The 71,642-nt window shown below is 47.2% G+C and overlaps 1 protein-coding gene across 1 annotated transcript; it reads right to left on the bottom strand.

The window, feature by feature from the left end:
* Positions 1–18,266: 18,266 nt before the first annotated feature.
* On the bottom strand, positions 18,267–60,140 carry ADRA1D (adrenoceptor alpha 1D). Its single transcript, XM_053941827.1, has 2 exons — positions 59,174–60,140; positions 18,267–22,572 (listed from the first exon to the last, which is right to left on the bottom strand). Exons 1-2 carry the CDS (start codon positions 60,138–60,140, stop codon positions 22,004–22,006), a joined length of 1,536 nt encoding a protein of 511 aa, XP_053797802.1. The 3' UTR covers positions 18,267–22,003.
* Between the last annotated feature and the right edge of the window lie 11,502 nt (positions 60,141–71,642).

Below are 71,642 nucleotides of genomic sequence, written 5' to 3'. Positions count from 1 at the left end.
GGTGGTTTTGTGTAATTGAATAAAAAAGTCCGCACTGTGGGCCACAGGTCTTTTACTTGTTGGGTTAAAAGTAAAAATAATTTAGGTGTCATTTCTTAATTGGACAGTTTATCCTTAAAAGGCCTTGTAGAGAGAGAGACAGGGCTCCATTTTTAGTTTGTAAGAGTGAAGGGCTGCAGAACTCAGGGTTTGTGAGACTGTAACAGAGGTAAGAACTGATAAACATCTGAGTCCAAACAAGAAATACCATCTCACACATTTAATCCTGACCCTGGCAAAAAAGAAGTTAAGACTCGACAACCTTCCACTGGACAGACCACAAGGGGCGAGAAACTGGTGTGAAACTTCTCCAAACAAAGGACTCTGACAGCAGCTACAACCTGATCTAATGCAAAACGCCCTCCAAAATCCTTTTGTGAAGCACAGGGAGAGATTTCCCAACCCAAGTTATCCTGGTGGGTTCACAGTGGGTGGTTTGCTGTAAGTGCCTGTAAGACACGAGTGGGAGAACAGCAGAAAAAAAAAAAAAAAAGGAAAAAGAAAAAAAGGAAAAAAAAAGGGGGAATTATGCTTGGAGAAGGAGGAACAGTGTCTCTTTTCTCATGGGCAGTGTGGCCCTGGCCAGGGTGGCTGCCTGAGGGCCATTTGTCAGGCATTTGGCAACTGAGCACTGCCAAGAGAAAAGACAACAGCAACAGCAGAGGCAGGGGCTGGAAAAGTTGATTTATAAGGAGAGAGATTAAAAAAAAAATTAAAATAGTGGAGCTAAATATGTCATGTTTGGCTGGGCAGGGGGTGAGGGCTGAGCTGGTAGATGCCAGGAACTGGGAGGGGATTTGGGATACTCAGGGGAGGATTTTTGGCTGTTGTGGGTGACGTGGATGGGTGCAGATGCTGGCTTGGCCAGGAGAGAGGGCACTCACCCATGCTGAGATGGGGACACGGATACACAGCGGGGCTGTGCTCCGAGTCACCAGCTGAGGGCTGTAAATCTCCAGGAAACTCCGGCACAGGGACAGAAAAGCAAACCTTCCCTTCCCTGCCCTGCCTCGCTTCATTTGCAGCACAGCAGCAAACCCTGAATGTCCCTGCTCACAGGTAACTCGCCTCAAAGTCCCAATGGATGCTTCCTCCCTGCTTCAAAAGCCAAATGGATGCTTCCTTCCTGACCTGGGGATGTTCAGAGCATCTTGGTGACACCTGGATGTGCTTGTGCTCATAAATACAGCCAGCAGTCTTTGCTTGCTCCTGGTCCCACTCCTGTTCCCTGGGCCACTGGGTTGAATTTTTGTGATGACAACCATTGTGCTCCTGTGTGGTAGGAGAAAAAGATTCCTGCAAAAGCCAGGAATTGTGGAATATCCTGAGCTGAGACATACAAGTCCAACTCCTGTCCCTGCACAGACACCCCAACAATTCCACCCTGTCCGTGGGAGCATTGACCAGACTCTCCTGGAGCTCTGGCAGATTTGGGGCTGTGCCCATTCCCTGGGCAGTGCCCAGCACCCTCTGGGGGAAGAACCTTTTCCTAAAATCCAACCTAAACCTCTCCTGGGACAGCTCCAGCTGTTCCCTTGCATCCTGGCACTGTCAGTGAGCAGAGATCAGAGATCAGAGTGTCCCTGCACTGTCCCTCAGGAGTAGCTGCAGACCTCAGTGTCCCCTGAGTGTCCCCTCAGTGTCCTCTTCTCCAGACTCCATCCAGTCCTTCCCTGCCACCTTCTCTCATCTGACCCTTTGCTTCCCCTTCCTTGCTTACCTGAGCATATCTGAACCTCCCTCACACGTGGTGGGATTTGTGCTGGCTGTGTCCATCACCTTCAACTTCCTTGCTGGGGCTGGTGTGTCCAGACACCCCAGAACTCATGGGGAGGTGGTGGTTGGTGTTCCAGACACTCCAGAGCTCATTGGAAGGATGGTGGTTGGTGTTCCAGACACCCCAGAGCTCATGGGGAGGTGGTGGTTGGTGTTCCAGACACCCCAGAGATCATGGGGAGGTGGTGGTTGGTGTTCCAGACACCCCAGAGCTCATGGGGAGGTGGTGGTTGGTGTTCCAGACACCCCAGAGATCATGGGGAGGTGGTGGTTGGTGTTCCAGACACCCCAAGGCTCATGGGGAGGTGGTGGTTGGCCTTTCCAGCTGTCCCACGGGGTGGCACAGGGATATTTTGGTCTCTGCAGAGCTGGGGCTGCACTGGTTCTCAGTGCAATTTGCAGTCAGAAAAATGTGCCTGAGCAAGGACCTTGTTTTGGGGTGTCCTCCTTCTTCATCATCAGTTTGCACCCCTTTGTAGGGCAAGCAGGAGAATCCATCTCACCTTGGAATTTCTGCTCTCGGTGTTGTCCTGCTGAGGGACCACAGGCTGGGCAGGCTCCTTGGCTTGGCAGTGGATTTGTTGATGATCCATGGATCCTTGGATCTCTCTGCCAGCAGACCCAGCCTGAACTGGACATTTCAGGGCAAGGATTTAAGGTTTTAGAATATAGTAATAGATATAAAGTAAGATGGAGGTTTTAGGGCAGAGGCTGGTCCTTCTTCTTCACCTTCTTCTCCATGGGTTTGGGTGGTTTTGTGTAATTGGATAAAAAAGTCCGCACTGTGGGCCACAGGTCTTTTACTTATTGGGTTAAAAGTAAAAACAATTTAGGTGTCATTTCTTAATTGGACAGTTTATCCTTAAAAGGCCTTGTTTTGAGGATGTCTGAGGTGACCACCCGTGTCCTGCCTGTTGGTCCCTGTGCTGGTGGCACTATTCTGCTCCTCCACCTCATTCCATCTCAGCCACACCCTGACACCTTCCTTCTCTGCCCAGGCTTAGGGACATCCTGAGAGCTTTGATCCTTTAATTTCTGCTGCCCTCTGCATTAGAACATCAATTTAATTCCCACAAAGTTCTGACAGGATGGCTGGGAAAGGCAGGGAGATTCTCCACAACTCTCCCACGATGCTGAGCCCAATGAAACCCTTCTCCCTCCACTTTTAAACAACAAAAAAACTCCCCCATCCCTGAAGAACAGGAACATCAAGCTGCCTCCTGACACAACTGGCTTTAACTGGGCCAGGCTTCCAGCACAATCAGGGCAGAGCAAAGACAACTTTTTCCCCTAAAACCTTTTCAGGTGAGGAATAATTTTAGGCCAACTTTCTCTGCAGGCTGGATCCTGTCTGGAGGCGATGCTGTTGGTGTTTTGTGTGTGGCTTAGCAAGGGATGGCTCTTCTGGTCAAACCCACTTCTGTCCTGCACCTCTTTGGACCATGTTTTTAGGTGGAAAAGCCCTTTTTGGAGTACTTCACCAAAGCCCACTTCACAGAAGGAAGCACTAAGGCATTCCCCTTCCAGAGAACCTGTTCTCTCAGGTGACCTGCACTGAGGCTGGGTAGAGAGCAGCCAGTGACAAGTCAGAGGTGGGTGGAAGAGGGGGGATTTTATCTGGATTTGCTCTCTGTTCACTGGTTTTGTTTGCTTGAACTAAAATCCTTGGGGGAAAAAAAAAATATATATATATATAGATATATATATATATATATATATATATATAGATATATATAGATATAGATACATAAATATAAATACACTCCTAATGTATATACACACTCATATACTTTATATATTTTTATATGTAAATATATAAATATATTTTGATCTAAAATATAGACACATTTTAAGGATTATATGTAGAATTTGATGTAACATTTCTATAGAATATATAAAAAATACATAAGCATATATATAAATACACTCCTAATGAATATATATACACTCACATTCTTTATACAGTTTTAATATACAAATATATTTTGATCTAAAATATGGACATATTTTAAGGCTTATATGTAGAATTTGATGTAAAATTTCTATAGAATAAAATTTTAATATAAGATTATTATACACACACATATAAAAATATAAATAGATTATATTTTTATTCTATTATATAGAATTATATAGAATTATATATTATATAGAATTCTTTTAGAATTCTATAATATATAATATAATATATTATTATATATTACTATAATATATATTATATTATAATATATTATTATTTATAATATAATATTATATATAATATGTCATATAACATATATACTATATGTTATATTATATATAAATATATATAATATATGTTATATATAATACATATATATTACTATATTTTATTATAGAATTCTATTATATATTCTATTATTTTTTATATAATCTATCATATAAATAGATTATATTTATAAATAGATTATAGATAAATTTCTAAACAGAAACATTTAAATATAAATATATGAATATAAAAGACATAAATATATAAATATAAAGAATAAATACAAAATATAAGTACATTATAAATAAAAATAAATATGAAATATAAAAAAATTTAAAATATATAAATAAATCATTCGATAAATATATTAAAATATATATAAAATATAGATATTAAATATATAAATATATAAACAGATAAAATACAAACATATCACTCCCAGAGCTCTGTTCAGCTGCCCCCGCTGTGGACTTTGCAAAGTGCCCACACCACCTTGAATTCCCAGGCAGGTTCTGGAGCAGGATCCCTTCCCCGAGCCCTGTCCCCCAGCCTGCTCCGTGTCACGTCCTTGCTATGCAATAACGTCACCGCAGCCGCGCCTGCTGCTCCAGGACAAAAGTTTCCACTGGGAAATGCAGGAGTGGGAGAGAAGGAGCCTTGCTGAGGAGACTCAGCACTGCCCAGCCCTGCTCTGGGGACAGCTGGGACGTTCTGCACGATCTTCTCGACTCAGCTCAGCCTGGGCTGGGAAAGGTTTTCTTTTTCCTGGAGGATTTGGGTCACCGTGGATGTGCCAGCCCACTCTCCCTGTCCTCCCAGGGAACACAGGTGGGAGTTCCTCTGTGGGTGAGGAGAGGGAGGGAGAGCAAATGACGAGGTAATTTAGAGGTTTCCCTCTAAATTTGGATGGGATTTTGGAAGAGAGATCTCCAAGAGGCAGGGGCTCTGCAGGCAGTGGCAGGCACATGGGCTGCTGGATGGAAATGCCACCAGGAAGAAATGCAATTCTTCACTGGGCAGGTGTTCTTGCTCCACATTTCAGTGAGAAATTTTCACAGGAGCACAGAAGGGCTTGGGCTGGAAAGGACCTTAAAGCCCATCCAGTGCCACCCCGTGCCATGGGCAGGGACACCGCCCACTATCCCAGGTGACTCCAAACCCTGTCCAACCTGGCCTTGGGAACTTCCAGGGATCCAGGGGCAGCCACAGCTTCTCTGGGCACCCTGTGCCAGGGCTTCACCACCCTCACAGGGAACAATTCCTGCCCAGTATCCCATCCATCCCTGCCCTCTGGCAGCTGAAGCCATTCCCTGTGTCCTGTCCCTCAATCCCTTGTCCCCAGTCCAGCTCCAGCTCTCCTGGAACCCCTTGGGCACTGCAAGGGGCTCTGAGCTCTCCCTGGAGCCTTCTCTTCTCCAGCATGAAAAACCCCACCTCTCTCCTTGTGTCCAGATTGCCTGGGCAGATTTTTAAGCTGTTTTGGCAGGACTGGATCAGTTTACTAAGGAAAAGAATGAAGGACTGGGATATGAGGAATGCTGCATTTATATTCAAAAAGCCTTGAAATGAGATTGGGAATTACAGGGCATCCCTCTTTAAACATATTCTGGGGAAATTAGTTTGCAATGGTATTTAAAGCCAGGATAAGGAGGTTTCAGGGAGACGTCTCACAACAGGAGAGCACAGACCCAACAGAGCAGAGGAGAGAGGTCTCACAGAGGGATTAGGACTCAAGGACTGCATCAGGAAAGGGGTGGATGGGGGAGACTTGGAGGACATGGTACCTTTGGATGCCCAGGAGTTCTTTATGAAGGTCCAAAGAGCCTCCCAGGGGAGAAAAAAGGCCACAGGCTGAGTGGGAAGCCACTGTGGTGGCTCTAAGGTGTCCTGGGAGAAGGGAAATGGAGAATGAAAAGGTCACTTGTGGCAGAAGGTCCCAGCTCAGGGATCAGTCTCAGGTGTGCTGTGCTGGTTAATGGGCTGATCCATGGCTGGGAAATAGAGGCCAGTGAGGCTCCTGATGACCTAGGGTAAATTCCAAGGAGGAACCTCAGAGACACCTAAACAAGCCTGGATAATCAGCATCACCACAGCAGAGGGAATCGGGGACTGATAAAATGCAAACTAACACGGAGGAGAAACCAAGCAAATCCTGGGCTGGCCAGAGTTCACATCTGACCCGTGCCTGTGGAGAGTGGCACCTCTGCACCAGGACACACAGCTCAACACAAGCCTCTTTTCCCTCTGTAGCTGCAGTCATGAAAGCAAAAAAAAAAAAACAACCAAAACCAAACAAACAAACAAACAAACAAAAAAACCCAAAAAACAAAAAAAAAAAAACAAAAATCCCAGAGTAGGTTATGAATACTGAGTGCTGCCTAATACTGATGGCACTCCCTCATAAAAATCAGTGTTTTGTTCTGAAAAAAGTGACATCAGGGTCACTCAGCTTTTGGCAACTGACATCCAGGGCCTTGAGACATCTGAGCCATGGGGAGAGACTGAAAAACACTTGCACTGCCTGCAACACGAGTAAGGGGTTAATTTGCAAAAGCACAGGGAATAGTTCAGGCTGATGGATGTCCTGGGATGGAGCAGATCACAGGAGTGCTGGGACTTGTTTTCCTGAAGATTCAAAAGGAAAACAGTGCTTGGGGTTGGGTTACCTGGCCAGCTTTCCTTCCAGAGGAGCACAGCACAGAGCCTGAGCTGTCTTCCTGCAGTACCACCAAGGGAGAATCATTCAGCTTGGAAAAGACCTCTCAGATCATTAGCCCAACCACCAACCCAGCACTGCCAAGGCCACCAGTGACCCACAGAATTCTGTAATCATGGAGTGCTTGAGTTGGAAGAGACCTTAAAGCTCATCTCATTCCACCCCCTGCCTTGGGCAGGGACACCTTCCACTAGCCCAGATTGCTCCAAGCCCTGTCCAACCTGGCCTTGGGCATTTCCAGGGATGGAGGGGCAGCCACAGCTTCTCTGGGCACCCTGTGCCAGGGCCTCCCCACCCTCACAGGGAACAATTTCTTCTTCATATCTAATTTAATTCTCTCCTCTTTTACTTTCAAACCATCCCTGTTGTCCTACCACTATCTGTCTGTTTAAAAAAAGCTTCTCTTTTTTCACTGTTTTCAGTACTGCAGCACCTCCTGGCCCATGGAATGACAGTCCCTGCTCCTCTGCTCCCATTTTCAAAAAAAGAGTGGTTTTCTTTTTTTTTTTTTTTTTTAATTTCACATCCCTTCCTGCCAGTGGCTGTCATCTCAAAATGCCAGGGGCACATGGGTGGTGGCAGCCCCTCTGGAGCCCCTTGCCTGCCTGGGAGAGGCTGTTTGCTTTTGAGAGCCACAAGTGCTGCTGCTCTGACCAAACACAAGCTTTAGATGCTTGGTCACAGCACTGGCCCTTTTCCAGGCAGTCAAAACCCCTGGTAGCATCAGCCATATGAAACATTTGGCAGCTTCTCTGCATAGTTTGAATCATTCATGGAAGGGTGAAGATATTCTTTGCTGGATTTTTTTTTTTTTTTTAATTTATTTTTTCCCCTGACATAGGCAGTTTCTGGTGAATCTGCTCTCAATTTTGTCCCTTCACATGTGATTATTCATCTTTCTTCACTGATGGGTTTGGGCAGGGAGCTGGACTCGATGATCCTTCTGGATCCCTTCCAAATGGAGATATTCCCTGATTCTGTGTGGGATGCAATCAAAATGTTGAATTCCCTCTCATGTACCTGGCAGGGAACTGGCCCCTGTGGGATGTCTCTGGTTTAATCTGGTGGGACTTTGTGATGTCCGTGCCACATGAGCTCTCCAGCAGGTCCTTCAGTGTTGGAACCCAAGGTGTCCCTCAGACACTCTTGGATGTTCCGGGCCCAGGTCAGGAGCCTCTGAGACCCTGGCAGGCAGGCAGAAACCCCTGTGGTTTTGAATTTGACCCATGGAACAATTTACCAACCTTGCAGGAAGAACAAGAAATCACAAAAGTTTAGATATTATAGTAGAAGTAATCACAAAGTGAAAAGAAGGATTTTTGAGTGCTGTACAGGGGGGGTTTAGGCCTTGCACAGAGGGGTCTGAGTTTTGTACATGGGGGTCAGAAGTTCTAAGATGGAGGGATTTGGGCATGCCCTGTCCTCCTTCTTTCTCCTTCCTATCCCCCACGTTCTTGGTGATGTTGGCACTCACAGATTGGTTTAGAGTAGAAACTCACTGTTCAATATAGGTGCTAGGCATTGGGGAAAGACTATAAACATTTAATAGGTAATGTGTGATATAAAAGATGCCACCAGCCCCTTGGGCGGGGGAGACTGAGAGAGACACAGAGGGAGAAGGAGTCAGAGAAAATGTCAGGGAATGTGTGTGCCTTGAGATAACGTGCAATAAACTGCCTTGAGACCAGACAACTGAAGACTACTGAGTCTTTCTTTGAAGGCCCAGGTTGGAGGAGAGACTTTACCATCTCCCGGGGTCACCCCAATCTGGGGGAGATTCCGACACTTCAGTGCCATGAAACACGAGATCCCTTTACAATCCTTGGCTCTGCTTTATCCTCTGGCCTCATTCCACCTCAGTGCCAGGGCAAGAGCCGAGGTGCTCGTGGAGTTCTGGATGCAAGGAGACCACAAATCATGCACATTTTAATGATTTCCAGGTTGTTGGTGTAGGAGTGGAGGAGGGATGGTGGCCTGGAGCAGATCTTGCTGTTGTGGAGATGAGAGATAAACTGGATGCTGGGGAATAAATTTGGGAGTGGGCGATTTTCCCAATCCCTGCATGAATGGAGAGTATTCTGAGCACCACCAAGGTTTTGAAAGGAGGTAGGGAGAGAAGGAAAGGTGCTGGTGTGGCTCAAAACTCCTAATTAGAGAGAGATCTGAGCCAGCCACAACTGAGAGACACAAAACATGGGGAGAGATCAGGATCAGTGAGCTCTGATGTGGGAATGCTCACAGCCAGCCCTCCCAGAGATCAGAACAACTGCCAGATCTTTATTTATTTCCTTTGGAGCTGATTTTTCTGCAGGTGAGTCCTGCATTTTGGACTCATCCTCTATTGAGCTGCAACTCTCTTAGATCAGAGCCCTCCAGGAATTGGAACCACTTTCTTCTCAGCTCAGGGTCATTAAGGAGGAGGATAAAGAGGAGGAGAAGGACATGAAAAATGAAATTGTGCACCCCATCAGTGAGAGTCAATTGGTGCCACATCACCAGGCACAGGTGACCAGGGACAAGGGTGATGGAAGCGTGGTCCCTGTGTGAGCCAACCTCTGTCTTTACACACCTGAGCACATATTGCTGCTTGCTTTGCATGAAAACCACACTTTCCAAAGAGAAAACAGGGAAGAATTTATAGAAAACAAAAAAAAAAAAAAAAAAAAAGAGAGAAAAAGTAAATTTTCTTTCTGAGTAACTGTGTATGTACATGGAGGATGTGGAAGTGCTTTTATCATAAACATCAATTACAAGAAATAAGACCATTTTTCACATCCACTGGGGAGGCGGTGAGGATGTATTAGCATAAAAGTGACTCAGTCTCTGAGTCTAGATGCTTCTGAGTGCACCACATTTATTTTCCACTTTCAATGGCAAATTTCACTTCCAGTCATCAGCATTTTTTTTCCTAGCTGATGATATTTACACACTTTTTTTTTTTTTTGGTTGTTTTTCTGGAGAGAGCGAGAAAAATCCAGCGGAGGGTGGCATTTTTGGTTAACTTTCTCCGTTTCCTGGGTAAATGATCTTTGTGCCCTCAGATGGCTCCCAGACCCTGCTGGGGCTGGAAATGTGAGCTTGATGTCACCCACGTGGGGTGTCCTGGAGAGGGGAGGCACAACCAGCTCCTGCTCTGCTCCATGGACTCCTCTCCTCTCTCCTGGCACCCACCGTGGTGAGACTCAGACATAAATACTGGGATATCAGGAAGGTGGGAGGGTCTTTCCCTTGGAAACACATCACTTGACCTTGGTGCCCTTTCAGCTTCTGACCCTTTTGATGATGGGAAAGATGTAACAAAAAGCTCCGACCAGCCAGAGCAAATTTGGGTGATGAAAACTTAGGTCACCCCTGATTTATGAGCACTGCCGGGGTGCAGGGTGTGCCGATCTCCAGAGCACATCTGAAATGAAACAACAGGGACTGCATTCTCCCCCTGATTGCAAACAAATCAAAACCAGCAGGGCAGAAGAGCACTTTTACTTTTTTTTTTTTTTTTTTTTTTTTTTTGGTTATCTTTTTAATATCCTGGATGGCAGCCAGTGCTTCTCAATGAAATATCTTTAAAATTGTGCCCAGCCAAGTCTGGCTGTTTGAGGAGTGTATGAACAGCTGCTCTGAGGCCTGATAAGAGCTGCTGCTTCCGAGGCTCTTCAGAGCCTCTAATCTGGTTGTTTCTCTCCAGGAGAAAATGTAAAGCTCTGCCCTCTGCACCTCATGGAAGAAGGGATGGCATTTCACACCGTAGCCTCAGAGGAGTTTCACCCAAGACAAATGGTGGCCTACAGAAAAACCCATCTCCTAAAGCTGGAGGCCTCACACAGATGGGATCTGTTTTCCAAAGGATGGTAGCACTGGGGAATTAATGACGTTGGAGGTGTCTAATTCAGTCCTTTGCTCAACACTGGGCTAATATCAAGCTGCCCGGGGTCTTGTTCTGGGTAGTTTCAGGTATCTCCAAGGTGTAGCTGCACAGCCCTTCTGGATCCCTGGCCCAGGGCTGCACTGGACCCACAGAAAATACTTTTTATTTGTTTATTTGGAATTCCCCTTGCTGGATGTTGATCCCATCACCTCTGAGTGTCTCAGGCTCTGTCTTCTCTGCACCCCCACTGTAGCAGCGCAGCAGATCTCCACCTAAAACCTTCTTGTCTGTGGAGTGGATGAACCCAGCTCCCTCAGCATCTCCTGGAGTGCATCCTCCAAACTCCTGACCATTATTTGGCCTCTGGTCTCCCTTGTCCAGGTCTCCTTGCACGGCAGCCTGGCCTTGCAGCAAGGTGGCATCCTCATCCAAACTGTCCCTATCCCAGGGAAATCTCCTGGAGATCTGCTGACCTCCAGGATGAAAGCCCAGATGTCTCCCCTGGATGGGGAAGCATAATACTGCTTTAACTTTGTTTTTTCACTGATTAATTATTTATGGCCTATGCAGTTGCTAAGGTCCTTTTTCTTTCTCTTTCATTTTTTGTCCCCTTTTCTTTTCAACTCATGCTGATATTCTGGCTGCTCTGTTTGATCTGAGACTCCCAAAGTAAGAGGTTCACCCAGATCCTCTTTCAACCTGCCCCAGAATGAGCTCCAGAGCTGGGAGCCTTTTCCTCCTTTTGTTCTGCACTCGGCCAAGAGATTCCAATTTCATTTGAAGATATTTCATAATCCTTTTTCTGTTATTTTGATACTTTATTCCCTCCATTAGATATTACCTCTTGGAGAAACCTGGGGTTTGGAATATTTTTAAGCTCTGTTAGATATTTCTAACCTAACGCAGTTATGGATTTTGGTTGGGTTTTTTTGCCTATTTAATTAAATTATTAAAAGATATAAACTAATTCTGAGTTGTGTATGTTCATGTCTGTCATTCTGTTCTGTTCATGTCTGTTCATTCTGTCTGCCCATGATTTTTTTTTCCCCTCTGTTGCTAGTGGCATTTTCAGGAATACATTGACACAAACACAATTTTCTTGTTTAAAATAAACAAACAAACAAATTCTTTTACTTTGCACTTGCCTGTGACATTGGATTTTGCTATTAAACTGCCCATTACACCCATGGAAAAAAGTATTTGATTTAGAGAAGTTGGAATGTGAGATATACTGTACACAGTATCCATATGCTGATGGCCTTTGAAAAACCTCTCCTGTGATATTATTTCCTCTCTATTACCCATTCCTCTTCCACTTTTCTTTCCCATATAGTCAATATTGACTTCCTTTATAAAGGTTTATTTGTGTTTACAGCCTTGTTCCTACATTCAGCAGTTTATCCTGAAAAAGTTCTCCTCCCTCTAAGCTGTCATGGGATAAGGTAAAAGGTGGAATAAAGATTTGATAACAGGTGGAATAAACAGAGAAGAAGCAAAAATAAAAAGTATGATTAAAGTAATTTCTGACACTGGACAAAGTTTATTAGGTCCCACAATTGTCTCTGTATTCCAAAAAGACCTGGGGAAAAATGTAAATAATGAAGTTTGGTGACAATCCTTGGTTATTCAGGGCAGTCAAAGCTAATGCTAATTGTGAATATTTGTGTCAGAGATGTCTCATTATTGGATCAGCAGGTGGTGAATTTAATGCTGAGGTGGTCGTGCACTCAGGAGAAGGCAGCAGCACCCAGGGAAGGGCTGCTGGAATGGGAACCTCAGCTCCGTGGTCAGAAAGGCCAAAAAAAAAATTGTAGGGATTGCTTGGAAAGGAATTGTGAATAAAGAAAAATATCATTGTTCCATGTGCATGATGGTGTTATGAATTTAATAACATCCCTGGAGGAGCTGCTACTGAAATAGTCAGGTTGTCTTTGGCCATTTGTTCCTAAAAAGGAGGGAACAGACCTAGAAAAGGTCAAGGGAAGGAGGGAACTGAAAAAACTCCTGTTCACATAGGCTAGGATCTGCATCCCTGGAAGTGTTCCAGGCCAGGTTGGACAGGGCTTGGAGCAGCCTGGGACAGGGAAAGGTGTTCCTGCCCATGGCAGGGGGGTGGAATTAAATTATTCTTAAGGTCCCTGCCAACACAAACAAATCTGGGATTCTGGGACAGGATTCCTTCACTGGAAAAGGGATGGTGAGGCTGGACATGATGGTTTATAATTTGTGAATTAATTACACACATCCATGGACAGCAGATGGGAAGCAGTTATTACCACAGGATAGCTTTGATCCTGAAAGTAGATGTGGGATGAAAAAGAAATTAGAAATATCCAGTGATTTGAGGCCCACTGGTGACCCCTTCTTTGCATGTCCTGAGTGACAAAATCCAATTCCTTGGTTTAAAGAGAGTTTGGGATGAGAGAGACCTCTCAGGCTGCCAGTCAGGTTCTTCTCTCTGCTAATAAATCCCTCCAAAATAAATACCTAAGTGAAAAGGGTAAAAAAAAAATATATATATATAACTGATCTGGCCAATATACAGCAGCAAAAATAGCTGAGGGGGCCCTTGGTAGAAAAATGTAATGCAAAGAGAATGGGTGCTAAAAATAAAGTAAAAATTAAGTAAATTGCTGGAAAAGGAGAGGAGAGGAGAGGAGAGGAGAGGAGAGGAGAGGAGAGGAGAGGAGAGGAGAGGAGAGGAGAGGAGAGGAGAGGAGAGGAGAGGAGAGGAGAGGAGAGGAGAGGAGAGGAGAGGAGAGGAGAGGAGAGGAGAGGAGAGGAGAGGAGAGGAGAGGAGAGGAGAGGAGAGGAGAGGAGAGGAGAGGAGAGGAGAGGAGAGGAGAGGAGAGGAGAGGAGGAGTCCTTACCTTTCTCTTCAGGTTCCTTTGGGCCAGTGGCAGATGCCTCAATGCATCATTTTCTCCTTTGCAAAACAGGTGCAATCTCTGGACAATACTTTAAGCTCAGCAGGACTTGCCAAGTCAGGCAGAAAAACTTTTATTTTTAAGGGCAGACAGCATATTTGGATAATTGAGCCTGACCTCCTGTATAAGCAGGGCAAGAGAACAAATTTTCACATTAAACCCATTACTTTTCCCTCAACCAGACCACGCATTGCAAAATAACTCTCTTTTCTCCCAAGTTTTGCATTTCAACCCCCCCTGCCCTCACATTTTTGAGAAGATTTGCTCTGTTTGTTAATAACTCCCTGTGCTCATTTCACTTTTAATTTTAATTTTTAAAATTTTCATCTCCCTGCCAGTGGATTTTCTATTCCTTTGCTTGCTGAATGACAGAATCCTGCTTCCCAAGAGGCTGGGATCAGTAGGAGCCTGTGAGACTCTCAGGAACTGCACTGTGCCAGAGCAAAGACAATAATTTAGGGGCTGATTGGACAAAGTTGAGACTGGAAAAGAAACTTAAATCACGTCCCCTGGTACATTAATCAGCAGGGGTGTGTTTATTCCTTTCCACAGGCAATTTGTTGGCACAATTATTCATCTTTGCTCAGTTTGAAAAGCTGGAGGTGGGATAAATACCTGTTGTGCAACCAGAAATAGATGGCCAAGGCACAAAAATTGAAAAAAAACCCAGTTTCTAATTCCTTGGGATTGTGTTGTGAAGAATAAAGCCCTGTCCAACCTGGCCTTGGGCACTTCCAGGGATCCAGGGGCAGCCACAGCTGCTCTGGGCACCCTGTGCCAGGGCTCAGCACCTTCACAGGGAAAAATTTCTTCCTAATATTCAATCTAAACCTGCCCTCTTTCAGCTTAATGCCATTTCCCCATATCCTATCAATGTATCTACACATCTAAAAAGTTGCTCTCCCTCTTTTTAACAAGCTCCTTAAAAAAAAAAAAAAAAAAGGTGAGAGCAAACACCTGGAACAGTGCAGAACATGGAATTATGCAGCTCACATGGAACATACAGAACATGGAATTATGAGCCTCAGAAGCCTCAAACTCCTTCCTATCAGAAATGCCACCCATGATAAATATTTGCCTGGGCTCCAGTGGTGGAGAATCCACATCCTAGCTGGGCAAGTCCAGTAATGGACTATCAGAACACTCATTATTGATTTCTGCATAACTTAGGGTGGTGATTCAGCAGCTGCACTGAACACATTATTTAGGAAATTTTGGGAATTTTGGGTAGTCTGAGGAGGACATGGGACACAGGCCCATGAGTGCTTTGTCAAGGAGAGCACAGAGAGTGTTGGAAGGATAAATTCTACACATATTTATCTGTGCTTATGTGCAGATCTGAATAGACATATCTATTAATACAAATATATGAATATACACCTCTATAAAACCACATTTATAACCTGTCAACCCCCCTCTCCTGCCCCCTAAAGCTTTAAGAAGCAGCATTTAAGCTTGAAACTCTGAAACAGCTGAGAAAAGAGAGCCCCACAGCCATCAAAGTGAAATTGGATTTGCCCCGTGAATCACCTGCTGAGGAGTGCAGTAATAAACAGGCATAAAGCAATGGCAATTTACTCACATATTAACAGCTGTGCTGTCAAAGCAGCAAAACTTTTAAACCCATAAAAGCACCTTGCTGTGAGAAAAACAGGGCTACACAAGGGGGTTCCCTTTTCCCAAGGATGTGTGGAAAAATTCCAATTTCCAGCTTGCAAATGAGGAAGAGCTTTTTGGATACGTCGGCCTGGGTGAAGTTTGGCTTTATGTTCCTGTTGGCATAGGCTGGGTTTGGGGCTTTTGGGGGTCTTTTCTTGTGTTCCTGTGAGTTTTGTGACTTTCAAACACCTCCTGCAAACTTTGGGAATGGGAAGTCTCTCTTGACAAGGAGAAAGACCATGGTGTTCCTCCCCTAAAAACTCCTCGGGTGGGGCTAAGATTTGGGACCTTCTCTTTCCAAAAACACTCTCCTGCCACAGCTGAAGTCAAATTCCTGATCCATCCCTCGCTCTGCCAAGTCTTAAAGCAACCATGGATCTGCCAGGGGGGGAGCAGAGGGGTTTGAACAGGCAGTGCTGTTCCTCTCAGCAGTGCTGCTGCCACTTAATTATGGCCACATTTCAGTGACATTTACCAATCATCTATAGCCCTTAGGGATATTTTTTTTTCTTTTTTTTAATTATTTTAATTTTTTTTTCATCCAGGAAGCAGCATCTATGGAGGAAAGAAGAGTAAATTTTCAGCACAGGAGCTGGATCAGGCCTTGATTTTTTGTGAAAATACCAAAGGCTTTCTTTCAGTGAGATTTTTAGCCATGGTGAGCTGGACTAAAATGGGCTGAGTCCCTCCTTGCCTCAGTCTTTTTGAAGGCAAAGGAGAGAAGTGAAGAAAGTCCAGCAACCTCCAAACTGTGTGAAATGCCCTGCTCGAGGCTATATTATAAAAAGTTAAATTGGAGATCTGGGCATGATAAATGCCAGATAACGTTCTCAGAAAGTGCACAAAACCTATTTTTGATGCCTAAACCCTTCCCTCAAACCCCATCTGTCATCCACCAGCATTGCACACAGGAAATCTTTAAATCTGGGCAAGTTTGGTTTATTGAACTCAATAGAACTGAACATTTTTGCTATAAACCTTTATTTTTAATGGCCTCCTGGGACCTCAGTGTCACTTACACTCTCTGATTTGTCCTTCCTGGCCTCTTGTGTCCTGGGATGTCACAGGGGCTGGGTGGTGTGGTCCATTCTGATCTGACTTTTGGTGATGAGCTCAAGCACAGTAAATATCCTGTGTCCTCCTCTCCCAAGAGAAAAGGAGGGCTCAGACTTTGAGTTTCTCTCTGTCCCAGCCCAGGTCCTTCTGCCATGATCCTGAGCCAGGTTTTCTGTCCTGTTTCCTGACGTGTGCAGATGTCTTGGATAGCCTAGAATGGCTCAAATGGCATGGAATGCCCATATTCAATCCAGAATTAATTTTTTTTTTTTCTCTAATGAAATCTAAACATGTCTCATTCACAGACACCTCATTGAATGGAGAGGTTTAAATCCATGAGCTGAATCCCACAGAAGGTACCAAAAAAACCCCCAGACCTACTTGTCAGTGACCTTAGTGTCACTCTGTGTGTTGTGAGTCTCCAGGGAGGGACCCTTAGAGGTCTGAAAATGGAAGAAAAAAATGGAAATCTTCGTCCAGGATGGCTGAAGTTTCTTGGGAAACCTCTGGGGCAACTCCCAGTCCCAGCTACAATCCCTGTCCTGCAAAAAGATTGTAAAAGTCTGTTTATTGAGGGGATGGTTTTCAATTTCTGAGTGGCAAAAGAAATTTCCCAGCAGGAACTGGCACACAGGGGTGGCAAAATCTTTTGACCTTGATGACGCGATGTACATTTGGGACTAAACTTAGGTTTTCCATTTTTTCCCCTTGTTTTTGCCTGTGGGCAGGGAAATGCAGGGTGGAATTTTGGCATGGATGGGCTGCCAGTGTGCAGAGGGAAGGGACACAGACAGGGCTGGGCCTTCCCAGAGCCTGGGTCATTCTGAGTCCCCTCTCTGTCCACAGGAAACTCAGGAGGAACAGAGGGAAAGAAAAGCCAGCTGTGAAATATCCCTTGAAATATCCTCCCAGCTGACAGCAATTGCTGCCTCGGGGATTTCTCAGCTCAGAGATTATATAAACGTTTCCAACTGCCCTTGATGGGTTTATCTGTCACCAAGGCACCTAATTGCTGTTCTAACCCCTACAGACAGATGGAATATCTCGTGGTGATGAGTTCCACCCTTCAAAAATGAGCCATGTGAAGAATTATACCTCGCTCGGTTCATTTTGATAATTGGGTTTGATGCCAGTTCTTGTACCACGAGAGGCAGTGAACACTCATTCACTGCTTGTCTTCTCCCCAGCACTCCTGGTTTTACAGACCTGAATTCTCAGTCATCAGAGTGCCATTTGATTTAAATGTTCCTTGGATGGGAACTACCCTGTAACTTTGGTCCATTCTAAGTCCATTCTACACTTTTTGAACTGAATAATCACAAAAGCAAACAGGAGTCAAATTTCACATATTCAGAGGTGCAAAGGTATTTTCAAGGTAATTTTCAATCTCTTCCATTCTCCACTTCTTCCCCCAAATTCCCCAAAATAATTTTCACCTCTGACTGCTATCAAATATTGATCCAGTGTTTTCCATGCTAGATCTCCTTTTGATTTTCCCTTTTGCCTTTCCCTTTCCACTCTCAGATATGCATCATATAAATAAGAATCCCAGAATGGTTTGGGTGGGAAGGGACCTTAAAGCTCATCTCATTCCACCCCTTCCCATGGGCAGGGACACCTTCACTGTCCCAGGGTGCTCCAAGCCTGTCCAACCTGGCCTTGGACACTTCCAGGGATCCACAGCTTCTCTGGGCACCTCACCAGAAGGCCTGGAAAGATTTTTTTCCTAATATCTAATCTAAACCTGCTCTCTAGATGTGGCTGGTGCAATCCCTTCCTTTCTGTGTGTCAAGAAACTGAGAGTGTCCTCTCCTGACTTGCTTTTATCAGTAATTCTTCCAAGTGGGAAATATTATCCTTGTGAAATTGCAAAAAAAATGTCTTGGAGAAATAAGCAAGAGTGGATAATTTTCACATTTTTCTTCCTCCCTCCTTCATCCCCTATAACCCTTGTTTTAAAAATCAGACACAGCAACAATTTACAGCAACGCTTTTAGACAGGTTTGTGCATGTATTTGGTACAAACAAACAAAAATATGTGCATTCTGTTTCATAGAGCTTACATCAATCTGGCAGAACCTGAAACACAAAACAGAAATACTCCGGCTAATAAATACATCTGGGGATGAAAAATAAAAATCTATGCATAAAAAATTCCAACGTTCTGCTAAAGAAAATGTACACTTATATACACACTGTAAACAATAGTAATGCAACCCAGCTGCAGCCCAGCTCAGGCTGACAGGGACCTTCCTTCCCTCGTGGACTTGGGAGAGTCCAGCGACACAAAAACTCGTTTTCCACCCCCAACCCTTGGTTCCTTGAAGCAGCAAGGTCTGAGAATGCAACTGTGACACGGAGCCAGTGCAATGAGGTGGGATCTGATGGATAACTGAGGTGCAGGTGCTTTGGGGAATGGCCTGCCTGGAAAATCTGCCGGAACAGGGCCATTCCCTCAGCTGGTCACACCCTTGTGGATCCAGGGAAATCTGTGGGATTGGACTGAATTTACCTCCTGAAAGTCTGAGCCTGTTTTTCCAAACTTGGGAGAGCTTGGGAGAAATTAAGGGATTCAAGGAGAAATGCTCAATTCCAGACACTCAGGTCATATTTCATACAAGATTTTCCTTCCTCCCTGCCAGCAAAGACAGCCCTGTCTCCTCTAAATGAAGCTCTGCATGAGCAGCCTCAGAGTCCAGTCCTGGCACTGCTTCTGGTGCAAGATGCCAAGTGAAAGGGGGGTGAAAAACAAGTATTTTGCCTGAATGCAGCACAGCAGAGCTCAAGGCTTTCCTACAGCACCTTCCAGGGCATCTCTTGGGGTCAGATCAAATACAGTGAGTAACTGAGCCAGAATTTGGGCATTTATGTGTGTGTCTGTATGTGATGTGTGTACTTAAACAGGATTTATTTTTCTCCCTTGTAGGTCTGTAAAGACTTGGGATGGAAAGGCAGCAAACCTCCAGACTGATCTTTTTTTTTTTTTTTCCCTTCTCAAAAAGCTTTCAAGGGGCTGGAGGCTGTAAATATAAATATTTCAATATTGGAAAAAAGAAAAAGTATATTGAAAAGATCAGGGAGAAGAGTAATAGCAGCTCATTTATGGGAATGCACTGCTTGCCAGCATTTGCTAAATGTTCATTTATAGAGGGATGTTTGCCCACTTGTAGGAGAATGCCTGGTATTTTGGGAATGACACATTTATACAAACACAGTGAAGTGTGTATGTCTGTCTGTCTGGTCATGGACGTCCTCTCCCTGGTCCCTTCTCTGCCACATCCCCAGTGCCTCCCATCAGGATCCCAAAAACACCCAGGAAACCAGTGGTCCTCACACTAAAAAGTGACTTCTTGTTCCACCCCATCATCACTGTAAGGTCTCACTTCCCTTCAAAGCCAAATAAAAAAGGGGAAAAAAAAAGTATTTCCCCACAGAAGTTTCCATGGGGTGTTGGGAAGTCCCCTGCTTTGGTAGGGCAGAGCTGGCAACCTCAGGCTGGTTTTGCAGAGCTGGAGAACATGCAGGCGGTTGTGAGTCTGAGTTCAGTGTAAGTGCTGGGATTTGCTGCTGGGAGGAAAATATCTGGACAAAATCTGCTGGTATTTGTGTAATAATTGGTCCAGTTTGTCCTGCATCAAGTAAAGGGTGTTGAGACAGGGCCAGCTCCAGATATCTTGTCTCAATATGCGCTGTGCAAAATAGTAAAAAAAAAATTAAAAATTTCAACTTCCCTCCCGTTCTGTTTTCCTTCAAAGCAAATCAGAACATCAGAAAGAAAGGTGACATTCTCCTTGCTGTGCCTGGCAGCCTTTAATCTTCCTTTGGCAGCCACCCTTAGTGGGACGAGCCGGATGTGCTGCAGGCACTTCCATGAACGGCTCCTCATGGGATCGAGGGGCAGTGCTGATGTGGAGTGTTTCCAGCCAGGACACGTTCAGTGCCATGCTTCCACCCCTCAGGACTTCCCATTCCTGTTCTTTAGTTCCCTGGCTTGAGGCACCTCACCTCAGATCCGTCCTCTGCCTCCATCACCTACGTGTCTCCTGCTCATGGCTTAACCTGATGGGTGCTCCTTGGGGCTCATTATCTGAAACTGGATTAAACCACTCTGAATTTTGAAACCAGCGCCTGCAATATACGGCCAAGTAGAGTTTGGGTGACCATTTCCTGAGCTGCCTGGTCATGGTGGGCTTGCCATGGCTTCAGCTCCTTGAGTTTCCTGGAGGAGGCCGTGGTGCCCTCCCGAGGGGTGCTCACACCCTGGGACTGTGAGCAGGGGAAAAACCCACGTTAATTGTCATTACTTTTGACACAACCAAGGCAATTGTTGGCAGCCACCAAAGGTTTGATGCATCAAGCATGTGGGAAGTCCCTTGGGAGAAGGATCGTGAGTGTGACCCTGACTGGGGAGAAGATCCCTCTACTTTAGGGAGCTCCAACTGCACCTCAGCTCAACTTCAGCTTGGACTCTATGGGCAGTAGGAATGCAAACTTCCCAACTCAGCCAGCCAACCCTTCCTGAGCCACAGCACAGGCTGGCTGAGGACCCACATGACAGAATCACAGAATCATTACGGTTGGAAAAGTCCTCTTGGATCATGGAATCCAACCATCAACCCAGCACCACTCCTTCACCATTAAACCATCTCCTCCAGGGCCACATTTGCATGTCTTTTGAACACTTCCAGGGATGGTGACTCCACTGCTGCCCTGGTAAGTCTGGTCCAGTGCCTGACCACCCTTTGAATGAAGAAATTCTTCCTAATATCCAGCCTAAATCTTCCCTGGCACAACTTGAGGCCATTTCCTGTTTTCCTGAGTGAAGCCCCTGGGATGCATTTTTATCCTGCGTTTTTTTGAGAAAAACAACGAGAGCAAAGAAGGGGACAGGAAGGTCTGGGGATGACTGATGCCAAAAGGAGCTGGTTTCTCTGTGTGCCACAGGTGGATGCTCACTAAAGCAAGGTGGGTTGCAAGTGTTTCACTGGAAAGTGAAATGCAAAATGCTTCACAGGATGGAATTAGAGGAGAGAGACCTGCACGCCCCCTGGCAACAGTGCACACACCTGGAATACTCCTCTGGCCTAAAACCAGGTGATGTGGAAGGGCCAAAGCTGTGGCCACTGCAGAGATGATGACTGAGAGCTGGGATCCCTCCACCTTGCTTGGGAATTCCCCAGTCTGCTCTCCCTCCAAAGCCAAGGCCTCGTCTGGATGTCCTGTTCAGGACCTCCAAGCTCCCAACCCACCCACATAAAGGATCAGCTGCCAGCTACTGCTTGGCAGTGTCCCTCCTGGGTGCTGCCTCTGGATGGAGACGTGACCACATGTACTAAGGCAGGGTTGGCAACTTTTGGGATTCAATCTTTCCACTAGATTTCACTGTGGTGTTTTTAAGGCAAAGGAGACATCCTGGTTTCCCTTAATCGCACGGCTTCTTCCAAAGCCAAAGACAACCATCCACCAGAGGAGACAGCTCTTGCCCTAAGGTCATATCCACACCTTCTCCTCCTGCTGTGGCTTGTTAGAATGGGATATGCCATTGGCTCTAATTTGAGGAACCCATAATCCCACAGAAGGGGCTGAGCTCTGCGTGGGGGATGCTTGGACAACCTTTGGGCAACTGCATTTAATACCTGATCTCTGCTTCCAGCCTGCCTGACAGACCCACAGGTGGTATCCCTCCATGTTTCTTCTGGATACCTCTAAAGAAACCATCGACAGCTGCCCCAGAGGCTTCAAATATCTGTTTCTCTCAGCCCACAGCAGTCTGTTAAGTCATGGGTTTGGTAGTCGATGGTTTCCGTGAAATCATGAGGGATCCCGATGGAGACAGACTCCACCTCTGTCTTGTAGGTGGCTGTGGCCCCCCCTTTGCTGGAGCCACCCCGGATTTTGTTAGAAAGGCTGTTCATCTTCTCCTTCAGCTGGGTGGATGCTGGTTTCTGGAAAGGGGTGAGCATTTTCCAGCCCTTGAAGCTGAGCGTTCGCCTCTTACTGGCTCTCTCCTGGAAGGAGGAGTTAAATATGAAGGAGCTGTTCAGGGTGTTAATCCTGGGCCTTAGGTCTGTCTCTGAGTCCTGCACCGAGCTGTTGATGGAGGCCCCTCTCCAGTGGTGGTCGTAGACCCTCCAGATGGGCCGTCGCCGCCGGTGGCACTGGCACTTGAGCAGCCGGATGAACGCGCGCTTGAACTCCTTGCTGGAGCACGGGTAGATGATGGGGTTCACGCAGCTGTTGAAGTATCCCAGCCAGAAGATGATCTTGAAGACGATTTCCGAGGGCTTCAGGGAGGGGAAGAAAGAACCTTGGGAGAGATTGAAAGGAATATGGTTAGAGGAAGCGGAAGGATGTGGCAGGGTAAGGTGATAAGGGTGGCGGTCAATCCAGTCTGGAAGAGGTGAGATGTGTCAAAAAGGCTGATGGTGTGGGTGGTGGTGAGAGCCTGGAACATGTTTCTCAGAGAAATTGTGTCTCCTCACCCTTGGAACTGTCCAAGGCCAGGTTGGATGGGATTTGGAGAAACCTGGCTTAGTGGAATGTGACTTTCAGGTAATTTATGGCCTCCAGACTTATAGATTTTAGCATAAAATTATGGCCACAGCACTGTCACCTGCACTGAGAGAAGAGCAACACCCCTTCACCTCCTCCTCTCATGTATTTTGGGTCCTCAGTGCCACACATCCTCTGTTCAGATTCTGTGGTGATGCTAAGGGGGGCTGTTAAAGTGGGCTCAGGTAACATCCACTGCCCCAAAGCTTGTCCTTGATACTTTAAAACACTTTTGTCCACCCCGTCCCTCCTTAGGTTTTTGCAGAGTTTCCCGGTGTTTTTCTCAGTGAAAAAGCTGGAGATAACATTTTTACTGAGCCAGAAGATGTCAGTGTTGCTCCCACATGGCCTCAGAACAGCATTCCCCACTTGGATCCGAAATAACTTTCTGACTCAGCCTTAATTTCTTTTAATTTTAGCTCCAAATGACAAATCATGCCACCATGTGACTGAGCGTTAATTTGTATTTTAGTAAATAACATTAACTCCAGATATCATTATTATTTTCCCCTGCTCTCCTAAGCCTGGTGTCAAAACAGTAAAACAGGTGCCAGGAGCCAGAAATTAATGACTGGCACTACATAAAAGCTCCCTGGGCTGTTTGCTGGAGGAAAATCATCCTCCAGGAAACTCAGAGAACTGGTTCCAGCAAAGCTTTTGTACACCCATCCCTAAAAAGTGGAGAAATTCCAGCCAGACTCAACATTAGGTACGTGGGCAGCTCCGTCACGGGTATGTGGGAGAAGACAGACAGATCCCAGCATTTTATGGTGGTTGGGCAGGCAAAGCAGATTAAATATCCGCTGAAGGCCCACCCAAGGCAGGCAGGAGCTCAGGCTGGCTGTCAGTGGGTGCTGGAGGGGGCATGGGATAAGGACAGTGAGCAGGACTGACATCTCTGTGCTGGGAAGACTCAGAGCCTTCCTGGAAATGAAGGTGTTTGCAGCTGAATGAGCAGCTGCTGGTGGTGCAGCCAGTGGCTTTGAATGGAGCAATGATCATGGAATGGTTTGGGTTGGAAGGGATCTGAAAGATCATCTTGTCCCAAACCCCCTGCCATGGGCAGGGACACCTCCCACTGTCCCAGGTCACTCCAAACCCCGTCCAACCTGGCCTTGGGCACTTCCAGGGATCCAGGGGCAGCCACAGCTTCTCTGGGCACCCTGTGCCAGGGCTCCTCACCTCCCAGGGAACAATTCCTTCCCAGTCTCCCATCAATCCCTTCCCTCTGTCAGTCTGAAGCCATTCCCCCTCATCCTGTCACTCCATAAATAATCTCTCTCCATCTTTCCTGTCAGCTCCCTTAACACAGGGCTCACTTCTGTCGAGGCCATGACCCCACCTTGGTTGTTTTCGATCAAAGGAGTTTATCCTCCTGGGAACAGTGCTGAGATTTCCAGGTTGGCTCTGGGCTGCTGGAATCAGCAGTTTTGATTTTAACCCCATCAGAAACACCTCGCTGAGTGACAGCCAGGAGCTTTGAACCACCCCAGTGGCGCTGGGGCCATCCGCCTTTGCCTTCCATACAACATCTCCAGTCTTCATCCCACCATGGCTTTGAGCATCCCCCTTCTTCACAGTGCCCCCAGCTCACCCCCCTGGACCTACAGGAACCACGGATGTGTCAGGAAATGGGACCCAGGAAGACAAAGGACTTCACTGAACATGCAATCCTGCTTAATCCCTTGTCAGGGAGAGGTTCCCTGCCTCAGTTTCCCCTCAGAGAAAGGGTTAATTATCACGAACTCTTCACAGTGTTGCTGTGAACCCTGTTTGCAGCGTGCTCTGGGTTCTCAGAGGAGCTGCAGCTCTGTGGAGCCTTTTTTTTTAGCTTCAAGAGAGAGGAAAAGAAAACAAAAAACTATGGTAACAAAGCAAATAAAAGAAGGGTCTCTTTTTAAATTCAATTGGTAATTACTGTTTGAGCCAGGCTGCTTAAGAGATTGGTGCTTGCCTAAACAGCCTGATGGTTGCTAAAATAATAACTTCTATCTGGTGTTTAGCAGTCCAGGGCACAATGCAGTTTCTGTACTACGTGCTTTGTCTTTTGCATCCAGATAGAAAACACAAATTGAAAAGGAAAAGAAGCTATGAATTCTCTGAATTTCAACTCTGGCTGGTTTTTGCCCAGCGAGAACCTTGTGTGCATATGAAGACAAGAGGCCCATTAGCATCCTCATTACCATGCAAATAAGCGTGCCCCCCTTGGAAAGGACGTGTCCTGAGTGCATCCACAGTTTCCTCATTCCCTCTCCCCGGGATGAACAGAAGTGGGCAGGGAATCCCCAGAACAGCTCCTCTGCACATGCTGGAGCATCAGAATCTTCTGATGGGCACTGGAAAGCTGTACATATGAGGATTTGAGGATTTTTTTTTTAGGGAATGTGTAAAAAATCAAAGAAATCAGATGTTGCTTTTATATACTCGAATATGCGACAACACTTTGAAGGTTTTTGGGCTGGGCTTTGTGACATTTTCTATAGAAATAAGTGAAAGTCAGTACTGAGTGATGGACACTTGAAGAGCTCAGGAAGCAAGAAGGATGTGTCCAAGGTCCAGAAATGTGAGTAGAAGATCAGGAATAGCAACGCAGAGTGAAGGACCAGCACCTCAGTCTGTTACCTTGGTGTAAGAGCAATTTTTGGTGATCTGGCCCCAAGAGCACCAAGGCCAGTACAGGGCAACATCAAAGAATAGGAAACATTATTTCTGTAGGATCTGTGTCACAATCCATCAGGAAACCTGGTCTTGTTTAAAGAGGAGCTTTTGCTGAGCACTCAAAATCAGAACACCTCTCCTGGGCATCCAGCTCAACACCTCATGGGGTGAGGGAGGAGGAGATGGTGACACCCACCTTAGGGACATCCATCAGAATTTATAATTATAATAATGCTGGGGTCTTAACAGTCCACTTGGGGACTTTATTCCTTCCATTGTTTTATAAAAAGATCATCCCGCATCTTGCAAGATCTGAATCTGACAGAGCTGGGTCAGGGCAAGGGCTGTATGTCCTGTTGTAACCCTAAATAATTATCTTCAGGATTAATTATATATATAATATATAATTAACATATAATATAATTCATAATATAATTATAATATATTATATATACAATATGATATATATATTATATTCATCATATAATTATAATATATTATATAATTCAGAAATTAAGAAATTAAGAAGGCTGCAGGTAAGCTCAGGAAAAGCCTCCTTGCACCTTGCAAAGTGACTCAAGTTACAGACTAAACATGATCTGAAGACTGAACTTCAGTTTTTTGATGATGCAAAAGTCGAGCCAATAAAGTATGTGCTCGTATCTTTTTTTTTTTTTTTTTAATTATTATTACTTGTTAATGTCACCATGCTCATATTTGGGGAAAACCAAGCAGGTAAAAATCTCTGGAGCCATGGGCATACTTCCCAAAGCTGTGATGCTCTGCGGTGGGTGGCAGTGGATGCAATCTGCCCTCCATGTATCCAAACACATATCCCATTTTTTTAAGGTTGCTTGAGCTAACACAATCTCATGATCTCTCCTCGCCTGCCCTTCTCCACCCTGCCCTCCCCATGACTCACTGGAAGGTGATATCACTTGGATTGTTCTGAGAGTTGCTGGTCCCAGTGTTCAGCAGTCCAAAAAATAAAGCAAAACAAGGGGAAAAAAAAAAAAAAAAAGACGAATGCACCAATGCAAATGGAGCCAGTCCAATCTAAATGCTGGCCCTGGCTCCCAGTGTACAGCCAGAATTCATGAGCAGGCTGAGTTGGCAAGGGCATCTTTGTTGTAAAAGGTCCCTACTTTGCAGCCTGTCCTGAATAGTCCGTGGAGCAGGAATGCTGCAGACATGGGAGCAGGTGAGAGGAACAAAGTCGTGTCCCAGTGCTGCCCCAAACTGGAAATGCAAGGACCAGCAGGACTGTTCAACACTGAAAAAGGTGTTGCTGTTGCTTGGTGTGGGCTTTATATCAGGAATAGGCTTGCAAAAAAATAGCTTTTGGAGAGCTGGACCTTACAGGTGTCATCACAGGAGAGGGAAGGTGAAACCTTCCACTGGAGGTGGCAGGCGAAGAGCTAAGAAGAGCATGGTTCATCTCACAGCAGGTTGCTCAGCTGTGGATGTCCCTGCAAGCAGGAGGTAAAAATTGATTGGCCAAAATAATGGAAAATTTAAAAAAAAAATAATTACCAATGTGTGAAGCACTCTGTTTCTGAGCTAGGAAGCTCCAGAAATCCATATGTAGGATTAGAACTGTGGTGGGGACAGGTGTGCTTCTCCTGAGCTTCTCCTGGATGTGGCCTCAAATGTTCAGGAGGGGACTGAGGACTGCCTTGGGAGGCATCAGAGCAGAAAGTCAAAAGAATTGCAGCTGGTAGAGAAAAAGCCCTGGCATAGGAGGTACCACAGCTGCTCACTGTGGGTCCTCCTGGCCAAAGGGAAGTCAGAGAATCATGGAATGCTTTGGGTTGGGAGGGATCATAAAGCCCATTTCATTCCACACCTTCCACTGTCCCGGGTGGCTCCAAGCCCTGTCCAACCTGGCCTTGGGGCACTTCCAGGGATCCAGGGCAGCCACAGCTTCTCTGGGCACCCTGTGCCAGGGCCTCCCCACCCTCATACTCAAAAACCTTTTCCTTGTATCCAACCAACATTGACCCTCACTCTCTTCCTTCTTTTCTTTCTGACTCTCACAAAGCAAATTAATCAAATCTGCTCCAAAATAATCATAAGCTGCCCCTTTCTGCTCAATACCCAGCTAGCATCTCTCCTTGCCAGCTCCTTCCTAGGCCCCCATGATGGACAACCTCCCTGATGCAGCTGCCAAGCTGTGGGAGAATGGGCTGGATTTCAGCAAGGACTTCTCCCAGTGTGTGGGACTCAGATTCTGACTGCTCTTCCCTGACCTTCTCCTCCGTTCTCTATTAGCCACCTCCACTGGGTATTTGTAGGCATATCAGGGTCCCTAGAGGGTTAACACCTCCTTGGTGTGTCTTGGAGTGTTCAGGGAGTTCACTGCCCTGCTAGGATGGATCCAAGAGCTGCTTGGCCTGGGGAGGAGGACAGCATGTTCACAGCCACTCAAGCATTTTTCCCTGGAGGACGATGGCATTGGGATATCGGGTGGAATTCCTCAGGCCTGTCAGCCCTCCAGCCAACCCCATAAACAATCTCACAGATAAGCAGCAGCTTCCCAATGAAAGCCCCAGTGAGCTGCCTGTGTGTCTCTCTGCTGCCTGCACGTCCAACTTCTGCATCCTGGTCTGGCCCAAAGAGAAGCAGGGAGAAGCCACCACTCCCCTGACCACTGCTGACCTTCTAGGCAGTGTTTTGTCCCAGGTCATGGTTGGAGAGATGCTCCTGGAGAGCCCTTGGCCATGCCAGACCTGGTGTGTGTCCTGGTGGGGAGGGAGGGAAGCTTTAGGTGTGATGGAGATCAGGGAAACATTTGTCTGGCGGATTGCAAAGGGAGGAGAAACCAGTCAAGGGCTCTGAAAAACATCAACACTCTCGAGCAGGATCTCAAACTTGAGGTCTGAGTGTGGTTTGTGTGTCAGCAAGAGGAGGATAATGAATCAGAGCCTTGTTCTGGTCATTCACTGTCAAATTCATGGCTCCCATACCTGTCCCCCAGCATTTAGGAGTATGGTCCTAGTGATGTCTCCAAAACTTTTCTCTAAGGTGCTGCACATCAGTAGGACTTTGACCCAAATTCCCCTTTATTCCCCTCAAATATTGGAGATCTTCTCAGAGTAATCCTGGGAATTTGGACCACTGATGGGAATAATTGATGTGAGGATGTTTATGAGGCATCAAATTTCCTGAAAACTGTGGCTTTTGTGTGAATCACCTGACTGAGTTCAGGCACCTGAGCAGGTCCTGGGGCTCCTCTTACAGTCACTGGCTTAGAGGGCAGATTTTGTGGTGGGAGTGGAGTGATCCATCTCATCCTGAGTGTAAGTCACCGGGCAGATGGATCACAGCAGGTTTCAGATGACTGGACTCAGACTCCTGGCTCATGGGCAACCACATCACAGGCATCCAAGGTTACTCCTGATGGATTTCACCCTCGATGTCATGATCATCTGGTGGTCTGATGCTCTCTGAGAAGCTGCCAAAGCTTCCCACACACCAGTTTCTCCCATGTGTGGGACAGGACTTTGATCACAGGAAGAATTTCACCAGCGGAAGGTGAAGTGAAACGCCACACAGGTTCATCTACACTGTTCCCTGACAGAAACTTCACAAGCAATTTCAAGAATTGTGAATAGTGCTAATTTGCTTAGCGTGGTCCAGCCAGACCCCTCCAGATGAATTTGGTCCAGGGAACAATTTACTCCAGGGCCCATCCTCAAAAGAACACAAGGAATTGGCTTTGCAGCATTGCCCCAGCATTGCCCCAGCAGACTCTGCTCCCTTAACCACGTCCAGATGCCCTGGTGCCACATCACAGGGCATGGCATGCAAAGCTTCTGCTCCACACTGCACATCCAGGCTGGTGGGCTGCCACCAGAGAACCTGAACTTCACAAGAGAGGAATTATGCTGTAGGACCACGGGGGCACTGCATGGGGCACAAGACAGGCTTTGGGCAAGATCCTGTGAAGTATTTACTCTGCTCTCCTCTGCTCTGGCTTGAGATCATAAACTGGCTTTTTTTTTTCTCTCTCTCTCCTTTTTTTTTTTTTTTTTTTTGACAGCATAGCTGCTCTCAGTTAGTTTGATTCCTGAGCAAGCTGTAGCTAAACCTGTATTTTGCTGGATATTATTGGGAATGTGCTTTTTTGATATGATTAGAGACAGGTGAGGGGGACATAGAGTTTTAAAATATAGTAATATATATGAAACAAAATAGAAGTTTTAGAGCAGAAACCAGTTATTCATCTTTACCTTCTTCTTCCTTCTTCTTTATAAGTAAAATTTTGTAATTAGTCTGCATTGCAGACTTCAAGTAATTAGTTAAGTTAGAAGTAAAAATAATTTGTGTCATTTCTTAATTAAATAGTTTAACCTTAAAAGACCTTATAACAAAAAATAGTCAACCATTTTGTACCTTGTTAATAAAAGACTACAGAACTCATTGCTGTGAAACTATAACACAGATAAGAAATAATGAACACCTAAGTCTAAACACAAACTATCATCTCAAGTACCTTCAATCCCAACCTCAACAAAAGTTAAAAAAAGAAACCAAAAACCAACAAGGGGGTACAAAGAAGGTTCAATCATACAATCAGGGAATGGTTTGGGTTGGAAGAGACCTGAAAGATCATTTAAGTTCCACCCCCTGCCACAGGAAGGGACACCTTTCACTGTCCCAGATTGCTCCAAGCCCTGTCCAGCCTGGCCTTGGACACTTCCAGGGATGCAGGGGCAGCCACAGCTTCTCTGGGCACCCTGTGCCAGGGCCTGCCCACTCTCACAGGGAAGGATTTATTTTAATACCCAATTTAAACCTACTCTCTTTCAATGTGAATCCATCTCTCTTTTCCTGTCACTCCGTGATTTTGTAAATAGCCTCTCCATCTTTCTCGTGTGCTCCCTTCAGGTGCTGGAAGGCCACAGTTAGATCACTCCAAAGCCTTCTCTCCTCCAGGCTAAATAATCCAAATCCTCTTATTTACCATCTTTCTTGGGAGGGCACTGACCCTTCACCTGGGGACTCACAGCTGAAATCATCCCTAGCAAATCCCCAGAATGTCATTTCATCCATTGCATCCTCCTTCCAAAGACCTGGACGTCCCATGCACAAACCCTTCTTGCCCTGCAAGGAATGCGCCACATTCCATCTTTCATGAGGGATCCCTAAAGAAGAAAGTCACGTTTTAAACAAAGAAATAACTTAGGAATTGTGGTCTGGTACTGCAGAGGGGTTGATACCAAGGTCTGTACAGAGAAACTGTACGTGCAGCACAGAGTGAATACCACCAGAAGAAGCTCTGAGTAGTGCATCTTGTCTGACTGGATTTCTCCAAGGTTTTCCGTGTGGTTTTCCACAGAAATTGATGAACTTTGGTCTGGAAAAGCGGTCTGTGCAGTGGGTGGGGAACTGGCTGACAGGGCACACCCAGGGAGAGGTGGTAAAAAGCTTCTTCCCAAACAGGCAACCTGTCAACAGTGGGATTGATATCGCTCCCAACGCTGTTCAACATCTCCATAAGTGAGCTGGATGATGGGATCAGGTATATCCTGATGAATTTTCCTGATGATACTGATGCCTTGTGAAGGCTGACCTAGAACGGAGGCTAGATGGAGCTAAAGAATAAAGCAGGGATTTATTAAAAGGCCTCAATGGATCCACCTTGGGCAGCACAAGAGCCCAGCCAGGGCTGCACCCAAGATGAACCAAAATGGCCACAAAATGCACGAGCGCTCACGGGGGCTCTCACTTTTATAAGTTCTGCTCCATTTGCATATTGGAGTTCATTGTCCCATTCCATCTTTAGCCCATGCAGTCCCATCCTTCTTGTTTTTCTCTCTCCAGCCCACGTTGTTTGTGCTCTTGGGCTGAGATTTGGATCATTTGTCCTTGGTCCCCAGCTGGAGAAGGAATTGTTTTGTCTCCCTGCTCTGTGAAGAGAGCTCATCATCCCTTAATAAGGAGCTCAGAAGTGCACACTAAAGCAGCACAGAATCTGAAAAATAGAAAAGCCAAAACCTGAGGCATCAATACCAAAGAGAATGAGGAAATGGACACTTCAGGAGCGGGGGCCACCCTGCAGGAAGACCTGCATCAACATGAGCATCACCAGCAGAGATGAAGAAGGAATTGTGCCACTCTACTCAGTGTGTTCAGTTTTGGTCCCCACCAGGCAAAAGAGATGTGGGCAGGCAGGAGAGGGTCCAGAGAGTGGCCAGGAAGATGATCCAAGCACTGGGGAGCTGCCATGAGAGGAAAAGCTGAGAGAACTGAGCTTGCTAAGTTCTTGAGAAAAGAAGGCTGAGGGGGAGGCTTTATCACTGTGTAGCTACCAAGAAATTGTGGCTCTCTTTTTACAAGGAGTCATCTGGGAAAAATGAGGGGTCATGGGTGCAAGTTATTCCTGGGGATATTCCTATTGCATACAATTTTTCACCATGACAGCCATCAGAATAATTTACCCAGGGAAGTGATGGATTCCACCTTTAAGATTCAGCTGGACATGATGCTGGACCATCTTGTGCAGATTGTGCTTTTGCCAAGAAAATTTGGACCAGATGGTCAGTCAGGTCCCTTCTAACCCAATATTCTGTGATTCCATGAGTTTTTACTGCTTCTTGATTTTTAACAGGAGCTCTGTGGACTCTACCCAGGGAGGACTAGGCAGAGGGAAGAGAGAGAAATTCTGAAACCAGAGCTGGGCTTGGATACTGCAAATCAAACTCTTTAATAAATATTTAAAATGGTTAAGGCAATGCTTTCATGGCAGAATCACAGAATGGTTTGGGTTGGAAGGGACCTTGAAGACCATCTAATTCCAACCCAGACCCTCAAATAATGCTGCCTGTTAACTCACTTCAACGCTGCCCTGAAATAGCCTTTTTAGCTGCTTGTTTCATCCTCCAAGAAGGAGGCCTGGGCAGCAGATTCAGGACACAGATAGTGTTGAATAAAGCGTGGTCAACAGGAAGATGGACTTTGAAATTAATCACAAAGTTAAAAAGGAGACAAAGATGTAGGTGTTTGACATCTGACTTTTAGTACAGACTCCCTTAAAGGTAATATTTTTTGCAGTGTTCCTTATGCTTGGGAAAGATATATGTGTGTCCAACTCCCTGAGCCTTGATTCACAAATAATAGCCTGACTCCAGCCCCAGAGGGGAGCTTAAAACAAATATTAGAATCACAAGACTCAGCAAAAGGACATAAATAAAATTAGTGAAAAAAAAAAAGAAAAGACAAAATTGACCAGTCTGGCAAATCCAAAGGGAGATATCAGGAAGGTTCTTATTTACCAGATGCAAATGAAGGAAAAAAAAAAAAAAAAAAGAGTCTCCTGAGAGAAGGAAAAAGTCAGGGAAACCGAGCTGCATGTCAAGAGCTCTTGTCCTGCTGTCTGAGCAGGAAGGAGACTGGAATCCGTGTGCTGATGTTGGATTGAGCATGGCTGAGATCCGTGCTGGGATGGTTCACCAGAGGAAACACGCTCGGGGCAGCCTTTAAAAAGAAAATTTCCATCTGGCTCGGGATCTGAACGAGCACAATGGCCTTGTGGGGTTGCTAAGCTCCCTCCAGGGCAGTGCAGAGCTTGCTCAGAGAGGAGCATTCCCAGGGCTCTCCGTTCTCCAAACTGGAGCATCCCGAGTTTGTGCTGTGCCCGAGCCTGGGAATCTCTTCCCTGAGCACACCGTGGGGAAGCACAGCCAGGATGTGGCAGGAATAAGCCACAGGTAGAATGTCTCATGGGCAAAAATCCAACAATGGGCATCGATTTTACAGGGGCAGTGATAAGATGAGGGAAATGTTCTTGAACTGAAAGAAGAGGGATTTAGATGAGTTACCAGGAAGAAATTCTTTGCTCAGAAGGTGGGCAGGCTCTGGAACCACTTGCTCAGAGAAGCTGTGGGCTGCTCCTTCCCTGGAAGTGTTCAAGGCCAGGTTGGACGGGGCTTGGAGCAACCTGGGATAGGGGAAGTTGTCCCTGCCCATGGCCAGAACTAGAATGAGATTTTTCAGGTCCTTTCCAACCCAGCCCATTCCATGATTCTTATGACAAATTGTTAATCCTCAAATTTTTTGCTGGCTGGCTCCCTTATACTGCAGTTTTCCATGAACCATTTACCAGGCCTTCATGGACTGTCAGGATCTGGAGAGCACAGTTTTGGAATTACTGTTCCAGACTGCTCCTTGCATTTATGGACAGTGGTACTTTGTGGTGAGTCCTCCAGTTGCCTTCCGCTGTTCAACTCCTTTTTAACTCCTTCCTTAAACTTCCCTTTGCAAGGAACTGTTGTTCTTTGGTTGCTTCTGCAAATACAAGTCTGGCTTCCACTCACCTCCAAGATAAAATGTCTCTTTTCTATCAAGCTGCCTCCTCCACTCTGCTCAGAAACATTGGGAATGTGCATTTTTTTCCCAAATGAAAAGGTAAGCTTGGGAAATCCTGTGGAAAAGGAATGGAGGGGAATGATTCTCAAGCAAGCCATCCAAGTCTTGGAAAAACCACTATGTTTGCTGGGTTGTGCCCAAGACCACTCTTTGTTTTTCCAACTCAGAAGTTCTTTTCTCTGCACTTGGTTTTCTAAGAATGTGAACTCACCCGCCCCGTCCTGTTTACAAGCTCGTAAATATGTAGATCAGATTTGGCTGCAGGGTAGGCCTTGGAAGGGCTGAATCCTGCTGGGAACACATGGCATTTTATGTACAGCGAGGCCAGATCTGCGCTGCACAGAGGAAAAAGGCAATTTTTCATTGGGACCAACCCAGCTCAGGGGAAAAAAAATCTGTACCCAGCTCAAAACGCGCAAATCCCGACTTCAATTTGAAGCTCAGGGTGAGCGGAACTCACTGGGGCGGGTGAGTGCTGCCAGCACCCCAACACAGGTGACACCACTGGTCTGGAAGGGCCCTAGAGTGAGCCACGATGTTGGCTGATGGCTGGGAATGCTGGGGAGAACGTTGGGATGTCGGCGTTGGGAAAACACGGTATCGGGAGGAAGTGTGGGAGCTTCCTCGGCACATTTCCACTGTGCCAGCCCCGAGGGCTTTTCTGTTTGTACCAGAACTGGGCAGACAGGACGTCACTGGCCGTGGAGCCTGGCACTGCAGCCCGTGTCCCCTCCCAACACTGCCAGCTCTGATGGATGCTGGACAGCATCCTCCAGAGAGCCGCACCGTGGCGTCACGGAGGAAAGGGTGGGGGGAAGAAAAAAAGGATGGGGGAGGTGGATATTTTCAGCTCTGACGAAAAATTGTGGCTGGTTTCGCAGGCTCAGGAGGGGTTATTCAAGACCAGCCAGCCAGCTTCTTATTTCTTTTCAGGCTTGGAGGGGAAAATTCTCCAACGCCTGCCCTGTTTCTGCACTCGGCTCCAAGGCACAGCCCTTTTGGCTTTAGCTTGCATGGAAAAATCCACGGTTTCTCATCGTTCACTTTCTCTTTCTTGACGTTTTTTTCCTGTGATAAGAAGGGAAACTTAAAACCCCAAACCATATTTCCGTTTTTTTGCCCCCAACCTGGAAATTATCAGGGGAGATAGAAAAGAGTTGTTCTGTCTCTCCCCAGCCCTGAAAGACATTTTTCAGCTGATATGAAGCTCTAAACACATTGCACTTCAAAAAGAGACGTTTTTCCCCCTCTCTCAGAAAACAATGGGTCAGTGGAACTGAGCTCCAAAAATATATCAGGAGTGGTGAGATAACAACATCCTCATCACTCCCAACAGTTCCTGAAGCCCTTAACTTGAAGGGATAAATTCTCCTGTTAAATGCTGCACTGATTGCCTGTGGAGGACCCCTCTGACTTGGTCCTTTCCCTCATCTCCACAGGGAAGGTCATGCCTGTCTGATGCGACCACAGAATCGTGGAATGGTTTGGGTTTGAAGGGACCTTAAAGATCATCTCATTCCAACCCCCTGCCGTGGGCAGGGATGCCACCACTAGAGCAGGTTGCTCTTCTCTGGTTATTCAGCAGTGATGCACTTAAACCATGTATTTTTGACAAAAGAGGCAAAAATTGTCTGCCTTGTTGTCTTTTCCATAGAGCTGAGCCTGGGACAAGCACAGAGACGATGCTGGGAAGGACCAAGAAATGTGGGAGCAGACAAACCATCCCATCACAGGGGTTTTGTGCAAGCTTTACAGCCACAGGGAGTTTTAAGGAGGTATTTCAGGAGAGGGAATGCAAAAACCAGGCTGCGGTTGCCTGGTTTAAATGCCTGCACAGGGCGATGGGATCTCTGCTGAGGAGAGAAGAGTGTCTCAAAGTGTCTCATTATGATAATGAGGCTCTCTCTCCACTGACTTGCTTCCTGCTCCATCTCAGCCCTATCCCTATTTATTTTTTAATTTCTGAACCTGAAGGGAAAGGATGAAGATTTGCATTCCATTCTCGTGGCACTTTGAATGCTGCCCATGAGTTTCTGTCTGCCTCTCTTTCACCTTTTCCTTGGATAAACAAGGAAACATGCTCCCACATGCTCCCATGCTCCTCACTCACTGCTCAGAAATATCAGACATGGCCCATGGGGTACTCTCCCTGCCTTGATATGGCCTTGATTCCTAATTAGCTCCTGGATATTCAAATTTTGCATGTTTACTTCTCATTCCAGGCAAGTGACTCTTAGGCAGGCTTTCAAACTCTCCTTGAGAAAGTGCTGCTTTTGTGGACAGTCCTTATCAAGAAAGGAATCATCCCAGGAAATTATTGTCCTCTCTTTTTTCCATCATCACCAACTAGTTCCTGATTTGCCACCTCCCTCTTTGGTCACTTTGGTGTGTTCTGATTTCAAGGGAACAGAAAACCCATGCCATGTATGACTGGCTCTGCTTGTGCACTTCCACCAGCAGTGCTGTCTCAAATCTGGGGGGATCCTGGGGGACGCTGGGGGGGTCCCCAGGGTGTCTTGGTCAGAAGAGCTCTGTTCAGTCCCCTCTTTGTGTGATGCCTTTAAGGCTGGGTAAGGAGACTACTCTTGCTGTGAGGCAGGACTGAGCTTGCCTTCAATGCAGATCCCCTACAAATTTCCTCCAGATATCCAAAACACTGAAAAGAGCAAATTCCCGGGCAACCGAAGCCATCTGGCTCAGAAAACACCACTGACCTGCTTCTTCAATATTATCAACCTGTTCATAATTAAATATCCTGTACTACTGTGTGAAGCTGAGGCGTGTGATGATCCCTAGCATAAAGGTTGTGGCACAGATTTTAGAGGTTGTTACACACTGAACTCTCATTAAACTCATGGGCATTAATCATGAAAATAACTTCTGAACACGAGAGTTCCCAGCACCAACCCCAGTACTGCATATATTAGCAATAATGTCAGTTCTAGATCAGTATTTGTGCTCAACCTGAACGGTAGCACGTTGCGAATATTTTGGTTAAATGATTCATTGGAGGAATGCTTTTTCCTTCCAGGAACAAGTTGATGACTTGCTCTTACAGTCGCCTCCCTCACAGAATGGCTGTCAGGGCTGTTGGCAAAAAGGCAGGTGTGATTCACCTAGGAGCAACATGTCACAGAGAATTTATAATAATAACTCACGCTCAGATCGTAAAATGCCAAGAACGGGAGAAAGAAAGAACAGACCAAGAAAGACTGAAAAATGGAGGTTACTCATATGGAAAAATCACGACCCTTTTCTGTGCCCACAGAGCAGAAAAGGAGCCAAGGAGACAGAAAATGCTCAGAGGAGCTCTACAAAGCAACACAAAGGTCTGGGAAACTTGACTTAGACCATGAGATTAAAGGGTTTTGATGTATTTGCATTACCCAGGAAAAACTGAAGTGATTTGCTCACACTTCATGGTGAAATACAGGAGAAGCTGATCCTGACAGCAAATGTATCTTTAATCTAGCCAAGAACGGTAGAAAAATTTAATGGCTTGAAGTTCTAGCTAGATAAATTTACTCTGGGAAGAAAGCAGCCAGTTGTAGTAGCAAGGATATAAAACAATTGGGAAAAACATAATTGGAGGCAGGGATTCTCCATTATTTGCAGTCTTGAGTTAATGCTGAGTGTCTCTTCAGGGAGAAAACTTGTATTTTGAGTTATGGGGGAGTTGAAAAAATTATTGAATGAGGTGCTTAGGGCAGCAGGTGTCTGCGAATCACTGCAGACAGTCAGAGCAGTCCCTCCAAACCTTGGAACTCCATCCCAAAACGTGGTGGGTCTTGAATATAAAAGAGTTGTAAAAATTCTCCTGACACAGAGAACTTCAGACATGATAAGGGCAAGACCTATTTAAGAAACTGCTTGCCTGCTCCAGAAACTGCTTTAATTAGGAATAGCAGTGACCTTTATTCCCTGCTGTAAGATCTTTCCCTGTGTTCCACACGTGTGCTGTGATGTCTGCATTTCTGTGCATTCCATTGCACTTGGAGGCACTGACAGTGAGTCAAGCATCCGTGTCAGGGGGCTTAATTTGAGCATAATGAAGGTTTTGCTTGTTGGGGGATCATGTCAGCATTTAATTAATTACAATGAACTGCACTGCTGGTATTTGAGAGCAGCGCTCTCACGTCCTGACTTAATATCCTTTGGAGCGCCAGTAATTACCCAGAGCGAGCAAAGCTGGGAAGAAACAAGCACTGCAGAGGCCTTTCTGGGCCCTTCCTCACAAAGAAAGCTGCTGCCACTCGCTGACACAGGTGCCAAGGTCTGCAAGGACCTTGTGAATGCCATGAGCAGGGCCCTGAGCCAGCTGTGAGCACTCATTCAGGTCCCAGCAACATTAAAGCTCTTTTTTTTTGTTTTTGTTTTTGTTTTTGTTTTGCTGAGGAAATCATTGTGTGACATTCAGAGTACTGGATATTTGGAAGAAATTCCTCTCTTTGTTGGCGGTGAGGCCCTGGCACAGGGTAGCCAGAGAAGCTGTGGCTGCCCCTGGATCCCTGGAAGTTCCAAGGCCAGGTTGGATGGGGCTTGGAGCACCCTGGGCTAGTGGAAGGTGTTCCTGCTCATGGCAGAGGGTGGAACTGGATGATGCTTGAGGTCCTTTCCAACCCAAACCATTCTGTGGTGATTCTATGAGATGCTAAAACTGTCCTGCAGCTCTGGGGACAGCTGTGGGGAGCAGCCTGGGCTGTCCCTGTGGTGTTGGATTTCTGACTGCTGATACAGCCTTGTATCTGTGGGACACACAGCTCACCTGGGAGTGGTTCTAAGGAGCTGGAAAAGCAGATGTATTAATGGAAAACATAATGAAAAAGAGCTTTTCTGTTAACATGCCTTTCGCCTGATGTGTGAGCTTTCCCCTCTCAATCCAGCAGAATATGGATAACCAAGATCAAGGGAAGCAAAAATCCTCAAACACCCAGAAGACTTATTATAAATAAACATCTCCCTTCTCCTTCTCACACCTAATGCTTTCTCTGGGGACACTCTTTGAAGATCCCCATCAGAATATTCTCTGCTCCCTGTCAGGGCAAGGAAACATCACCTGCAAGGGACTCTTTCCTGTGCTTTCCTCCCTCTGGTGGCATCTCACTCTCAGGAGCAGATGCCAAAGGGCACGAGCTCATCCTTGGCCATGCCCCAAAGAGGAAAATCAACCCCAGGGCAGCCCTGCCTGCAAGCAGTTGGCAAACTCTGCCAGTGGCATTGGAGCCCTGCAAGATCCAGCACTGGGGGCTGGGAGGAGCTTTTCCATCCCAGTGCTGCCATCACCAGCACTGCTTCTCCTGTTGGTGGATAGGGGATCACCTTGTTTCTCCATTCCCTCCACAGGATTCCTCTCCCTGAGGTGTTCCCCCCTGTGACTCGGATGGGGCGAACATCCCCTGGGACTCTCCTTGCAAGGTGTTAAGGGGAAATCCTTGAGGGATGGTTCTTTCAAAATCTGGCTGCTCTCCTCGGTCAGACTGGAGAGCTGGAGCTGCTCCACTTTCCAAAATCAAATTAATATTCAGAAAATAATAAAATACAAACGTATCTCTGATGAACTGGCCAGGATGCCAATTATGAGATATAGAAGAGATGGGCTAAAAGCCTGGATGTGAAGGTGGAAAAGCAGTGCCTGGGAAGCAGGTCAGCACAAGGCTAGGAGAGAAAGAGATGGCTCTTTTTCAGGAAATATCTTCACAAGCACTGCAGGCCAACAAACACACACATTCCTCTGTGCCAGCTCTCCAGCTGGAGCTGCAGTGCCAGACTCATCCTGGATGGCTGGAAAGGGGATACACGAGGCCCTGAGAAACCACACAGATTGTTGGAACCCTGGATGCTGAGAATTCCAGACTTTCTGTGCTGGCAGGCATTGACCCCCAGGAGAACACTGCATTTGGCCTGAGGCCGTGGAGAAGGCTTCCAAAATGGAATGACAGAACTGGGATTGTGGGTGTGGAGTTTGATTAGAAGTGTGTAACAGGTTGGAAAACTCAGAGTTTAAGGTTTTAGAATATAGTAATAGATATAAAACAAGATGGAGGTTTTAGGGCAGAGGCTGGTCCTTCACCTTCTTCTCCATAGGTTTGGGTGGTTTTGTGTGATTGGATACAAAAGTCCACATTGTGGGCTCGGGTGGTTGGTTATTGGGTTAAAAGTAAAGATAATTTAGGTGTAATTTCTTAATTGGACAGTTTATCCTAAAAGGACATGTAAAGAGAGAGACAGGGCTCCGTTTTTAGTTTGTTAGAGTGAAGTGCTGTAGAACTCAGGGTTTGTGAGACTGTAACAGAGATAAGAACTAATCAACAACAGACTGCTGAGCTGAGGAGCCAGCTGCAGCTCTGAGGGGCTTTGCAAAGCCTGGCCTGACCATGTGTCCCTGCTGTCTCCAAGCCACCATGGCTGGGGATGCCCTTAATAAATGCACTTTATTTATTTTATCAGTGTACCTGGATGTTGGGCTAAGCCTGATGGCACACAGAGCGACCTTCTGCCACCTGCCTCCAGAGGAGAGCACACAAGTGCCCTGATCCCAGCTCTTCCACCTGCACATGCCAATGGATGCCACTCCCAGTTATTTATCAGGCCACACAGCATCAGGGGGATGCTGTGGTCTGAGTTCCAGAGTGCATGACCCAAGGACCAGGGGAGGAATTACTGCTTGCAGGCACACATCTCTTCTGCTGTGTAAAGAAATCCATTGTTTTTCCTACTGAACCAAGCTCTTAAAACCTGGATGTGCCTCTGTGCATGTTGGGGTGAAGAAAAACTTGTCTGGGCTCCTGTTGCTGTATATGGGCCCCAAATCAGAGAGTATTTGAGGCCTGGCACCTCTGCCTTTAACCTTGGATATCTGGAGGTGATGCTTTCCCTTGCAGCCCTGAGTGTTTTTGGATCCTCCTGTTACACTTGGAAGGCCCAAAGCCCTTCACTCCACAGATGAATTTTCCATGAACGTGGGGCTTATTTAGTTCCAAACTGCACACAGCCATGTGGCTGCCCAGTGATGAATTTCTAGGGATGAGTGTTTCCAGGTGGATTTCTTTTTTTCTACTGTCCTCACAGCTCAAAGGCTCAGATTAGCTGAGCTGCGCTTGCCCGTGTCTGATAGCATCTTTAATACCTCTTAAAAGTGGCTACAAAATATCAATACCCTGCCTAATTCCATTAAGCCCATGTCTGAGGAGAAAAGGAGGAGCTCCTTGTCAGGCATGAAATTGAGCCTGGAGTCATCCTGGATCCAAATAAAATCTCTTCTGGAAAGCAAAGCTGCAAGCTGTTGAACAGGTGTGGCCTTATCCATGCGCAGGGGAGAACATGGACAGGTGAAAGGCTGATATGTCAGTCCTGACCTGGTAAAGAAATGGGAATGTCAGCTCAGAGTCCTTCCTTGATAACAGCACACCCATTTAAAACAGGGATAGGCTCCAGGGATGCCAGTTGTGTTCTCAGAGAGTTGGAAGGGTGAGGATGTTGGAAGGATGAAAGGTGTGTGTTGTGTGTATGGGAGTCTGGGATAAAAAAAGTCACTTATGAGACTGGGGCAATGGGGCTGTCGGGAAAGAGGAGGCAGCAGAGGCTGAAGTATTAATCAGGAATTGGATTCTGGGTGAATTTATGTCACACACTCTATACTTGCACTGCTGTAGGATGGAAAAGCTTTTCACTCAGTGAGAACTCATTCAGAACTGACTTGTAGTGATGCAGATTCTGCCTGGATTACACGAAGCAGCAAAAGCAGATTTGCACACTGCAATCAGTTTCGTAACATCAGGACAGCCAGAAATTCCATGTAACAGAAATACTCCACCACATACCCATTTTATAGATCTATTTCCTCTGACCTGTGGTCAAGGGAGGGATAAGATCATCTTTTAAGACAGTTCCCATCCTGAATCATCCACAATTCCACCAAGCCAGTGACCCAAATCCCTGTGATTTTAATGTGACGAGATGGAATTGTTAAGACTTGGTTCTTTTGCAGAATGTGTCAGCCCATGCTCAGGAACAGAGCAACCTGGAAATCTAGATGTGTGGTTTGGGGGGAATTTCAGTGTCTCCTTTCAAAAAAACTTCAAAAAAACCCCAACACAGCAACAATAAAAAAATCAATGAAAATTTCTGAGGAACTATGAATTAAAAAAAAAAAAAAAAATTCATAGACCCTGCAGTGCACACTGTTGTTTAAAAGGGGTTCCTGGGAACCTGACAGCTACCAGCTGACATGGAAACACTTGTAAATCCATGGAGAAAACTGTGGCAACAGTCAACCACCACTAGATGGATCTGCACTGTGGCACAGCCTGCTGTCTCCTCTTTCCCAAGCTTCCATAGCCACATAGTGCAGAAAATGCAAAGTCCTTGGCAAAGCACATCCCCTGGGCTTTCCCTGGACTGAACCACACAGGAGTTCAGGCAATGGAAATCCTGCAGTCCTTGGAATTTATGAATCTGGCTATCTGGAGTGTCCTAAAGTCCTCCAAATTAACGTACTTGTAGCAGGAAGCCTTGAAGCACGAGGAAATCCTTTCTGGAGCCAGGATGCTCAGGGCTTCCAGGTTCCTGGCGCTGGATCCAGGAGTCAATCCCGGGTTAGCCCGGAGCTGCCAAGGTTTCACTCTGATGGCTGCATGGTAAGAAAGCCATGGAAACTTGGCATGGAAGGGCTGCCCTGGAGCTACGAGGAGTGATTGAAGTGGAGGCTGTTAAACCTGGGATGTTTCCGCTTGGTTTTCCAACTGGCGTTTCCCAACGGAATCCTCCTTCGCTGGCCAGCATCCAGACCAGCTACTTGGGAATCTCGTAAATTCTGCAAAAATGTTTCACTCACTTTGGGCCACTGCACTCAGGAGAGTGGCAAGTGCTTTGCAGATGTGCAGGAGGCTGAGTCCGTGCCCCAGATGTTACAGCAAGGAGATCAAATGTGAGCGGTTTGCATTTATTGCTGACTCTGGATTGACACTGGAGAGCACTGGACCTTCTGGAATAACTCATCAATGAAGGAGAAAGGGAGAGGTTGCACAGATGGATCTGTTCTCTGTTCCCACTTTAACCTCTGCTCAATGGTATTTTTTTTTTTTCTTAGCTCCTTCTTTACGTATATAACTCATCACTTCCCAGCAATTTAATGCAAGAGATGCAATCAATCACCTGCAGGCAGCTAAACCACCAATTCTGGAGCTGGAATAGCCATTTTCAGGGTTTGAAAATGCAAATAGAGGCAGGTTTGTGCTTTGCAGCAGCGCGGATGCCATCAGACATTTCAGCCCTGCACTCCTGGCTGCTGGAAGAGCCAACACTTCCCACCCCAGCCAGGCTGGATGGGGCACCAAGTTGGCCACAGATTTGGAAGAACAGGAATGCTGCAAGCAATGGCAAATTGAGTCTCTTATTCTTTTGGTCTCTGATGAGAATGGAGGACAACATGCTTCCAACTCAGACAATTTCACCTTCTGTTGGAAGAAAGGTCTTTCAGTTATTGGAGATGGTCAAATCATGCCTTGGAAAATGGACACTTCCAGGGATGGGGAAACCACAGCTTCTCTGGGCCGCCTGTGCCAGGGCCTCACCACCCTCACTGTAAAAAATTTTGCCTTTAAATCCAATCTCAGCCTACTCTTTTTTAGTTTAAAACTGATGCCCCTTGTCCTGTCATTACAAGCCCTTGTAAAGAGCCTCTCTCCATATTTCTTAAAAGCCCCCTTTAGGCACTGGAAGAAGCTCTGGGGCCTTCCTGGAGCCTTCTCTTCTCCAGGTGAGCACACCCAGCTCTTCCAGCCCTGGAGCATCTCCTTGGCCTCCTCTGGATTTGCTCCAGCAGCTCCACATTCTCCTGCTATTGGACCCCAGGGCTGGAGCAGCTCTGCAGGTCTCACCTGCAGAGTCCCCCCCTCCCCTGCTGCCCACGCTGGGGGATCAGCCCAGGATGCCACTGGCTTCCCAGGCTGTGGACACACATTGCTGGGTCATGTCCAGTGGTTCCTCCACCAGCACCCTGCTCTCCCTTCATCCCCCAGCCTGTACTGACATCCTGCCCTGCCCCTGCACTGGGCTATGCAAACAAGATGGAGGAGTTGGGTGGCATAAATCTGGGTGACAAATCAATCCAGAGTCCACTAAAGGACTCTGCCCTCAGGGAAGGAAGAAGGGGTTGGACCAGCTGGGAGATTGCTCCCTGGAGGAGACCCTGGGGTGAAGGTGGTCTCTGCCCTCCTCACACATCGTCCTGGAACATCCACGATCCTTTGTTGTTCTTTTGGACCTCCCTTGGTTCCCTCAGAGACCTCCTTGTGGAATAAAGAGGCCTGCTATCAATTAGGCCTGTGAGACAGCTGGTTATAATCTCCTCTTTGATGTCCTGGCACTGAGAAATCCCTGGATGTTCCCACTGAGAGAGAGGAAACAGCCCAAGTTACGGGCTGGCCCTGCAGCCTGGGAATCTCCCAGGTCATGAACCTGCTCTCCTGGGGCACTGCTGTCCCAGCTCTGGCCAGCTTGAGGAGGTTTGGGTGATACCATCCATGCCCAGAGCACCAGAGAGGGATTTGGAGGTAACACTGGGAGGGATTTGTCCCTGTGCCTGATCCTGACTCAGTGCCATAAATTTACTGGTGGCCTCTTTCATTCACATATTGGAGGAGGCAAAAACAAATTTTCACGTGGAGAAAACTCGTCAAATTATTTTTGCCAAACTAGATGAGAGAGAAAGAAAGAATTTGGAAAACAAAGGCAAAGTTTCAATATTGAAACTTTTCTAAGCAAAACTTTTCTTTTGGGGTAGGGAGGAACACACATGTGGAAGTACTTTATATTAAAATTTGCTTACATTTAAGTTTACAAACCAAACCTAATCAAAACTCAAGAGGAAATAGGACATTATGGATCATTTTGAAAAACAGAGTTTAATTTTCTTTTGGCCCAACTCTTCCCTCACTAGATTCTAGATCTGTTGATAAAGGACCATTATGAGCCTTCTGGATCTCCCCTGGGTGCTTCCACATCCTCAATTTCCAACTTTTCATTGAAAACATAGACATTTTAATGCTTGATATTAAAATGGAGCACTCGAGGTAGCCCCACAACCTAATGGTACCCAGAGATCAACGATTTGCACAGTTAAACTCACAAAAACAAAGCAGTGAAGTCTTTGGAGTGAGGAATCATCATTTTACAATAGGAATTCCAGCTCCTACCCTCATGTTCCTGTACACAACTGCAGTCTAAATAGATTTTATTAGTAGGAATAACAAATAATGAATTGTTCCCAAATGATCACATTCTTGCATTCTCTGTTGTTTTGCTGTTTGTTTGGGTTCTTTTGTTGGTGTTTTTTTTTTTCCCTGCTTGTTAATGGCAATAAACAGCTCAATTTGCTTTTCATTTGTAGGACTTTTCTGAGTGGTTTTGTGGGCATTCCCAAATTTAATGGAAGCATCTGTCTAGTGGGATTGGTTTTACTCTGTGCCAGTATTTGGGGGAATGGATGGCTTAGTACTGATGTCAGACTTGGTGGTTTCTGCTGAAACCTGCAGGGCCCAAACTCCAGATTACCTGTCAAAACCTGCCACAGTGTTTCTGTTTCCTGCAGGGAATAAAATGGAGCAACAAACAGAAAGGATAACCAAGGAGAGGATGAAAACAAGGGGAAAACTGCTAGCACTGAAACTTTTCTGAGTGACCAGCCTCACACCAGCAGAACTGGGACAAAAAAGACATTCAGAGTAGGGTGGAGACCAACAACCACTCAAGGAGGAAGGATTTAACCTTGAGAAGGAAGAAAATCTCTGGGTACAAGGATCTCTACAGGTACCAGGGTGACAACAGTGGTGACCCCAATGCTGACAGCTAAATTCAGTGTCTTGCTTTGCAGAGCCCTTAAAAGTGCCCACAGCATTGCCTGGGTGCCTGCCAGGCCCTGAAGAAGGTTTCCTCACCTACAGCTGGCTCAGTCCCTCTGTCTCTTCACAAGCAAAGTGATTTCTCATGGTCTCTGACACCTTTTCCAAACATGTGCGGTAGCGCTGCCTCCATGATGAGGCAGTTTGGAATGAAATAAAGGTTCCTTAGTCCCCCGTGAACCTGAAATGCAGCCCACTCCTGGGCTGGAGAAGAGCGAGAGGAAGGTGTTTAAAAATGTCAAGAAATAAATAGGGAGGCAGAAAAATGGACTTTCCCAGACCATTTTGCTGAGGTGGTTGGCCTGGTCCCCATGGTGACCATCAGGCAGTGTTGGAGAGGGAGGACGCCTCACATCTGGCAGGCGAGCAGCATTTCTTCATCCCCACTCCAGCACTGCCAGATGGGGACCTCAGGGCTTCAAGGTGTGACTCCTCCAGTGACGTGGGGAGATGTCTCCAGCTGAGCTTGGAAGAAGGATCCTATGGAAAATCCCTTATGGAGCAAAAACAGCTGTGAAAAATATGGGCTTATGAAATTAACCCTGTGGTACAACCCCGAGCATGAGCTTGGCCATGGCAGGGAGCAACCACTTATTTTTTTGGACACTTTCCCTTGGAGATCTCTGTGGCATGACCCAGAATTGTCCAAACCCAGTTCCAGCTTCACAGGCAGAGCACCAAACTGCATAGCCCGGACAGAGGCAGCCACAGGGGACATCCACCAACACAATCCAGGTGGTTCTCTTCTCCATCTCTTCTCCAGGTGGGAAGTGTGATCTGTCAGGACCACTGCCAACAGGGACATCAGGGTTATTACCACACAGAACTGCTTGCCCAGATACCCATTTTTCTGCTGTATCTTCAAGAGTTTGAGTGCAAAGTACAAAGCTGGTCTCCCAAAGCACTCAAAGCATCAGTGACCTAAAGGGGAGTAGATCCAGATGGATCAGTGGGGGAATATGGGTGGTAAAGGCAGGAGCAATTCATTAGCTGGGATGGATTCAGCAAAAAGAGGCTACAGGGGGAGGAGACCTCTAAGAAGTTTTTTGCCAGAAGGGTGAAATCTAAGGAAAGAATCCAATTACTTACAGAAGATGTCACGGACACAGAACTAATGAATTTGCAAGGAGACACGGATATGTTCCCACTGCAAACAATAAAATGTCCAAGAACTGGATGCAGTAAGATCCAGAATGGCCTCTCCCAAGGCACAGCAGCAGAGGTTCAGGGACTGGGACACACATGAAGCCCACGAGGTTTTGAATGGGATCACGGCTGATCCATGGGGAACTGCAGAGACAGACAATCCTTTCTCCAAATGTGACAACTGCCCATGGTATTTGCCACCAGAGCCACAGAGGGGTACAGACAAGAGGAGAATCAGGAAAAGGGAGAAGAAGATGAGGAGATACAAAGGAAGAAGGCACCTGAGGGTTTGCCAATGTACTTGGTGGGGTGGCAGACATGATCCTGTTTCTGCAGTGTTGCTCTCCAATGGCTGATCTGAATTCTGTGAGTCACCCAGCTCTGCTTTGAGCAATAAATGCTCGGTTTTGGAGCAAATTATTTCTGTTCCATACATTAGGCTGCTAATTTAATCACCTGTGGTTTTTCTGAGTGCATGCTGAGGGGTGTGCAGTGAGAGTACACAGGGAAGGAACAGACCTTTTCCAGCTGAACGTGTGGAATTCACCCTGACAGGCTGATGGCCCCATTTAATGTAAACACTCTCCACTCAGCCCCCTTCCCTCCCTGCCTTCGACTTGAGCAGCCACAGACACTGGGAAAGTTCTGTTTTGAATGTAAATACTTTCCCTTGCCCTGTCCTTGCAGCAGGAAAACGAAACCGCCCACGTCCTCATTCCCCTGACCTCTGGGGGAAGTTCATGGACCCTTCCCGCAGGAGAGCAGCAGCCATGCTGCCCACTGGGGTCGTTAACGAATCCCAGGAAGAGTCTGAGCATCACATGTGTCAGAAAATCACGGAATTGCAGAGTGGTTTGGGTTGGAGGGACCTTAATATCACCCAGCTCCAGCCCCCTGCCATGGACAGGGACACCTCCCAGGTTTCTCTGAGCACCATCCAACCTGGCCTTGTGTGTTTCTGGTTCTCACATCTCAGTGGTAGCAGGTGGGCAAAGACCTAAAGCTGTGAAAGGATAAACTTTGTGTGCACCACCTCCCTGTCCAAGACCTTAGTGTCACTACCTGTCCTAAATGGAGAGGCCAAACGGGCAGACAAATCCATGTTTTCCATCTGCTGAGAAAGTCAGTGGGGTCCTGCTTTCCTGGAGCACAGGCCAAGTGATGGAGACTCCAGAAGAAATGCTTAGGTCAGACCAGTAAAATCACACAAATTACTTTTCTTCTCTATTTCTGCCTGTCAGCAAAAATTAAGCCCTTCCTTCAGAGACTTTTATACATATTTCCTACAGTTCCTGCACTGAAGCAAAGGTGTGCCTTTCAATGCTTGGCAGCACTGTGAAGGGAGCCAGGCTGGCTTCTCTCAGGCCATCTGAGCAGGCAGCAGTGACCCCTTTATTTTAATTTTCAGGGCACAGCTTCAGAACCCGCCTGTGGAAAGATGCATCTGAGGGAAAGGCGTTGACATGCCAAGGTGCCAAGCTGCAGGGCTGATCCTAAACTCCAGTTTTTGGGACAGATAATGAAATGTTAGTGTGGGGAGGTTACTGGATGTATTTCCCACGAGGGTGTCTGGTTTTCTTTTTAATTTTTTGGGGAAAGCAATCCAGGTGCAATCCAGTCATCTGAAAGCAGACACTGAGGTTGCCCATGCATCTTGTACCACTGGAGATAAATGCCCTGGGAAGTCCCTCCTGGACCCTGGCTGCCCTTCTAGAAGAGCATGGAGCTTCCCTCCATCCTGCTTTCCAACCAAAACCTCTCGTGGTTTCCTCATCTACCTTAGGGATGGCACTGGGCATATTTTAGGGAAGGAAATTGCAATCCAAGCCTGGTGAGCAATCAAGGCTTGGTAAGCATGGACAATGATGGGAGATGAGACATCCACCTGCTCACAGACAACCCTCCACAGAAACCTTCAGCTGTGAGTCTGGTCCCAATTTCTCTGTCTACCTGCACACCAGAAATTATCACATTCCTTGTCTACCAAAGCCATGGATGAGAAGGGAAGCACTGATTAAGGAGGTGTTCAGGGAAGGGGACTCAGGAAGGGAGGGTGGTGGCAAGGGAGGTGATCAGATGCGATGGGAATTGTTCCCTTCTCCTGGGTGGCTTTCCCAGGAGAGCAGAAGCTCTCTGCCAGTATCTGCACCACTCCTTTGCCTAAATGCTGGCAAAACTGCAATCTGCCTGCATGCAGATACTACAGGGTGCTGTGCTGCCTCCCACCTCCATCTGGATCCACTAGTGTGAGCTGCTCCAGTCTAGAAATAACTCTGTTTGAACAGCCCCTGACACAGAAGAGGCTGAAGCACGTCACTAATGGGCTTGTGCATCATGAAGGATCTCAGATACATCAGTCTGCAAAGAGCCCAGGAGTGCTGCAGCTGTGGGGTGTCACTGGAAGTGAAGCACAGCATGATTTAATCCCAAATAATCTGGCTTTTACAAGGCAGAAGAGAGGAAGAGAGGCAATATTTGGAAAATCCTCCACTTTGCTCCTTCATTCTCTTTCTCATTACTGAGAAGGTGGTGAGGCCCTGGCACAGGGTGCCCAGAGAAGCTGTAGCTGCCCCTGGATCCCTGGAAGTGACCAAGGACAGATTGGACAGGGCTTGGAGCAACCTGGGATAGTGGAAAGTGTTCCTGCTCATGGCAGGGGGTGGAATTGGATGGTATTTGGGATTCAACCCAAACCAACCTGTGATTATATGAAAATATCTGAGTGAGGAATACACAGAAAACAAAACCTGTGATGTAAAGTCACTCTGCTTTGTTTCCCCAGACCCCCACAAGCCCGTGGCTGGCTGCCAGCTGGACTTCACACTGTATCCTCACAACTTTCCAGATAATTCCTATGGAAGGAACCCTGGGAACAGAAAGACCCCATAGAAAACCTTTTTTGGTGCCGTTTGGAAAGTGTCTCTGAGAGAACTTGACTTCAAAGGCTGAGGATCAAAAGCTGGAAGCTGCTCTGAACCCAAGTCCTCTGCTCTCAAACCAGAACAAGGGGCAGCTGATGGTGCCACCACTGCTGTTTTCTGTGTGCCCCATGCCCTTCCAAATTCCCTTTCTGAGAACACAGCTGGGGAGGGAACACAGCTGTCAGGTCTCCTGCCGGGCTCTCAGGTGAGAGGGCAGGAAATAACACCATTTCCAGCTTCTTCTGGTGACCTAGGGGCTCAAAACTGAGTCCCTGGATTTTGGGGTCAGTGCCCTCCATGATCCCTGTCATTACTCAGTGATTTGTGGAGCTGCTCTGGGGAAACTTGAGCTGGAAAACAGGCAGGGATGAGATGTGACACAAGCCCACTGTGCTGGTGACATCCTCCCCTCAGCAACGCCTGGCTCCACATCATCCTCCTGCTGCAGGGGAAATTCCTGTCCCTTTCCTGGCCCTGCTGCCCTAACCCCCTTTTGCCTCATTGCCACAAAGATACCCCCATTCCTCACTGTCTCTGTGCTACAAGCCATCAGTTTCAGGCTTAGGATATGATTTTCCCCAATTCCAAACAAGTTTCTCTTTTATCTTTCCCCCACCTAGATACTTTCACCAAGGTCTTGCCCCTGTCTCCTGGACTGAACTCTGGCACAGCCCTTCCAGCAAAGTCTGGGGCCAAATTCTTGTGCAGTGGGGGCTGTTCCCTGCTCAGTGTTTGCATAATTGATGCAATTTTTTAATTGGAGAGCTCTTGCACGGCTGCATTGTGGCTGGTTTTTTTCCCCATCATGGACATTTTTTTGGAAGGTTTACAGCTTTGTTCTTGGGTTTCTCAGCACTTTCAGTCCTGCATTGCAAGAGCCTTGCAGGGCAATACAGCCAGGAGTTCTTTAATTCAGGAGATAAGACAGGGAAGCCCCTGTGATTTGCTCCAGCCTCTGACTCACTGTGGGAAATACAGATCCCATAACCCACGACAAATAAACAAACTCCTGGACACAAGAGGAGCAAGTTTGATTCCATGTCCTGAAACCAAGTGGCACCAACAATCCTATGTGCCTACAGCTCCAGGCACACTTCTTGAGCAGATTTGTGTTGGAAAGAGCTGTCTGGGGCCAGTCCTGTTGATCTTAACTGAATGCCATCAATGTGCTCACTGTGAACAACAGGAAAGGCTGCTTGGATTTGTCCAATGCAGGGATTTCTCCCAGCAGGAATCCCTTGTAATTTTTTTTTCCTTTTTTGTTTCTTTTGTTTTCTTTCTTTTTTTTTTTTTTTTTTTTTTTTTTTTTCCCAGCTACTGGAGGGTGTAAAATTAAAGATGCATTTCAGGGGCCTTAATGACTGAGCTGTGAATTGCCTCAGGCTGGAAACAGCCCAGGAGGAGAAAATGCCCTCTCTTGATCAAGCTGGCAGTTGGTTTTCTGCCACCAGATCTGGTGGTTCTTGGGCTTGGCTCCAAAGGCATCAGCTATGGGCCCTCTTGGAGAAAGGCTATTCATTAGGAGCAGCTAAAAACCATCTCCTGTTCCAGCCACTCCAGTTAATCCATCCCTGGGCTGATCTCACCCATAAATTATGGTGCAGGGAGAAGTGCAGCCTTCTGTTTCCATGTGACAGTGTCACAGAGCACCAAACCAGAGAATGCAGGGCAGGCAGAAGTAGAATCAAGGAATCACAGAGCCATTAAGGTTGGAAAAGCCCTGTAAAATCACAAAATCCAACCATTCCAAGTGCTACACCCATATGGCTTTTAAATCCCTCCAGGGGTGGGGGATTCCACCACTGCCCAGACAGCCTTTGCTGGTGTTTGACAACCCTTTCCATGAAGGAATTCTTCCTAAATATCAGTGAAAAAATCCTAATCAGTGAACAAAGCTGTTTCACTACAATCATAGAATCAATACAGCAAGTTATCCCATAAGGAATGATGGAAATAAATCTCCTGCAAGGATAGAGACCCCAAGAACCAAAATCTGTGTTTTGCCTGTCATCTTTCACAGGTTTGTTCATCTCAAGTTGTCTCACATTTGGCAGAACAAACTCAGTTTGTTACAGAGACAGAGAATGGAAAATTTCACCTCACAGATAATGTTTGGCACCAGAAACTGGGACTTTATCCCAGAAGGGTCCCATAATATTAAAAGGTGCTATCAGCCCTACCTAGAATACAGCACAGTAATCACAGCAGGTAAAACTCCTATTGATCCATCAGAAGATAACTCATGTTGCTTTCCCAAAGAAATACACCTGTTTTGTCAAATATAATGAAGCCATCAAACCCAGCTTAATATAGATGAATTTACTGTTATGTGGTGCATTCTGGTATTGGTTCCAAAACTCCTGTTGAGAGATTTTGTAACATTTTGCTCACTGAATCCCAGTAGTTTCAGTTTTTTCAGGGTCTATTTTTTCCCTGTTTGTGGTACAACTCCTTATAGCAACTGCCTCGAGATGCGTCAGGACTCTGCCATATAAAAATGGACATTTGGCTTTAAATAGTTTTATTTGGTGGTGTAGTGGGTGGACTGGAAGCAGAATAATCCCTTGCACAAGTCATGGAATATCTGGGTCCTGCTTCCAATCACTGCATTGCTTTGGTCAGGCACAAGCAGAGCGGATGTTCAAATTTGGGTGCCCAAATCATTAACTGAGGTCCAGAATAAGGCATCTGTTACAACAGCAGAAACTGTGCAGAGCCCCTCTGTCCACCCCTGGCTTCCCACACAGGTAGGAAACACTTGGGCTCCAAATAATTGTTTTTGGCTGGTTATTTCCAAACAAACATGGAGTGTTTCCCTGTTTTTCTGCACCCTGGTGTCTTCTGCGCTCGGGCACGTGGAGGGAATCAACACTGTCTAATGCTTTGGCTGCATAATTTACTCATAGGCTCATTATCCATGTGCCTACTTGGAACTGCCTCCTGTGCCCCTCCTGCAGGATGGAAATGTGTTTTCCCTGGAGGGAAACCCAGCTCCCAGGCTGTTTTTCTACAGAGTTTCTCAAGACAGACACAATCCCTGCAGGTGAATCCACTGTTCCCCCAGTGCCACCCCAGAGGGCTGCACATCCCCACGTGTCCCCGTGCCTTTCCCACTGCACACATCCCTGCTGTCATGCCCCAGGAATGACACTCTGGCAGGCTGCTACACAGCCCTGATGCTATTGCGTGGGAAAAAGAGAAGCAGAAATCACATTTGGGGGCTGCTGAAGCAACAGCAAAATCTGTCAGGGAAAACAATGGATTTCCCCTCATTTAATGCTTTAAGAATAGTCCTGAAATGGTTCAGGAATGATTTGGGGCCAAGTGTTCTCTTCTTGAGAATGGGAGATGGGCTGGAAGATCCATCCATCCATCCATCCATCCATCCATCCATCCATCCTCTATAATTTAATAAATTTATGGTAATTTGGCATGGTAATTTGGATGTTCCATTTGATGGGAACATCCTGTGGTGCCTCTTGCCTGGATGATGTTCAATAAATGCAACCAGAGCTTGGTACCAGCAGCTTTTGACACCACCAGTGTCTTTGCTGGTGTTTTTAATCAATGTATGGTTCCTGTGGACCAGGACCAACGGGGGACCTGTGGCAGATGGCATGGGTCATCCCAATTGCTCTTGTTCCAGTTTGATCTGATGCTCTGGGATGTAGATAATTATTCCAGAGCAATTTGCATTCATTTCTCTACATCAGTTCTGCCACTTCTACCATAACTCAGAAAATTTCAGGTGATACAAGGAACTGCCCTGACAATCAAAGTAATTAAATCTACTTTTATCCTTCTACTTTCAAATCACCTTTTTTTTTTTTTTTAATCAGGTCCTGTGCACAACAACACTGAAGAAGTTTAGGTTTTTCCTGGGATTGTGTCTTGTGGCAGATTTTCATTATTTTCTGATGTCTAACCAGGTGCTGAGCTCGCTCTGAACCTTCCTTCTGTGAGGGAGAGTATAGGAGTTTTCAGTCCTTCACCCATCTGTCCATTTTTATAGGAACGTGGGATATTAGAGCACTTTTAGCACTTTTCTAAATGCGACAGGGGTTGATGATGGGCTCCATCCAGAGCAGTGTGACCAGGTCAGGAGAGGGGATGGGGCTTGGAGCCACCTGCTTTGGTGGAAGGTGTCCCTGCCCATGGCAGGGGGTGGAATGAGAGGTGGAACTTTCAGGTCCCTCCTGACCCAAACCATTCTGTGATTCAATCACAAAAGAGTTCACCAGATGGTGAGTTCATCACAGGCACAGAGTGATAACATAAGCTTTTTTTCTATTAGGAAACCATGCTAAATGCTCTTTTATCAGAGTAGAATTAGATTCTCAATTTCTACCAGAACACGGTCTCACATCACATGAAATGTGCTTTCACAGTGTTTTCCCCATCATTTATTCTACAAGTGGCTCTTCCTGAAGTTGAGCACTGCTGCAGCTCTGCAAAAAGCTTTGTGAGAGGGCTCCTGCCCTATGTCAAACAGCAACTAAAAATATATTTATATTTTGGCTTGAAGGAGACCTTTCAGAGCCTGGCTGGTGTAGCAGCTGCCTTTCCTTCAGGGTGCAGGTGGAAAAGCCAGTTCACTGTTCTGAAACACACCTGGAAATGAGCAGCAGCTTCCACTGCAAGCACAGCAGGTCACCAACCCAAGGGAAAGATTAGACTGTCAGCCTGGAGGGTTTTATCCATGCTCAGGGATCTCTTCAGGCATTCCCAGTCTGGGTAACCTGCTGCTTGTGGATGGACAGGGTGAAGGGAGCCTCGGGTTGTGGCCTTCACCCTTGTGTGGCACTAACGAAGGTGTTTCCTCATTTCTCACTACGTGTCTTTCTTTCTCACACCAGTCTTGATTTCTGACCAAATCTAAAGGATAACAAACACGGGAGCCCACTATGGGAGCCCAGACTAGACCATGCTTAAAAAACACAGGCACTGAGGTACATAAATCACCATCCTGGGTTCCAGCTAGTCCATCCTTGATCCCAAGGGATGGCTGTTTCCTCCTAGATCCTTCTGAGGTGCTGATAGAGAAGGTCTTGACCTCCACTCCTGCTATGGGCCTGCCTGAGAACTCACATCGAGCTTCAGGTGCTCCCCAGCTGAAGAGTGATGGGAATCAGGCCTCCATCCCTCCTCCTACTCTTACTTATGTCCTCCTGGATCAGGTTTGAGAAAGCAGGTTACTATCGACCTATAGGGGCTTCTGGTTCCCTGACCACCTGGCATAGGTGTCCTACTGCAAGGACAAATCCAGAACCTAACTTTTAACAGGATTTTCCATTAGCAGAAGAGCCAGTGAAACATCTATAGAGCCACAGAATTGTTAAAGTTGAAAAAGCCCTCGGAGATCATCGGGTAAAAAATCCAGACTAGGATATATCCCACTTTTTCAGCAAATACCTGCAGTGCAGACACCATCAGCTCATTAGCTGTGCCTGGATGTTTTTGTAGTCACAGAACCACCACAGAATGGTTTGGGTTGGAAGGGACCAGCAACACCACCCCTGCCATGGGCAGGGACAAATCCCACTATCCCAGGTTGCTGCAACCTGGCCTTGGACACTTCCAGAAATCCAGGGGCAGCCACAGCTTCTCTGGGCTGCCTGTGCCAGGGCCTCCCCACCCTCACAGGGAGGAATTTCTTCTCAATACCCCATCTAACCCTGCCCTCTGTCAGTTCAAAACCACTGCCCCTTGTCCTATCACTTTCTGCCCATATAAGAAGTTGTTCTGCCTCCTTTTATCAGCCTCCTTTAGGCACTGAGCTCTCCCTGGAGCCTTCTCCTCTCCCAGTGAGCACCCCCAGCTCTCCCAGCCTGGCTCCAGAGCAGAGCCCCAGCCCTTGGAGCATCTCCATGGCCTGAGACAACCAAAGGGAGATGAACTCTGTGCTACAAACCAGCCTTAAACTCCTGGCCCTACATCTCTGAAAAGTCTCCAGGTAAATTCTCTTGGCAGGTGTTTGCTCAGGGAACAGGAACCCTGCCACAAACCCAGAACCACCTCCCAGCAGCCCAGGAGAGCTCCACCGCTCTCCACACTCGGCAAAGACAGGACCCAAACACGAACTACAAACTGGGATTTCATCTTGGGATGAACAACTCGCTGCTAAAGATCCTCATTAGCCACAGAAGCTGTTAATTGCATTTAAACTCCTGGTGACAACATCCCGTGCTCAGGGACTGCGATCACACATCCAAGAGGGAGTTAAATTACTCAGCTGATAAATAGACTGTGGCGGTATCGGGGAGTTCGAGCTGATTTAAAGAAAAATCATTGTAGATTATTTGAGCATGGAGAAATGGCTGACAGCATTTGGCACACACATAGCTCTTGCTATCTGAAATTTTGGGTTATTTCAGTTTTTTGGCACCAGTGTGATGAATATTGCTCCTGTGTAACAAATGTGGGAGCTCCTCTGCAGAGTGGCAAGGATGTGTGCAGACTCAGAGACACCGAGGACGGCGCGAGTGCGGAAGTTTCCGAGTGCTGAAGGACTTTAAAGTGGAGCTGAGAGTCTTTTGTCACTTGAAAAATTTAATTTCACTAGAAATTTTAATCAGACATCAGTGAACAGTGTGACTCAATGATGACTTCCAGCAAATTCATGTCAAAGAGAGAAAACAAGAAGTCAAAACATTTGGATATTTTCAGAAGAAAATAGATCACTTATTCATTTCACTTGGATGCAATTTGAAGGCTCAATTTTAAATGTCTCTGAGTTTTAATAAATTCCAATTTACTCTGAAGTTGAAACAATACATTGCTCTTCAATTGAAAGTTATTTTGTTTTTCACAGGAGTTTCACTTTCATTTAAAGTGTGTATCAATATCATTTTCAGTTGGCCCTGAATTATTTCACCTAATTTTGTCTTGTGAAATAAATAAAACCCATTCTACTTTACCACTCACAACCTTCTTTTTTTAGCAGAGTTGGCCCCAGCATGTTTCAGTTTGTGGATTCACAGTAAAATTTACTGATTTCTGCAAGTTTCAGACCTGTCTCCTGAGCTGTAAAATCCAAGATTAGAAGTTTCTGTTCCCTTCTTGACAGCATTGAACGATTCTCAGATTTGAATAGGAAATTGCCATTAATAAAGGGAGGGAGGGGAAATCAGAGGCAGCACATTTTGCAGTCATAAAATAAATGAACTTTTGCCGTGTTTATATTATACATATAATATGGCAGGAAGCAAAGATCAAAGCCATGTTTATAAAGGACTTGGCCAGTTGTGTGCTCCGAGGAAGCAAAAGGGTTCGTGGGAGGCACCTAAAGAATGAAGTTTGGATTTTTAGCTGTGGAAATCAGTGTGCCTCCTTTGACTTCTCTGATTTACATCAGCAGAGAAGCTGGGACAAGGGTCTCAAGGTAGAACAGATATGGTAAAACAAAATAAAATTAGTTTTTTCTACTGAAAAATATTTTCCTGAGGTTCCTTCTCTATTTCAAAGTAGTGGGAGTAACTCAGAGGAACAGGATCCCGATTTCCAGCTCCATCAGCTGGAAGGTTGTCAGGTGGTTGGATCTAGACAATCTTTAAAGTCCCTTCCATCCCAAATCATTCCGTTTTTGTGATTTTAAGGTGTAAAGGTGCAAATGAGGTTTGGAGCTGGTTCCTGTCCTGGTTGGCCAAGAAAGGGAATATCAGAATGGGGCTGCTCAGAGAGCTCAGCCTTCAAGGACTGGCATCTCCCTGAGCCCCACGAATCCCAAACTGTTTATTTGCAGGTTACACCACCTCCCCTCCATTCCCCCCAATACACCTGATCACTGAAAGGGAAACTGAGGCACAGTCAAATGGGGTAATTCATCCCTGGTCTTGCAGGGAGAGGAGTTCAGTGCAGTTTTACTGCTCTCTGCCTGAGTTATACCATCAACTGCAACGCTCCCACAGGGTGAAAATTCCTCACAGCAATGATTTCACCCCCGTGGAGAGCTGAGCCAAACCCCCCTAACACCACCCTCACCCACAGGAGACCCCGGAGCAGAGGCACCAGAAAGCAGCACGGTGAGAGCAGACATGCACAGCCCTGATTCACCACTCCAGGGACACCTCAGCTCTCCAGGCACCATGGATCCCAGGGGATTATCCCACTGGAGGGATTCCACAGCCCTGGGCTCCAGCTGTGCCTGGGGACACAGCCCAGGGAAACAGCCCCAGTGCTGGAGGGAGCTCAAAACCTCAGCAGGTCAAAATCTGTCCTGCAGTCACAGATGCTGCTCCCGCTGACTTGAGAGGCAGCCCCGAGCAAGAGGATCTGAAAAACCCTGAGAAAAAGTGCAGCCCCAGCTGTGATGAATGTTCCTGTGGCTGCAGGGTTGTTGGGACACAAGTCCCCCATGGGCTGTGGGACACGTGGGTCCCAGCTGGCAGATGGAATGACAGACCTCTTTGCTTTGCTGAGCTCTGTGCAAAGGCTGCTGCTGGTACTCAGGAATTATTTTAATCTCTCTCTTCCCAGCTCCAGGTTTAGCTACAGCATTCCAGAGGGTTAATCAGGTCCCCTGAGCTGGGTGCCTGCTGTCAGGATGAGGAGCGCTGCCTTCCCTGCACATCCTGGCTCCCTGCTGCTGGAAGGGGACGTTGCTTTGGACATCACAGGTCCTTGGTGGGCTCTGTGCCTGCTCAGCCTCCCCTGCACGCAGGGGGGAGCATCCTTTTCACAACCAACTTGCCAAAACTTTAGAGCACAACATGAGAGACAGCCCTAAATCAGCACACGGGCACTACAGCAGGGCCACAGCTCCTGGGGGTGGTGGATCAGTCCTGGAAAACCACAAGGGATCTTCACCCATCACCCTTGTGGATAACACCCGGTCCTGCTCCAGGTCCCTGCACAACAGCAGCAAGCCAGGAAGTTAAGATTTGTGCTTCAGGCTCTGATGCACTCCTTGAAGGGATAAAACCTCACTCATCTCCAACAGAGGTGGGAGCCCTGGACCCACAGGGGCATATCCAGGTGCAGTTCCCAAACTGGGAGAACGAGAAGACAGCAAAACTGTTGTTGGAGACCACTGTGTCATAGAAACAGCCTGTTTGAAACAGAGCTGCTTCCTCCTTAGCCTAAACTTTGTTAGTTGAAATGCTGAATGCAGAATGAATTAATTAAAGCAATTATTATGCTGCTATTTTATTCACTTGCTATCTACTTTGATTGATTATATGACTTCGCTTAATAAATATTGAGTAAGTGTTAATTAATTGAATTAATTCATCGCTGGTTTATTCACCTATCAGTCACCTATCCCTCATTTCTATGCATGAGTTGTGTCCTGAAAAGTTTGTCCCAAGGAGCAGGTCCCCAGGGGTTCAGCCCCAGGCAGCGGAGCTGGGATGGGGTCACTTACCAAAAGGCAGGATGAAGAAGAAGGGGAACCAGCAGAGGATGAAAACACCCACGACGATGGCGAGAGTCTTGGCTGCTTTTTTCTCCCGGGAGAACTTGAGGAGCCGCACGGAGAGGGAGCTCCTGAAGTTGTGCCCCTTGCTCCGGGTGCTGGAGAGAGGCTCCTCCAGCACGCTGCGGCAGTGGATGCGCAGCACCACCTCCATGGACTTGTTCCTCTCCTTCTTGACCCCTGCCTCCAGGCTGCGGGTGGTCCGCCTGGCCACCACGTAAATCCTGAAGTACATCACCAGGATGACCATGAGGGGCAGGTAGAAGGAGAAGAGGGAGGAGAACAGGGCATAGCCCGGCTCCTCCGTGATGCTGCAGATGCTCTCATCCGGCGGCGGCGGCTCCTTCCAGCCCAGCAGTGGCCCGATGGAGATGACCATGGAGGAGAGCCAGACCACCACGAGGATGACCCCCGCCTTCCTCTCGGTCATGATGGTGGGGTACTTGAGGGAGTACTTGACGCCGATGTACCTGTCCACGGAGATGATGCACAGGCTCATGATGGAGGCAGAGCAGCACAGCACGTCCACCGCCGCCCAGATGTTGCAGAAGATGCGCCCGAACACCCAGAAGCCCAACACCTCCAGGGTGGCCGAGAAGGGCAGCACGGTGGTGCTGAGCAGCAGGTCGGCGATGGCCAGGTTGACGATGAAGTAGTTGGTGACCGTCTGCAGGTGCCGGTTGCAAGCCACCGAGAGGATGACCAGGATGTTCCCCACGATGGCAGAGAGGATGAAGACGGCCAGGAAGACCCCGACGCCCACCGCCTGCACATCCAAGGCGAAAGTCAGCGTGGTGCCGTTGCCCTCGGGGGTCTCGTCCCCTTGCAGCCCCCAGGACCGGTTGGCAGCGCTCTGGCTGCCTTGTCCCGTCCGGTTCTCACTCAAGCTGCCATTGCTCAGCTCGGGGAAAGTCATTGTAGAAAAAGTCCGGGCTCCATTGAGGGCGAGGAGAAAGCGGTGCCGAGGCGCAGCTCCCCCAGCATGATCCCCGGCTGGCAGCCCCCGCCAAGACGCGCTCCGCACCTCGCTCCCCCGGCCGGGGTGGAGGGATGGAGGGAGGGAGGGAGGGAGGGATGGAGACAGACAGAGGGAGGGAGGGCAGGACGCGCTGCCCGTCGCCCCCCGCCCGCTTCACGCCGTCCGTCCGCGCTGCCCCCCGTCCCCGCTGTGCCCGCCGCTCAGCCCCGCCGCCGGCCCGCCCGGGGGGGCAGCGCGGTCAGAGCCCCCCCGCCGCCCTCGCATGCTCCGGGGGCTGCGCTGGGCACGGCCGGCAGCGCCCGGCGGCTCCGCGGCTTCGCGCTCGGACCGGGAGCGGCGGGAGGGGCCGGACGGGCCGGGGGCGGGCGGGAGCCCCGCGCGTCAGGTGCCGCCGGGGAGGAGGAGGAGGAGGAGGAGGAGGAGGAGGCGGCAGCGCTGCTTTGCAGGACGAGGCGAGCCCGGAGCAGAGTGAAACCGGCAGCAGAGCAGGCGGGGAGAGGAGAGATGATGGAGGGGGTCCAGGCGAGATGATGATGGAGGGGGTCCAGGCAAGATGATGATGGAGGGGGTTCAGGCACGCTCTGGGAGGAGGCAGCCCCCGGGAGAGTCTCACAGCATTGAGGTGCATCCCTAGGAGGATCAATCGGCAGTAGGGTGCAGCTCCAGAAAGTGTCTCGCAGCACTGGGGTGCAGCCCCCAGGAGAGACCACTCAGAACTGGGGTTCAGCTCCCAGGAGGATCACTCAGCACCGGGGTGCAGCCCCGGGAGGGACCACTCAGCAGTGGGGTACAGTCCCAGGAGGATCATTCAGTACCAGTGCGCAGCCCCAGGAGGAGCACCCAGAACTAGGGTGCAGTCCCAGGAATGGTCACTCAACAGTGGGGTGCAGCCCCAGAAGGATCATTCAGAGCTCCTGGATTTAGCCCCCAGGAGGATCACTCAGTACTGGGGTGCAGCCCCAGGATTGGTCACTCAGTACCGGGGTGCAGCCCCAGGAGGATCACTCAGAGCTGGGGTTTAGCCCCCAGGAGGATCACTCAGAGCTGGGGTTTAGCCCCCAGAAAGATCACTCAGTCCCGGGGTGCAGCCCCAGGAGTGGTCACTCAGTCCCGGGGCGCAGTCCCGGGGTGCGGCGCTCCCGCCCGTCACCGCCGGAGGGCAGCAGAGCGCAGGGATTGCCCGGCGGGCCCGGGTGCCGCGGCTGCGGGGACAGCGCGGGAGGCACCGTCCCACTGGAACCATCCCACTGAAACCATCCCACTGGAACCATCCCACTGAAACCATCCCACTGAAACCATCCCACTGAAACCATCCCGCTGGAACCATCCCACTGGAACCATCCCACTGAAACCATCCCACTGAAACCATCCCGCTGAAACCATCCCACTGAAACCATCCCGCTGAAACCATCCCACTGAAACCATCTCGCTGGAACCATCCCACTGGAACCATCCCACTGAAACCATCCCACTGAAACCATCCCGCTGGAACCATCTCACTGGAACCATCCCACTGAAACCATCCCACTGAAACCATCCCACTGAAACCATCCCGCTGGAACCATCCCGCTGGAACCACCATCTCACTGGAACCATCCCGCTGGAACCATCCCGCTGGAACCACCATCTCACTGGAAACCATCCAACTGAAACCACCGTCCCACTGAAACCATCCCACTGGAACCACCATCCCACTGAAACCACCATCCCACTGGAAACCATCCCACTGGATCCATCATCCCACTGGAAACCATCCCACTGGAACCATCCCCCTGAAACCACCATCCCACTGAAACCATCCCACTGGAAACCATCACAGTGGAAACCATCCCACTGCAACCACCATCCCACTGCAACCACCATCCCACTGCAACCACCATCCCACTGGAAAACACCCATGCCGGCACCCTCGGGACGGCATCCCAGCAGGAGGATGCCCTGCCAGTCTGACAGTTCACCCCCAGCATCCCACCAGAAGCATGCCTTGCCAGGTTTCCTTTGTGGTCCTGCATCCAGCACCCCTCCCATGCCAAACTCTGTTCTCCCAGTCCTGACCCCCCGGCCCAGGCATCCTCCTCGGGGTGCAAGCATCCCATCACGAGCTCCTTCCCAAAGCAGAAGGGACAGCCATGGTCTTGCATTTGGGGACAGCTCCCTACCATGACTGAACCCTGCAGCAAAGCTGGGACACAGCAGCTTGTGACTATAACATAGAAGTATAATATGTAGGAACATATTTCTGGCTAATTTAAACAGGGCTGAGGTTTTTTCCCACTGATAAAAGCAGATCCTGTTTACACTGGTTTCCTCCCGGTGACCTGCCTCCATACATTGTGATGGGGACTGGCCCTGCTGGTGAACAGGGGCTCTCCCTCAGCTTCTTTCTACTGTACACAGGAAATATTTCCTTGGAGTGTGTTTATCCATGATTTTTCAACTTTTTTTTTCTTAAAAAAATAGTTGTTTTAAAGGACAGGCCAAGTGGAGAGTGGGATGATTTAACTGGTGCTGTCAGAGCATGAGAGATCTGTAGATTTACTGGGTATAAGAGTGGACAAAAAATATTATAGCTTCTTTATTCCTTTATTTCCCTTGATAATCATTGCAGGAAATGACACATTTTTTATTTTCTTCATTTCTTTAATGCACTTTTTTTCTTCCTTAAGATTTCACCCAATTTCCTTGAGCTGGGTTTTTGGCCCTACTAAGAACAAGAGAACTTGAAAATACAAGAAAATAGGAACAAATACTTCAAAAGGAAAGTGTTCATAAGGACGGCTTTGCTTAAAATAACCCACCCAACAAACACTTAACAGCTTTTTTAATGTGAGTTTAAAAAAAAAGCCCAAACACCCAACATTTGAGGTCAAATTCATTTTCCTTATGTTTTGATGAAATCGTGTCAGCCACCAAAATGAAGGATTGTTTCTTACTGGGATGCTAAACTCAGCATGGGAAGATCTCATCCATGGAATTCTGCAGCCCTATCTTTGCAGCAACACAGATTGCTGTGGAGATATATTTATCTCATCTAATCTATCCAGTGACACCCGGAGATAAAGAAAACATGTGCCTCACTCCAAAGTGAAGGCTTGACTGAAGCTTCTCATGTACAGCGGGATTTTAACCACGTAGGAAGAAAAGAGAGGTTTGTTGGGGTGAAGATTTTGTGTCTGCCCTGATCCTGCCTGTTGGAACCCTGGATGCTGAGAATTCCAGACTTTCTGTGCTGACAGGCACTGACCCCCAGGAGAACACTGCATTTGACCTGAGGCCGTGGAGAAGGCTTCCAGAATGGAATGATGGAACTGGGATTGTGGGTGAGGAGTTTGAATAAAAATGTGTAATATCACAGGGTGGAAAACTTAAGAGTTTAAGGTTGTAGAATATAATGATATATATAAAGCAAGATGGATGTTTTAGGGCAGAGACTAGTCCTTCTTCTTCTTCTTCTTCTTCTTCTTCTTCTTCTTCTTCTTCTTCTTCTTCTTCTTCTTCTTCTTCTTCTTTCTTCTTCTTCTTCTTCTTCTTCTTCTTCTTCTTCTTCTTCTTCTTCTTCTTCTTCTTCTTCCTCTTTCTTCTCCTTCTCCTTCTTCTTCTCCTTCTTCTCCACCTTCTTCTTCTCTTCTTCTCCATGGGTTTGGGTAGTTTTGTGTAATTGGATAAAAAAGTCTACATTGTGGGCCATGAGTCCTTGGTTATTGGGTTAAAAGTAAAAATAATTTAGGTGTCATTTCTTAATTGGACAGTTTATCCTAAAAGGCCGTGTAGAGAGAGAGAGACAGGGCTCCATTTTTAGTTTGTTAGAGTGAAGTGCTGCAGAACTCAGGGTTTGTGAGACTGTGACAGAGATAAGAACTAATAAAGATCTGAGTCTGAACAGGAAACACCATCTCACACATTTAATCCTGATCCTGGCAAAAAAGCAGCAAAAGAATCTGCACCTGCCCTCCCTGGGTGAGCTCTCCTCCTCTCCTGATGTCTCCAAACACAACTTGTCCCTGCTGCTGAGAGGTTGGAGCTGGCATGGACTGCAGGGCTTGAATGGGGTGCAAGGACGGGATGGGAGAGAGGAAGGGGCAATTTTTGGTGGGGGTGAGAGCCTGGGGGCTGCCACATCTGCCCCAACCACACAGAAAACCCTTGAGGCTGCACTGGTGCCTTTGCCCTCCCCACCAGGGCAGAGAGAGATCACATCTTGTGCTGTCAGTGCAGCTCAGCTAAAGCACATCAGAGCTCACTGCCACCCTGTCACCTCCTTGCTTTTCATCTGTTTCTCTCCAAATCAGGGCCATTATGGTTAATTTAAACTAATGAGGAACAGGTTTGTGCTGATGCACTTAAAGCCAAACAAAGGTGTTGGGGAAGGTCTGCATGGAGGAATTTGAGGTAAACACATGCAGAGATGTGTGAGCACCTGGGATCTTGCCGGTCAGGAGGTTCAACTCTTCCCTCTTAATGCCTTTCATCCCTTTCCTCCCTCTTTTTTTATCCTTTTGGGGCAGAGGTTATCCTGGGATTGAGGTAGTGCCATTTGATGATGTGAACAGGGCTCTTCAGATAGATAAAAAGACACACACACACTCCTGATGAACAGTGTTTGTCACGCTGTAATTACATGTTATGCCCAAGTCTTGGAAAGGAAAGGCAATTTTTTGGTTCAAAGCAGCAGAGCTTAAAGGATTTTGATCAACTTTTGCAAACACTCTGGGGTTTATACCAAGGAGAGTGGGTGGAAGGTGTCCCTGCCCATGGCAGGGAGTTGGAAATAAATGATCTTTAAGGTCCTTTCTAACCCAAACCATGATTCTGTGACTCTGCCCTTGCTCTGCAAAGGAAGATTATCCATGGTGCACCTGCCTGCAGCATCTCCTGGATCCAGAGCTGGGAGAAATGGATCCTGCTCACAGCCAATGCAGAGCAGGGGCAAATTCATAATATTTAAGTGTTTGTAAAGATGGCTTTGCCTTGCCTTGGGCAGGGCATCCAAAAATCCTCTGGAAAGCCAGGATCAATCTTCACTGCTTGTCCCTCTGAGGTCCTGTCCAGCTCTGCTGGCTCCCGGGCTGCTCCCAGGTCTTCAGGCACATTAAAAAATGAGCTAAAAGTGATTGCAAGGGATGGTCCAAACCTCTTCTGCTGCACCTTTTGTTTCCAAACATGGGGGATCTGGAGAAATTGGAGATCAGGTCAATAACTGGGAGATGTAATGAGCAAAACCTGGACTGGGCAATTGCTGCAGAGCATTAGGAATGTGGGGAATTTTGATTTTAATTGTGACTGAGGGGATGGGGTGTGCGTAAATTGTCCACCTTTGTTGGTGTTGTGATGTTATTCTTTTTCAACCTAAATGATTCTAAGAAGTTATTTTGACTTTGTTGGGGTGAATTATTTTTGTTGATGTAAGTGAAGTCTTTGTGATTAATGCATGTTTTGTTGGTATTTTTGTATTCTCGCAATTTTATTTAAGTCTAGGAAAAATCAGGCTATGCTGAGAATGTTTATGGCTTAATAAATGAGGCGGGAAGGAGAAGAAAATAGTTTTTGTTAACTGAAAGGTGGGGGAAAAGAAACTTTGAGCATCCCCTAACGATATCTACCTAAACCTGCTCAGATATGGATTCCAATTCCCTTTCCCTTTGCTTCCTGCTCCCACAGCCCATCCCAGCCACTATCACATCTCACTACATTTACTATTTTTTCCCAGATTTCTCCTTTTCATCTGAATGTGGCTGCTTTGATTTGGTTTTTAACTGTTTGCTCCCCTACTCGAGTGCTGTGATCCCAGAGCACACAGTGGAGATGGAGTCCAAGCCCCTTTCCTGAAGATGGATTTTTCTTTTCCAAAACCTCCCTTCATGGTGGCTTTCTCCTCCTTCAGTGGACTCCCTGTCCTCTGGGTTAGAAGCTTTCTGGTCTAGTCTAAACTTTCTTTTCTCCTTGCCAGCTGATGAAGAGAGCAATTTATTACCTTCCTCTTGCAGTTTTTAAATTTAATTTTGGAGCAACTGAATAGGAAAAAAAATGGAAAAACAAGCACAGAATGGTTTGGGTTGGAAGGGACATCAAAGACCATCTCTTTCCAACCCCCTACCATGGGCAGGGACACCTTCCACCAGTCCAGGTGGCTCCAAGCCCCATCCAACCTGGCCTTGGGCATTTCCAGGGATCCAGGGGCAGCCACAGCTTCTCTGGGCACCCTGTGCCAGGGCTCAGCACCCTCACAGGGAACAATTCCTTCCCAATATCCCATCCATCCCTGCCCTCTGGCAGTGGAAGCCAGTCCCTGTGTCCTGTCCCTCCATCCCTTGTCCGCAGTCCATCACCAGCTCCCCTGGAGCCCCTTTAGGCCTTGGAAGGGGCCCTGAGCCTCTCCAGGCTGAACAATCCCAAATCTCTCAGGCTGTTTCCATAGCAGGGGTGCTCCAGCCTTTGGAGAATCTCTGTGGCCTCCTTTTGTCCCCCTCCACCACGTGCACATCTTTCCTGTGCAGAGGAGCCCAGAGCTGGAGGCAGCAGTGCAGGCGGGGTCTCACTGCCCTCCCTTGGGAAAAGAATGACCAAACTCATGAGCTCCTTTCTGACCGTGCTCTCAGTGCAGGGCAGGTGCTTTGGCAGGTCCCTGCTGTGATTTACAGCGGGCTCTCTGAGAACCAGAAATTATTTTGGCTTCCTGGATGCAAGAGCTGACAGGGCAAGTGGCGGAGGGAGGCTGAGGCAAATTGGAGCCCCTCCAAACTCCAAAAAAAAAAAAGGGGGGGGATGAAGTGAGGTGGCAAAGCACCTTTCAGGGCATAAAGTGAGGTGGTAAAGCATCTTCCAGACCATCAGCCACGAGTGCCTATGGACACACAAGGAATGTGGGCACTCAGGAGGTGCAGGTCTCAGCCCCAGCCTGATCCGGTGGGCAGGAGCCAAGGAGAGAGGCTGGAGCTGCTGTGTGGGAGGGGAAGAGCTCCAAGTGCCATGCTGCTGCCTGGGAGGCCACAGCAGGTGGGATGAGTGTAGATGGAACAAGCAGATAAGTGTGGTTTATAGGGCTGGTGGGACATGTTTGTTATTTCAGTGGGAATGTTGATGTGCTCAAAATGAAGCATTCCTCAGGGATGTTCTTTTTTTTTTTTGCCTTTTGCTCTGTTAAAAGCCATATAATAAACCATTCCAATACCAGGCAGAGCATTTTAGACCCACATTACAAAATACCTTTTTTTTTTTTTTCCCAGGGAAGAATGAGCAAAACATAAGGCAAATTACTTCAGAATTACTCGAAGAATTAGCAATTAGCAGAAAAATGGCTAATGATGGTGTAAAAAAAGCAATCACTGATGTATAGAATGAAATAAATAACAGCATAAGAGATAAATCACAGCAGAACCAAATATATAAATAAAAATGCTACAAAAGGTCAAAATTGCAACAAAGAATTGCTCTGTTATCACACAAAAATATTTCTGTTGGCAGTTTTATTTCTTTGCGAAATTTCACTTCACTGAAATGTCAGCGTTTATTTGCCATTACTCTGTATTTTCCTACCAGTTAGAAATCCAGGCCATCAGCTGCTTCATGTGGCAGGTATGGAATGAGCCCTGAACCAAAGCCCCTCTGATTTGTCACCTCTCTGTCATGCCTCTCATGGTTGATTCTTTGGCTCATAAATAAAAGCCTGAGAAATGGTTTTTGGAAAAGGACACCAAACTGGGACTTCATAGAATCAGAGAATATCCTGAGCTGGAAGGGACACACAAGGATCATTCAGTTCAACCCCTGTCCCTGCACAGACACCCCAACAATCCCACCCTGTGCATCCCTGGCAGTGCTGTCCAAACTCTCCTGGAGCTCTGGCAGCCTCGGGGCTGTGCCCATTCCCTGGGGAGCCTGGGCAGTGCCCAGCACCCTCTGGGGGAAGAACCTTTTCCTAAAATCCAACCTAAACCTTCCCTGGGACAGCTCCAGCCGTTCCTTTCCTTGGACCCTGGCACTGGCACAGAGAGCAGAGATCAGAGCTGCCCCTGGGGAGGAGCTGCAGACTCTGATGAGTGCCAGAGCCTCCTCAGTCTCCTGTTCTCCAGGCTAAACCAAGCAAGGGACCTCAGCCACTCCTCATATGGCCCCTCCAGACCCTTCACCATCTTCACATCCCTCTTTTGGACACTCTCCAATAGCTTTATATCCTTCTTGTATGGCCCACAATGAAGTTGTCACGACATCGTTCCACCCTGCCAGTCATAAGATAACCAGAAAGCTCGAAAAAGTCACTGATTGTCCCAACAGCTGACCTTTTGGTGGACAGGGAGTTGGGTAGAGAAATGGAGGTGTTGGGAGGAGAGGAGGATTTGCAAAGAGGATCCTGAGTGTTTGGCTTGAGGACTTGCCTTTAGCAATCAGGAGCAGGGGACACTTGCAGGGCACCAGGGTGATGCTGCTCTGTTGGCAGAGGTGGGGCAAAAAGGTGACCACGAGTTTTAGTCCATGAGGGTGCTTTAGAAACAAGATAATTATCTTGATTCTGATAAAACCCCACTGACTGAAGCCTTTTTGGAATTCTCTTTTTATGATGCATTGTGGATTTCTCTCGGGGTTCCTAGGTCAGGGTGACCCCAAGAGAGATCGTAAAGAGTCTTTGCTTCCCTAGCCTGAACGCAGCCAAAGAAGGAGCCTGGAATGCTTCCGATTGTGCTTTCAAGGTTGTTTATTTCTTCTTATCTATATTCTTTCTCTCTGAACTGCTGTGGTCTGCCTAGTACAGAAGCCATAACAGTCTGGCCTCGAGTCCTGGGCGGCTCCCACATTATACACTCAAAACTACATGTGTATGTTTACAATTTCTTCACCAATTCCCATAACCCATGTTAGACAGTGAATCTCTACCTTAAACCAACAGAAAAGTGCCACCATCACACCAAGACATGGAGGACAAGACGAAGAAGAAGAAGGCTAGGACACGCCCAGATTCCTCCATCTTGTACCCCCTTGAACCCCATTCTAAAAATCCCAAAATTCTACTTTTCCACCCTGTGTTAGTTCAAATATCACACCACTAAAACCCTTGTGGCTTGCAGCTCCCCATACCAAATGGACAGCTTTCCACAGGCTAAAATCGAAGCCACAGATGTTTTTGACTTCATGCCAGGGTCTCGAGACAGCCAGGGCAGCCAGAGGGATGCCCTGGACTCCGACAATGCATAAATATAAAGATAAATAAATATGTACTATTTCTATAAGTTCAAGTCACATTGTCATTTTTCCCAGGAGCTTGTTTGCTTTCTTAAGGGAGCACAAGGAGCTTGCAGGCTTCCACACTTCAATTCAACACAAGTAAGTAATAGCAAATATTAAAACATGGCACAAAAATGAGTGGCACAGGCTCAGACTAAAATTAGACTGCAAACTGGGTGGTGTTCTTAAATTTTGCCTTCAGCTGGAATTAACCAGAGTTACTTTAGGAGCTGCCTCGTGACAGACTAAAAAGTTCAGTGTGTGTGAGGCTTTGGGTTTATAACAAGCCACTTAAAAGACTAAAGGATGAGGAATAAATTTCAGACTCATTTATTTCTGTGGCATTAAGGAAGGTCACCCCCTGACTGGGCTCCTCACCTCATGTCCACCTTGGGTTAGGAGCCAATAAAATGTGTGCTTGAAGCCCATGACCTGAGGGCAAGGACACATGGTGGAGGCACGGCCACGACATGAGGGTGGCTCCCTGTGAAAACTTCACCTGCAAGACAATTTCTCTTGCACTGAAGTCTTCAGTCACCAGCTTTGTGTGTCTCCTACTTCCTGTTGGTGGTTTCTCTGTTTTCTTTTCACAGCAATGTTTGGAGCTGAGCTCAGCCATCTCTCTGCACCAGAATCTTCAGGACCTCTTTGGTTCTGTAATATGGGCAGTGAGGGGTTGAGAGAGTTACATTTCTTCTGTAATGCCTGGCTTTTTTTTTTTTTTTTTCCTGATCAAATGGAATCCATTGCAAAGTGGAATCCCATGGCAGCACTGACAGCAGCAGGAGAACATCTTCTCATCCCTCTTTCAGCACCTTGTTGATCAGCTCAGCCTCCCCTGACGTTCCCATGGAAGTCAGAAATGCATTTGTGGATTTTTTTTTACTTGAACCCTCATGTTCTGCAAATCCCCCTATTAATCCAACAAGAAATGTCCCCTTGAGTGATGTTAATGCTTAGTCTGGGAATATTATTTCCAACAAAGAGATTGCACCTGAGTAAATATCCAGATTTGAGATGTATTTGAATAATGTCTCTAGCTGCTGGTCCGAATATTGAATGTGCTGCAACCCACAGAGCTAAAAGAACAATGAATTTAGCAACAGGCATAGCAATGGCCATGTGAAGGAATTAGCCAGATGTTTGTTTTTAGCAGGGCACATGTGGGATTGCCTTGTTCTCTTTCCCCTGGCTCTCGTGTAACTGCAGGGCTGCATGTTCAGCTTTAGAAGCCAGAAGGGCACAACAGATTTGTCCTGGCCAGTAAAAGCAAAACCACATTACTGAGAGCTCTCTGGTCTGGAGGTGAACGGGTCAGAGAGGGCCCATTACGAGACGTTTTGCTGAAGGAATGACATTATTGCAATGGCTCTGGTATTTGGATGGCAGCATCAGTTTCTTACTAGCTGTTCCCAAGTGATCCCGGGCTGCTCTGTCCTTGCAGCCCATGAACTTGGCCTTTCAGAGCAGGGCTTTCTGCTGGCAAGAGGAGAATGGGCAGTGGAGAGAGAAAAACGTGCCTGGGGCTCCAGAGCTTGGAAGAGCAGCTGCTTTGGGAGCCAGGGACTGCATGCAGATGTATTTTCCAGGTGAATGCCCATCCAAGGATGTAGCAAGGCTTCCAAAGCTTTAATGAGATGCCTTGAGTCAGACTTGCCAGTGTAAGGATGGCTGTTGAGGTGGGGAAGGTTACGGAGCTGCAGCTTCCAAATTCCTTCACTGGTGCTTTTGCATTTTGGTGCAAGTCCTGTTTCTGCAAATGAACTTTGATGGGGTTTGAGAATCGTCCATGTGGTTCCCAAATCCCATGGAAGTGCAGCAGCCTTACCAATGGCTGCTGAGAAGGGGAGATGGTCACCTCCTCCTCTTTTTTGCTGCTCCAAGGGGCCTTGGGCAGCCCTGTTGGGTGAACTTTTAAACACAAAGCTGAAAGTTTTCGAGCAACCACGCAGTGATTGTAGCATACACCTTATTTTCTGACTTACCAGCTAGATCCAAACCCCAAAAGTGGGATCAGATCTCCCACCAGTGAGGAAGTAACCTCAATGACCGAGTGTGCCTTTCAGATTATACGTTCCACGTAGAAAGAGGAGGTTGGAAAGACATTTCAGAAATATTTTGCTTATTTTCCCACAGTTAAAGACAAAGAAATAAAGGTATTAACCAGGATCCTTCAGGGAAAGGAGCCAAATTTTCTGTCTCTGCATTTAGATTTCCTGGGCC

The sequence above is a fragment of the Vidua chalybeata genome, chromosome 4 (genome assembly GCF_026979565.1).
Source record: "Vidua chalybeata isolate OUT-0048 chromosome 4, bVidCha1 merged haplotype, whole genome shotgun sequence".
In the NCBI taxonomy this organism is placed as follows: domain Eukaryota; kingdom Metazoa; phylum Chordata; class Aves; order Passeriformes; family Viduidae; genus Vidua; species Vidua chalybeata.
The sequence above is the reverse complement of the archived record's forward strand: the minus strand, read 5'-3'. Positions and strand labels throughout refer to the sequence as shown.

Coding starts and splice junctions, on each gene's coding strand:
- ADRA1D (XM_053941827.1), bottom strand. CDS start 60,140: ATGACTTTCCCCGAGCTGAGCAATGGCAGCTTGAGTGAGAACCGGACG. Junction 22,573..59,173: donor CTTCTTCATCCTGCCTTTTG/GTAAGTGACCCC, acceptor ATCTCTCCCAAG/GTTCTTTCTTCCCCTCCCTG.